The sequence below is a fragment of the Macrotis lagotis genome, chromosome 5 (genome assembly GCF_037893015.1).
Source record: "Macrotis lagotis isolate mMagLag1 chromosome 5, bilby.v1.9.chrom.fasta, whole genome shotgun sequence".
NCBI lineage: Eukaryota > Metazoa > Chordata > Mammalia > Peramelemorphia > Peramelidae > Macrotis > Macrotis lagotis.
Genome location: NC_133662.1, coordinates 37,787,254 through 37,859,342, shown reverse-complemented (window position 1 = coordinate 37,859,342; position 72,089 = coordinate 37,787,254). Strand labels below are relative to the sequence as shown.

Genomic DNA, 72,089 nt, shown 5'->3' with positions numbered 1-72,089 from the left:
AATGATAAACAAGATCATTGAAAGGGGTAGTCAATTTCAAAAAAATGTTATTCAAACCAATTTGTTCTTTCTTTTCAGTTATAATTGCAGCTCATTTTCTATTCCTTGCATCCAAAATCTGTACTCAATATGTTTTGATAGCTGCATTGCAGAAGTGAATGTATGTGATTTTATGTATATGTGAGGTTGTGTGTGGGTATGTGTGTGTATGTGTGTGTGTGTCTGTGTGTGTGTATGTGTGTGTTTCTTCGCATTTACTTTACTTTTTCCACTGTGTGTAGTTTTTGTTTTCTTTGGATTAATTGAGTAATTTTGCTTATTGAAAAGGCCCTAAAATATTCCAAGAGAAATTGAGAACCTCTGTGTCAATAGGGAATCTTTATATCTTACCATTTTAAAATAATTACTGGCTGAAGCAATTTTTTTTAAATCAACTTATCTCTGATGGAAGCCTATTTTCTTTCTCATTCCCCATTCATTGTCTTAAGAGAATGATAATTCCTGTGACAAGAAGTGGGAAAGAGATGGAAGGGGAGGAGAGAGAGAGAGAGAGAAGGAAGAGGAAGAAGAAAAGAAGCTAGTAAGTGAAGAGAGGAAGAGGAAAGGAAAAAAAAATTAGGGAGAAAAGTGATTGAAGCTGCTAAAGGCAAAATAAATAGAAAATTTCTACTTCATCTTGCCTGGGGGTTGTGGAACCCAAATTTTTTCAAGTCATTTTCTTAAATTTTTTTTTAGGTTTTTGCAAGGCAAATGGGGTTAAGTGGCTTGCCCAAGGCCACACAGCTAGGTAATTATTAAGTGTGTGAGACCTGATTTGAACCAAGGTACTTCTAACTCCAGGGCCAGTGCTTTATCTACTTTGTTATGTAGCAGCCCTGCAAGTCATTTTCTTTCCTTCTGCTAAGAAGTTTTATGAAAGTTATGACCATAATGGAAAGCTAGAGAGAATATATAGCAGTAAGAGGAGAGGAAAGAGAAAAAGAGAGAGACAGAGACAAATAGACAAAGTAACAGAGACAGAGTCAGTGACACACAGATTTAAATGACAGACAAAAACATATTAAGAATAGGAAAGAAAAATAATAATAACTAATATTTATGTAATGCTTATCATGTGACAGATACTACACTAAGTATTTATTTTTAGTATCTAATTTTATCCTTTCTTCAACCCAATAAGCTATGTAATATCATGATTATCATTATAATGATTATCATTATTATTATAATATCCATTTTAAAGATGAGTTAACTGAGGCTTAAGTGACTTGTCCATAGTCACAAAGTTAGCAGGTATCTCATGTTTAATTTGAATTCAATTCTTTCTGACTCTAGATCTAATTCACTGCAACATCTAAAATTATGGTAATTCATGGTTTCTATCCATATAAATGGATATATTCATATCCATTTAAATTATGGTTCACCATAATTTTAGGTAATATAGAGAAGTTTTTTATTCATATAAAAGCACCAACAAATGTATTGGTGTGTTTTTTTTAATGATAGACTTGAATAGAGATAATCTCATCTGAGATCAACTGAGGGCAACATCAATGAACAAGATAATTTAAGGGCATTCTTAGTCAAAGGAACATTCATTTTTGGAAGTGAATCTTGGGGTTTATATAAGGAATATGTAGCATTAATGATTGAATATTTGAAAATCTGTTTAGTATATTTTCTTTCTTACTCTAATTTTGTGTGTGTGTGTGTGTGTGTGTGTGTGTGTGTGTGTGTGTGTGTGTAATGTTTGACCAAGTTGTATCTGAGTAAATTGAGAGGTACTATGCAGAAATTTCCTTGGTGGACAAAAGGAATAAAATGAATTCTCCAAAAAGAGAGCAGGCTGTTTTGTATAAAGAAAGTACCTGATGCGAGAATTATGCTCTTTTCTGCACCCCTTCCCTACTCCTTGATATCTTTTGGTTGACTCTGAAATCCTCCAAAAGACCAAAATCAATGTTTTGCAAGTGAAGTTATCTAAGTGACAGAAGAGGTTCTAAATGTGTCTAAGCTATATCACTGAGAAGAATATTGGTAACCTAGGAAACTGCATGAGTCAGAATTTCAGAAGTCTAACTTTCCAAGAAAACATTTGCATAGCTGAGAAATGTATTTTATCTTTCTCCTGTGGAAAAATATACTGCTCTGAAATTACTATTCACTAATTTTTTTGAAATACTGAAGTTTTGCAAAGTATGCAAGGCACTGGACATGGAACATAGAAGAGTTGGTTTCAAATTCAACCTGTAATATTAATTGACTGTCTGAATCTGGGCAAGTCATAAGCTTTAAGGACTTATATGCCACATATCACTGACATTGAAATCTATGATTATAGAAGAAAATAGCCTGGAAAAAAAAACAGTGATTCTCCACATGTCTTAATTCTCAGATCCTACAGATTGTTTTCACTTCTGGGGATTAAATCTAATGGGCAAGAATTATACTTCTTTCAAATTATTGTCCTGATCTTGGGGTAAAACTTAGGGAAGGTTTGAATAATATTTAAGTATGGCTCAACTTTGGGACAGTTAGTGTCACAGTGTATAGAGTACCAGGCCTGGAGTCAGGAAGATTTATCTTCTAGAATTCAAACCTGATTCCAGTGACTTTCTAACTATATGGTTGGGTAAGGAACTTAATCCTATTTGCCTTAGTCTAGCCAGTCTTGTATTGATCAGGAGACAATCCACTCAACTAAGATATTAGTTTCACATATAAAGCATAAAAATAAATACATAGAAAATCTTAAGGTGGTATGTAAATGCTAGCTATTATCATTATTGTTGTTGTTATTATTATTATTAAAGAATGTGCCCTTGAGAAAAAAATGATATTCTGTGATCTGATTATGTTGATTGGGTGAGAACTTTTGAAATGATCAGAAGCTCTCTTCATACTACAACTTTTACACTCATCATATTATAATTTAAATAATTCAGTGTATGAATCCAGAGGATTTTGATCTAAATCCATACTCTGTCACTTACTCCAAGTTTGACATTAGGCAAGTTATTTAACCTCTTTTGGTCTCATTGTTTGTGTTTGTAAAACAAGGCCTCTATAAGATATAGAACCACACACACAAATATACAAATAGAGATAGATAGACAGATAGATAGATAGATACTACACACATAAAACTAAATATGAATATATGCAATAACTATATCCACATATATATATAAATGCATTATTAAGTACAATATGCATGTATACTGTGTAAAATGTATGTGTATACAGATATAAGCAAGCTAGGTGACAGACAAACTAAAATGACATGGAGACAGCTTACTGACTTCAAATCTGGCCTCAAATTCTGACTTAACTATGTGACTCTATGCAAGATTCTTGATCCCATTTGCCTCAGTGCCTCATCTACAAAATGAGTTAGAGAAGAAAATGGCAAATCATGCCACTATCTTTGACAAGAAAACCTCAATGAAAGTCAAAAAGATTTGGATATGATTGACTGAATAGAAACAATACATGTTTCTATCTGACTTAAATTGGACATTTTGTGGTGCACAGGACTAAGAAACCTGGACTCTAATCACAGATCTAACCTACTCTCACAAAGTAACTTTCTGATCTTGCACAATTCACTGTCTTTGGGTTTTTTTTTTCCTAAAATGAAGGAGTTAGAATAGTTGATCTTTCCAGTTATGATTGCTATAACATGAATATGTGGCATTCTATACCTAATGTCTCCTAACTCACCAGTGAAAAGAGAATGGTGCATATGTTTTTCTGTTCTACACATCTAAATTTCATCATTTTATTTTTAAAATAGTATTCTGACCTACTTTATTTTTAAATATAAATTTGCATCCAAAGCCTTTGATTGTACAACTTCTATATTATCAACATATGTTTCCACTTATAACAATAAAATATAAAAGAATAATGAAGTTCAGAAAAAAATACATAAAAAGTCTAGCATTATATTTAGTGCTCTGTATATATATATATATATATATACATATATATATATATATATATATGTATATATATGTAGCCTTCTATCTCTGTAAAAGAAGAAAGAGGAAGTTTGCCTTCACATCTTTTTTTTTGAGGGTCAAGCTTTCAATATAATTTAATTGCATTCAATATTTATTGTTTTCTACTCTTTCTAGTTATAATGTGGTATGTTAAATATGTTGTTTTCCTGTTCTTCCTTAATTCACTTCTCATTAGTTCTTATAATTCTTTGTAAGCTTCTCTAGGTTCAACTATTTCTTACTAGAGAGTAATATTCCAAGGCATTCTTGTACTACAATGTGTTTAGTCATTCTCAAATTGAATTTACCTTATTCTATAGACATTAGCTACCCCAAAATGATGACTATAAATTGACATTTATTTGGGGCCTTCCTTTTGATCCTTGATTTCCTTGGTATTCTGACTCTTTTTGTTATTATTGACAGTATTATGAACATTAAGGATGTCTTTGAACATATGTAAAATTAAAAAAAGATAACCTACTCAAATGCCAAGAGAACTGAATAGTCAATTTCATGGGAAAATTAAAGGCAAGGATGAATGGGTTGTGATCTGTTGGACTGTGAACCTGCATGAGAGCAAATTTTATCTAACCAAAGTAGAAAATATCTTTCAGATTCACAAAATCTGAGTCCATCAATAGAGTTCTAGACCTGTAGTTATGAAGACCTGCATTCAAATCTAGTTTCAGATATTCCCTATCTGTGTGAATCTGGGTCTGTAACTTAATCTCTGCCTCAATTTCCTCCTCTGAAATTGAGGATAATAATAAAATTTACTTCCTACAATTGTCAGGCAAAAATTAAAGTTTCATAAAGGACTTTGCAAATGTTAAAGTATTATATAAATTCTAAGTATTATTTTAAAGTAGACTAGTCAACAAATCCCTAATTATTCCTTGCAAGGACAATCATTTATATGTGATCAATTCCCATGACCAAGATCAAAATGAGAAAAGATTTAGGGGGCAATCTGTCAGAGAGGATTTAAAGAGGAAACCTTTCTTGGGAGAAAAGTTGTATTAGATGATTTAGGGTCAAAAGATCATAGGTTGCGAGCTACAAGGGTTCTTATGTAACTAACATGTGCTTCAACGTTTTCATTTTCCATAGGAGGGAACTGAGATCCAGAGAAATTCAAGGGATCATTACACCTGATCTTAAAGGACATCTAGCCAAATCCTTCATTTTCACATATGGAAACTAGGATTTAGAAGGTTTACTGACTCACTCTGAGTCTCAGGAAATTAGTAAAAAGAGCAGAGGTTAAAATCCAGGTCCTTTGACTCCAAATTTAATACTCTGCATAATACCACAGAAAATGAACTTTGCATATCCTTTTATATTTTTGAGCCTATGATCTCAAGGATTATTCTTGCCACATTCTTAATGTCTTACATTCTTTATGCCTTAATCATTGGCATTATTGCCTAAGTCATTTTATAGATTCTTGCCTTATTCTGATTGAGGAGTAAAAGGCTTTTAAAGGTTATATGCAAATATGACATTGTTCATAGGAACATAACTTGGTTTTGATGAAAACTGAACTATGAGGCAAGACTAGCAAGTAAAATTAATCTTTTAAATTCATGACTAATATCCTTCATTTCAAAAGTTGTACTGATAATTGTAAATGTTTCCAAGATTTTTTGATTAAAGAAGGTCTTGTGTTTCATTTGTAGTGGTGATTTATACCTCAAAATTGTTTTAAAAAATTATCTACTGTGCATTTCATATTCTTCAAATACTGACTGTCAGCATTTTTGTGAACAATGACAGATTGAACAACATTGTAATGATGGATAAATAGGAAAGATTTAAAAATTCTGATCAATAATGATGAGTCACAATTCCAGAGGGTTAATTTTGCATTAGTTGCCAATTGTCTGATAGAGAAGTAATGAATTCAGAGTACAGATTGAGACATAGAATTTGTGACGTAGATAATATGGTAATTGCTAAACATGTCTGAATGTTTTTTTCTTGCTTTCTCAAGGAAAGGAGAAAGAAAAGGCAGATATATTTTTATTTTTATTTTTATTTTTCCAAATCCATACTATGAAAGTTTTCCAACATTCATCCATATGCACATGTTTATTTTTAAATTACAACATTTTCCATCCACCATCCCTTACCATCTCCCTTCCCTCAGTGGCAAACAATAAGGTTAAGATCGTACATACAGATTTATGTTAAACATGTTTAGATGTTGGCCATTTTCAATATGAGTAATTAGGATTAAGGGATAAAAATACTTGAGATATTTTTTAAAAAGTGAATGGAGAGTCCATCAGATTCTGAAGATTTGATTTTTGTTTTTGTTTTTGTCTTCTTTTGTTTTTCTTCCTCTGGATGGGGAGAGAATTATCCATAGTCAGTCTAAATAGGGTAGTACTAGCTCTCTGAACTGCTAAGAGCAACTAGCTGCCTTCATGAGGGTTGATCATTTCACATTATTGATAATGTGTACATTGTTCTCTTGGTTCTGCTCACTTCTCTCAGCATCAGCTCCTGTAATTCATTCCATGCTTCACTAGAGTTCACTCCTTTATGGTTTCTTATAGACCAATAATATTCCATAATATTCATGTACCATAACTCATTTAACCATTCCTGAATTGATGAACATACCCTCAATTTCCATTTTTTCCCAATACAATGAGATTTGCTATGAATATTTTGGAACATATGTGACTTTTCCCATTTTTTATTATTTCTTCTGGGTGTAGACCTAGAATTGGAATTGCTAGGTCAAAGGTTATGAACAGTTTTATTGCTCTTTGGATATAGTTCCATATTGCTCTCCAGAATGGCTGGATCCATTCAGAATTCCACCAGCAATGTATCAATGTTGCAATCCTCCCACATCCTCTCCAAGATCATTTTCCCTTTTTGTCATCTTAGTCAATCTGATAGGTGAGAGGTAATACCTTGTAGTTGTTTTAATTTACAATTCTCTAATCAGGAATTATTTTCAGCATTTTTTCATATGATTGTATATAGTTTAATTTCTTTATTTGACCATTTATCATTTAGGGAATGAATTGAAACCTTATAAATTTGTTGCAATTCTCTATATATTTTAGAAACAACTCCTTTATCAGAACTCCTGGTTAATGAAGATTGTTTCCAGGATTTCAACTTTCCTTTTAACTTTGACAGCATTAATTTTATTAGTGCAAAACATTTTTAATTTAATATTATCAAAATCATTCATTTTGCAGTTTATAATGCGCTCTATATTTTGGTTGGTCATTTATTGGTCCCCCTTCTGTCTACTAATCTATGGTGACACCTTTGATGTCTAAATTCTGTACCCATTTTGAACTTATTTTGGTATAGATTGTGAGATGTGGGTCTATCACTAATATTTGCCATATTTTTTCCTAGTTTTCCCTACAGTTTTTGGAAAATAGTGAGTTCTTATCCTAGAAGCTAATGTCTTTGGGTTTGTCAAACAGTAGATTACTGACATCATTTATTATTGTTTCTTTTGAACCTAGTCTATTCAAAAGATCCACTATTCTATTTATTAACCAGTACCTTGCAGTTTTTATGATTGCTACTTTATAGTATAGTTTTAGATCTGAGAGAGCTAGGCCACCTTCCTTTACATATTTTCATCACCTCCCTTCTTATTCATGGCATTTTGTTGCTCCAGATTAATTTTGTTACTCTTTTTTTCTAGCTCAGTAAAATAATTATTTGGTAGTTTGATTGGTAAGGCCAATAATAAGAAATTTAATTTGGGTAGAATTGTCATTTTTATTATATTGACTTGAGCTAACCTTTGCCAATTGACATTTTTTTCCACTTATTTAGATCTGAATTTATTTAGGTGAGAAATGCTTTATAATTTTGTTCAAACAGTTTCTGGGTTTATCTTGTGAGGTAGATTCCCAAGTACTTAATGTTATATACAGTTGCTTTAAATGAAATTTCTCTTTCTCTCTCTCTGCCTCTTGGGCTTTGTTGTTCATACATAGAAATGTTGATGATTTATGTGGATTTATTTTATATTCAGCTTCTTTGTTGAATTTGTTGATTGGGTCAAGGAGGTTTTTAGATGATTTTCTCAGGTTCTCTAAGTATACAATCATATCATCTCCAAAGAGTGAAAGCTTTTAGGTGCTGCAAAAGCCATTGATAAAATACAACATCCATTCCTATTAAAAACACTAGAAAGTTTAGGAATAAATAGTTTTTCTTAAAGTAATAAATAGTATCTATCTAAAAACAATAAACAAATATTATACATATATATATATATAATAGGAATAAACTCAGAGAATTCCCAATAAAATCAGGGATCCCAATAAAATTATCAACATTACTATTCAAGAGAGCTTTAGAGCAGGATATAGAACCCACATAAGACATCAGTATTTCTATATATGAAGAACAAAGCCTAAGAGCAAGAGATAGAAAGAGAAATACCACTTAAAGTAAATATAGACAACATTAAATACTTGCGAATCTACTTCCAAAGACAAACCCAGAAACTGTATGAAAACAAGTATAAAACACTTCTCATCCAAGTAATGCCAGATTTAAATAATTGGAAGAATGTCAAATGCTTATGTTAGGTTGAACTAATATAATAAAAATGAAAATACTACCCAAACTAAAATACTTACTCTGTGCCATAGAATATGATTATTCAACTATACAAGAAAGTGTTTAATATTTAGCAGACCTTCAAATTCCAAAGCAACTTGAATGTGAAAGTAGGATTATCTTCACATAGAAAGTCACATCCTATTCATGAAATAGGAAGTTTTTTGATCTGTGATTGATTCCAAAAAAAAACCCCAATGTCAAAAAATGTTGAATTCCTCTTTTTTCTTCCAGACCTTACAGTCTCATTTCCCTATATCTACATTTTAACATTTATATTGGCTATAAATAATGGAACAATTTAAATCTAAGATAATTTTCAAAAGTTATTCAGTTAAAAGATTATGAACTGTGAAGAAATTTATGTGTTGACGTCTCATAAGAAAACTAATGCAGATAGACCAAGGTAAAATCTAGTAGGAAAAACTCCAGTGCTCCTTTCACAATCGTTTTTTGTTTGTTTTTCATTTTCTGTATTTCTTCTCTTCTTTTTTTTCCAAGAAAGATTTTATTTATTTTGAGTTTTAAAATTTTCCCCCTAATCTTGCTACCCTCCCCCCACCCTGTAGAAGGTAGGCTGTTTAGTTTTTACATTGTTTTGGTGGTATATTTATAACTAATTGAATGTGATGAGAGAGAAATCATATCCTTCAGGAAGAAAAATAAAGTATAAGAGATAGCAAAATTGCATAAAAAGTTATTTTTCTAAGTTAAGTGTATTAGTCTTTGGTCTTTATTCAAACTCAGCAATTCTTTCTCTGGATACAGATGGTATTCTCCATCTCAGATAGCCCAAAATTGTCCTTGATTGTTGCACTGATGGAATGAGCAAGTTCATCAAGGTTGATCATCACCCCCATGTTGTTGTTATTGTACACAATGTTTTTTTTCTGCTTCTGCTCATCTCACTCAGCGTCAGTTCATGCAAATCCTTCCAGGATTCCCTGAAATCCCATCCCTCCTGGTTTCTAATAGAACAATAGTCTTTCATGACATACATTATCACAATCTGTTGAAGGACATTTAACCAATTCTTTGCCACCACAAACAAGGCTGCTATGAATGTTTTTGTGCAAGTTATGTTTTTACCCTTTTGTCATAATCTATTTAGTGTATAAACCAAGTAGTGATATTGCTGAATCAAAGGGTATGCACATTTTTGTTACCTTTTTATAATTTCAAAGTGCTCTCCAGAAAGGCTCGTTGAGTTCACAGTTCCACCAACAATGTATTAGTGTTACAGATTTCCCACATCCCTTCCAACCTTGATCATCGCCCTTTCTGGTCATATTGGCCAGTCTGAGAGATGTGAGGTGGTACCTCTAAGATACCTCAGAGATGCTTTAATTTGCATTTCTCTAATAAGTAATGATTTAGAGTAATTTTTCATATGACTATATATTGCTTTGATTTCCTCAACTGTAAATGGCCTTTGCATATCCTTTGATCATTTGTCAATTGGGAAATTTTTTTTTAATTTGACTCAATTCTCTGTATATTTTAGGAATGAGTTCTTTCTCAGAAATATTACTTGCAATACTTGTTTCCCAATTTTTGATTATAGTCATTTTGTCTGTGCAAAAGTTTTTTAATTTAATGTAATCACAATTATCTAGTTTGTTTGTAATGATGTTCTGCATCAATTCCTTGGTCATAAACTGTTTATCTTTCCATAGATTTGACAGGTAAACTACTCCTTGATCTTCCAGTTTGCTTTTAATATTTTTTATGTCTAGATCCTGTATCCATTTTGATCTTATCTTGGCATAGGGTGTGAGATATTGGTCTAACCTAAGTTTCTTCCATACAAACTTCCAATTTTCCCAACAGTTTCTATTGAAGAGAGAGTTTTTCTCCCTGAATAAAAACTGGACTCTGGGTTTATCAAACAGCAGATTACTATAATCATTTCCTGCTACTGCAGCTAGTCTATTCCACTGAACCACCACTCTTTTTCTTAGTCAGTAGTAGACAGTTTTGATGACTGATGCTTTACAATATAATTAAAAATCTGGTAAGGCTAAGCCACCTTCTTTTGCACTATTTTATTGAATCCTTGGAAATCCATGACTTTTTATTTCTCCATATGAATTTACTTATAACTTTTTCTAGCCCATTTAAGTAATTTTTTGAAATTTTGTTTGGTAGGTAAACAGCTAGTTTAATTTTGGTAGAATTGTCATTTTTATTATATTAGCTCAGCCTATCCATGAGCATTTGATATTTGCCATTATCTAAATCTGATTTTATTTGTGTGAGAAGTGTTTTGTAAGTGTTTTCAAAAGTTTCTGAGTTTGCCTTGGCAGGTAAACTCCCAGCTATTTTATATTGTCTGAAGTTACTTTGAATGGGATTGCTCTCTACATCTTTCTGCTGTATCTTGCTAGTCATATATATATATATATATATATATATATATATATATACATACATATATATGTATGTATATATATATACATACATATATATGTATATATATATGTATATGTTGAAAATTTATGAGGGTTTATTTTATATCCTGCAACTTTACTAAAGTTGCTAATTATTTCTAGTAGTTTGTTAGATGAATTTTTAGGATTCTCTAGGTATACTTTCATGTCATCTGCTAAGAGTGAGAATTTTGCCTCTTCCTTCCCAATTCAAATTCCTTCAATTTCTTTCTCTCTTGCTGAAGCTAACATTTCTAATACAATATTGAATTGTGGTGATGATAATTGGCATCCTGGCTTCACCCCTGATCTTATTGGGAATGCCTCTAGCCTCTCCCCATTGCATATAAAGATTTTCAGCATCTATTGATATAATCATGATTTTTCCCATTTATTTATTTATTCTTATTTTGTACAAATAATGATTTTTATACATTACTGAAATATTCTTGTTTAAGAGTTAAACAAAATACCCGCTCCTACCACAAAAATATAGACCCACATGAACGATAAAGTAAAGAGGAGAGAAAAAAATTAAAATTAAAATTAAAAAATAATAATAATAATAATTGTAGGTATGGCCAGGTGGTGCAGTGGACAGAACACACCCCCCCGGAGCCAGGAGCACCTGAGCCCAAATCTGGCCCCATACACCCAACAATCACTCAGCAGTGTGACCCGATGCAAGCCACCCCAACCCTACTGTTCTGCAAAAGCCAAAAAAAAAAACCCTCAAAATAAAATAAAATAGTAAAAAAAATAAATAAATAATAATAATAATAATAATAATAATAATAATAGTAGGGGCAGTTGGGTGGCAGAGCACCAGCCCTGGAGCCAGAAGCACCCAGGTCCAAATCTGGCCTCAGACACTGAACAATCACCCAGCTATGCAGCCCCAGGCAGACCACCCATCCCCATTTGCCCTGCAAAACTCCCCCCAAAACAATAATAATAGTAATAAATGTGCTTCAGTCTATTTTCCAACACCACCAGCTCTGTCGCAGGTGGATCACATTCTTTAGGATAAGTCCATCACAAAAGTTATTTCATATTTTTCCACTGTTGCCATTGCTGATCACAACTCCCTCCACTCCTACTTCTCCACTACCATGTACTATATTTTCTCTCTCCTTTCACTTTGTCTCAGCTGTAGGGTAGCTGAGTGGTGCAGCAGACAGATCCCCAGTCCTGGGGCCAAGAGGCCCCGAGCCCACATACCACCCCTTAGACCAAGCATCAACCTGGCCCTATGGTCCCGTACAGGCCATCCAATCCCAGTCCCTTGCAAAAAGTAAAAAAAAATGTGTTATATCTGACCACTATCCACCCATGGTCTATCTTCTCTTCCATAATTCACCCCGCCACCTTCCTCCCATCTGCCTTCTCTCCTTCTTACTCCAGATGTCTGTACCCCATTGAGTATATATGTTGTTTCCTCTCCTAGTCACCTATGATGAGAGCAAAGAGTCCCTGATTTCCTCCTTGCCTTCTCCCCTTCCATATCATTGCAGTAGCTCATTGTAATAAAGAAAAATCTTATTATATGAAATTTCTTAGCCTATTCCTCCTCTCCTTTTTCTTTCTCCCATTACATTTCCCTTTTATCTATTGATTCCATTTTTACACCACATTATATCTTCAAATTCAGCTTTCATCTATAAAACCTCCTTCTACCTATGCTATTAAATGAGAAGGTTCATATGAGTCTTATCAGTATCATTTTCCTATACAGGAATACATGCAGTTCATCATCATTAAGTCCCTCATATTTTCCCCTTCTCCTCCACACTCTCTATGCTTTAACTGAGTCCTGTATTTGAAGATCAAACCTTCTGTTCAGCTTTGGCCATTCCAACAAGAACATTTGAAATTGCCCTGGTTCATTGAAAGTCCATCTTTTTCCCTGAAAGAGGACATTCAGTTTTTCTTGGTAGTTGATTCTTGGTTGCATTCTAAGATCTTTTGCCTTCCAGAATATTATATTCCAAGTCCTACAAGCTTTTAATGTAATTGCTGCTAAGTCCTGTGTGATACTGACTGCTGCTCCATAATATTTGAATTGTGTCCTTCCAGGTGCTTGTAAAATTTTCTCTTTGACTTGGGAGTTCTGAAACTTGGCTATAATATTCCTGTGGGTTGTTGTTTTTTGGGTCTCTTTCTCGTGGAGATCGGTGGATTATCTCTATTTCTATTTTGTCCTCTGCTTCTAGGATATCAAGGCAATTTTCCCATAGTAATTCTTTGAAAATAATGTCAAGGCTATTTCCCTGATCATTACTTTCAGGTATTCCAATAATTTTAAAATTATCTTTCCTAAGTCTGTTTTCCATATCAGTTGTTTTTTCAATGTTTCATATTTTCTTCTAATTTTTCATTCTTTTGGTTTTGAAGTATTGTGTCCTGATTTCTCCTAAAATCAGCAACCTCACTCAGTTCTATTCCTTGTCTGAAGGATTTGTTTTCCTCAGAAAGCTTTCTTATCTCTTTTTTCCATCTGACCAATTCTGCTTTTTAAAGCATTCTTCTCCTCAATAACTTTTTGAACTGAACTGTTTTATCCATTTGACCTATACTGGTTTTTAACATGTTGTTTTCTTCAGCATTTTTCTGGATCTCCTTGACTAAGCTGCTGACCTCTTTTTCATGTTTTTCCTACATCTCTCTCATTTCTTTTCCCAGTTTTTCTTCTGTCTCCCTCACTTGATTTTCAAAGTCTTTTTTTAGGTTTTTGCAAGGCAAATGGGGTTATGTGGCTTGCCCAAGGCCACACAGCTAATTAATTATTGTCTGAGACCGGATTTGAACCTAGGTACTCCTGACTCCATGGCCAGTGCTTTATCCACTACACCACCTAGCTGCCCCTCAAAGTCTTTTTGAGCTCTATCATAGCCTGAGCCCAGTTTTTTTTGGTGGGGGAGACTTTAGATGCAGGAGTTTTTACTTCCTCATCTTCAGATTGAGTGTTTTGATCCTTCTTGGGATCACAGGCAAAGTATTTCTCAATGGTGTTCCTCTTTTTTTCTCTGCTTACTCATTTCCCCAGCCTGAGCCTGGTTTTGGGGTGCTTCCTGAGCTTTTGAGTATTAGTGGGATACCCCCACATGGATCCCCATGTGTGAGGCTCTGTGTTCCCTCCTGCTCTATGAATGACCACAAGACCACGCCTCTACCACAAGACTGAGGTGGGGGGGCTGCTGTTCTATCAGGGGTTCCTAGACTGCTATCAGGGTCTGAATGTGGTCATAACCCCAGATTCCTATTCCAGGCACAGAGGACAGAGCTCAGCAATCTCTCTCCACTCCCCTCCCTACGCTCAGGACTCATATCCTGGGGAATCCTGCTTTCAGGCTCCTGCTTCCAGTTCCTGGATCTGGGCTGCCATGGGCCGGCTGATTGCAGTGTGTCCTAAAGGCTGGGCTCCACATGCTCACTCTGGCTGAGGTCCCCCCCCACTGTTACCCCAATTTGTGCCTGGCCTTCCCTGGGGTGTAGTTCAGGAAACTGCCCTCGCTGCTGTGAGCCGTAGCTCCCACTATGGGACTGTCTCCAGGAGGCTGAAGTTCCTTCACTCTGGTGGGCTACCCCTCCAACCCCAGGGGATCGGAGCCTTTCTACTCTTTTCCAGGTTACCTTGGGTTGGAGAACTGCCTCACTGGATCTCTCTGTGGATTCTGTCTCTCGAAAATGTACTTAGTGTCCTTAGTTTATGGGTTTATAAGAGAGCACCTAAGAAACCATCCTCTCTTGTTGCCATCTTGGCTCCACCTCCTAATCATATGATTTCTGATAGGTTTGTTATTGATATAACTGATTCAAACTAACAGTTTTCCTAATATTGACCCAACTCTGTATTCCTGGCATGAATCCTACTAGCTCAAAATGTATTATCCTGGTGGTAACTTGTTTTAATCATTTTGCTAAGATTTTATTTAAGATTTTTGCATCTATATTCATCAGGGATATAGGTTTATCATTTTCTTTCTCTGTTTTAACTCTTCCTGGTTTAGATATCGGCACCATAATGGTGTCATAGAAAGAGTTAGACTTCCATCTTCACATATTTTTTCCAAAGAGTTTATAAAAAATTGGAACCAATTGTTCCTTAAATGTTTGATAGAATTCACTTGTGAATTCATCTAGTCCTGGAGATTTTTCCATAAGGAATTCAATAATGGCTTCTTGAATTTTTTTTTTCTGACATAGGGTTATTTAAGTTTTTAATTTCTACTTCATTTAATCTGGTCAATTCATATTTTTGTAAAAATTCATCCATTTCACTTAGATTGTCAAATTTATTGGCATAGGTTTGGGCAAATATTTCTGAATCATTATTTTAATTTCCTCCTCACTGGTGGTGAGTTCACCTTTTTCATTTATGATGCTAGCAATTTAGTTTTTTCCTTTCTTTCTTTTAAAATCAAATTGACCAGATGTTTATGAGTTTTATTGGTCTTTTCATAAAACCAGCTCTTGGTTTTATTTAATAGTGCAATATTTTTCTTTCTTTTGATTTTATTAATTTCTCCTTTAATTTTTAGAATTTCTAATATGGTATTTAATTGGGGGGGTTAATTTGCTCTTCTCTAATTTTTTTTAGTTGCATATTTAATTCCTTGGTTTCTTCTTTCTCTAATTTTTTCATGTAATCTTTTAAAGATAAAATATATCCCTGAAAGTCGCCTTGAGTGTATCCCAAAAGTTTTGGTATGCTGTTTCACTATCGTCATTATCTAGGATGAAATAATTAAGTCTTTCTATAATTTGTTGCTTGATCCACTGATTCTTTAAAATGAGGTTATTTAGTTTCCAATTAAGTCTGGGTCTATATCTCTCTGGCCCAATATTGCATGTGATTTTTATTGCATTTTGATGTAAAAAAGTTGTATTCACTATTTCTGCCTTTCTGCAATTGATCATTAGGTTCTTATGCCTTAGTGCATGATCAATTTTTATGTAAGTGCCTTGCACTACAGAAAAAAAAGCATATTCCTTCTATCTCCATCCAATTTCCTCCTATGTCTATCATATCTAGGTATTCTCACAATCTATTTACCTCCTTAACTTCCCTCTTGTTTATTTTATGATTAGATTTACCTAAATCTGAGAATGGGAAGTTGAGGTCTCCCACTGGTAGTATTTTGCTGTCTATGTCTTCCTGTAGCTCTTTCAACTTCTCCTCTAATAATTTGGATGCTACATCTTTGGATGCACACATATTTAGTATTGAAATTCCTTTGTTGTCTATGGTACCTTTTAGGAGGATATAGTTTCATTCCTTATCTCTTTTTACACTATTTCTGCAGCTGCTTTGTCTGAGATAAGGATTGCTGCCACTGTTTTTTTTCACTTTAGCTGAAGCAAAATATATTTTGCTCCAACCTTTCACCTTACCTTCTTGTCTTGTTCCTACAGACTTCTACTTCTCATCACCTTCTTCCAACTCTGTGAGCTTGATATGAGCCCAAATGTTGATGAATGGGAAAAAGAAACAACTGGAAAAAGTTTTACAGTTTATCTAATTCCATTTTCTCAGTCTCAGAATGAAATCATTCCCTTTAAGACCAAATGAGAGAAACAATTGATCCTGGTACACCAGGACCACTGGTCTTAATTCAAGTCCAGTTCTCACTTTTATTATCTAGGGAAGTGATTCCCACTGAGAAAGGCCAAACCAGTTCCACCAACTGCCACTCATAGGACAGTCAAGTCAGAGAAGCAGAAGGAGAATGATCCTTCAAAGAAAGGAAGGAGGAACAAACTAGCATACACTAGATATATCAAATCACCACTGCTACCTTGACTTTCCCCTCCTAAGACTATGATGTGGCTTATCCTGCATTCAAGAGGCTAGGAATAGGAATATCCATCCAGAACTTATGTCGAGATGTACTCTAGAAAATATTCTAGAAAGGCTGATAGCTACATTTACTGAAAACCAAGAAATTATAATTGTTAAAGAAATCAGCATCAAAAAGTTTTTTGACTTTATCAATGGAAAAGACATTAAAGTAGAATCATTACTATCTGCTGTGCTACTGTACTCCAAAGAACATGAGACCTTTTTATCTAATTTGTGACTGAAACTTTCCATATATGTGATATCCCTTATTAGAATGTAAGTTCCTCAAGAACTCACCTTTCTTTTGGTATCCTTATCTCTTGGCACAAGTAAGCATCTTATATAAACTTTATTCATTTATGCATTAATTTTTCTAGATTAGGAAATAGAGGCTTGAAAAGGCATCTTTCCCAAAGTCATATAGTGAATAACAATTACAATAAATAAAAAATAATAATTATTATTTAGCAGATTAGGGTTTCAGAATCTATTACATATAATGGCAATTTTGTGTCCTCAAAATTCCTAGAAATAAGTACTATTATAAATTCTATTGTACAAATGAGAAACTAAGGTAAAGAGAGATCCTTTGATTCATCAAGGATTGCAGAATACCTAAAACAGGACATGAATCTAGCTCATCTGATTCCACATTTAACACTCTATACACTCTTCTATCTAGCTACCTCAAAATCTGAGCTTCAAAATTCCTACATTTGGTTACTTATTTTTCTCTCTTGTTACTCCTCAAGTAAGACCTTAGCCAATATGTCTGATTGGCCCTGCAGTTTCACATCATATATATCATATATATATATATATATGTGTGTGTGTGTGTGTGTGTGTGTGTGTGTGTGTGTGTGTGTGTATGTGTGTGTGTTTGTGTGTATATATACATATATATATATATTTGTAAACACATATATGCAAATATAAGTGTGTGTTTCTGTGTCTGTGTTTGAAAAAATATTCATTTTCATTCTACACTGTGCATCAGAAACCTTCCAGGTTTATGTACTTGAAATTTTCTATTTTATCCTTTGTGGTATATCCTACTTCTCTTTTTGTACTTAAGAATTCTCCCCCTGCCACCATAGCTATGAAAGGATTTGATATTTTTCCAATAATTCCAACAGTACAACTTAAAATATTCAGTATTTTGAATTTGTTGTAGCACAAGAAGTAAAATGTTAGTCTAAATAAAATTCCTCTCAAACTCCTCTCTGTAGTTCCCAAAAGCATTGTTTTTTTCTTTTTGGTTTACTCATCTAGACAATAAATACCTTCTTCCTTCCAGTATGACTATATGGCATAGTGGATAGAGCTCTGCGCCTGGAGTCACAATCATCTAGCTTGTTTGATTCATAATTTAGGCAGCTGTTGAAAAAAAACTTCAGATATTACCAGTTGTATGATCCCTTGCTAGTCACATAACTTAGGTAGTCTCAGTTTCCTCAAAAAGAAAATTAGGATAATGACAGAACCTACTTTGTAGGATTATTTTTAGAATCAAATTAGATAATATTTGTAAAGCACTTAGCACGACTGGCATATCAATGTTTGATTTCCTTCCCTTCTCTCTCTCTTTCAGTTTGTCATATTCTTTTAAGGAAAAGGTTCCTTCAAATCTCTGTGATAGGAAAGGAACTAAAAGAAAGCAGAAAAATAGAGAGTCAGGGGGAATAATATTGAGACCATAGAGGGAAGTGATAATATAAAACAGGTGAAAGAATGCAAAACTTTTATTTAATTAAATATTTCCCAATTATACTTTTAAAACTAATATTCATTTCTTTTAAGTTTTGAGTTCCAAATTCTCTCCTTTCCTTTCACCCTTGCTTCACCCCTTCAGAAAGTAGCAATATTATATTGATTTACATGTGAAGGCATAGAAAAAACAGTCACATATTATATATGTTTCAAAATGAAACACACACAAATGAAGAAAAACAAATAAAGTGAAAAATGTGTAGAAATCTGCATTCAGAACTCATCAGTTGTCTCTCAGGGGGTGGATAGAATTTTTCATCATGGCTCCTTGGAAATAGTCTTGAATAATCATCTTGATCAGTGTAACTGCCTTTCGCAGTTGATCATGCTTCCAATAATACATTTATTGTGTAAAGTGTTCTTTTAGTTCAACTAACTTCATTTTGCATCAATTCATAAAGTGCTTTCCAAGTTTTTATTTTGATTTTCTGAAAACATCCTACTCATTGATTATAGAACAATAATACTCAATCCTAATTGTAAACCACAACTTGTTCAGCCATTTCTTAATTGATGAGCATCCCTCAATTTCTATTTCTTTACCAACACACAAGGACATTCTACAATTTTTTTTTATTTTTGCAAGGCAAGGGGCTTAAGTGACTTGCCCAAAGTCATATCACTAAGCAAGAATTAAGTGTCTGTGACTAGATTTGCACTCAGATCCTCCTATCTCTAGGGTCAGTGCTCCATCCATTGCACCATATGGCTGTCCTTACAAATATTTTGCATATATATGTCCTGTTCTTATTTCTTTGATGGCTACATCATCTTCAATAGCTACATATGGGATTAAACATATTGTTGGATCAAAATATAGGCATAGTTTTTGTAACTATGCGAATTTCATTCCAAACTCTTCTACAGAATGATTTGAGCAGTTCACAATTATAGAAAAGTACATTAGTATCTTTATCTTCAACATCTTAACATTTCCTTTTCCCTCTTATTAGCCAATTTGACAGATATACAGTAGCATCTCAGTTGTTTAGATTTTCCCTATTCAATAATGATAAAGATCATTTATATGCATATAGATGGCTTTGCTTTCTTCTGAAAATTACCTGCTTATATCCTTTGACTTTATTGATAAAAGAATGGTTCTTATTGTTCCAAATATGGATCAGTTCAATATATAGTTAAGAAACTTACTGTAAATTATTTTTCCCAGTTTTGTGATGGTCATTCAATTTTGATTGCATAACAGTTTTCTAATGTAATATTATCCATTTTGTTTACTATCATCTTCTTGATCTCTCATTTGGTTATAAATTCATATGTTACCCAGTTACCTGAGAGGTATATTTTCCTATATTCCTTTAAGTTACTTATATTATTATATATTTATCAATATAATTTATTCATTTTAACCTTATTTTGGAATCCAATCTGAGAAAACGAATTTAATCACTGATAATTGCCAGTTATCCCAGTAATTTTTATCAAATGGTGAATTCTTGCCCCCAAAACTTGAATCTTTGGGTTTATGAATACCAGGACTAATATGTTCCTTTACTATTGTATACTATGAATGTAATCTGTTACACCAATTCTCTACTCTACTTCTTAGATAATATAAAATTATTTTGTTGATTATTACTTTGTAATATAGTTCGAAATCTTTCACTTATAAGTCTTTTCCCTTCACCCTTTTTTGATTAAATTTTAATACTTTTTATTTTCAAGGTAAATGTCTTCTCTTTTTCTATACATAGTTCCTTAGTAGTTTAATTTATAAGCAATAGAATAAGAAAATTTACTTAGAAGAGTTTCCATTTTTATTATACTGGCTCAGTCTACCCATGACTAATTCGTATCTCTCAAATTGTTTGCCATGTGTTTATTCATGTGAAAAATATTTTGTGATTGTGTTATATACTGTCAGTATATAAACTCCCAAGTATTTTTTATTGTCTGAAATTTCTCTTCTATTCCTGTTGGACTTTGTGGGTGGAATATAGAAAACTAGTTCTGAGAGAGGGAGTTTGAGGTCCCCCATTGTTAAAGTTTTATTGTCTATGTCTCCTTGCATTTCACTCAGCTTTTCTTCTAGGAATTTGGAAATTATATCACTAGATTCATCCATGTTTAACAATGATATAGTTTCTTTACCTACTATTTTAAGAAGATATAGTGTCCTTCTTTATCCCTTTTAATGAGGTCTAGTTTATCTTTTGCTTTATCTGAGGTCAGGATCACCATCCCTGATTTTTTCACTTCAGCTAAAGCATAATATATTTTGCTCCATCCTTTTACTTTTGTGTGTATCTCTGTTTCAAATCTGTTTCTTGTAAGTAACATATTGTTGGATTCTGGTTTTTTTATCCATTCTGCTATCTGCTTCTGTTTTACAGGAGAGTTCATCCCATTCACATTTATAGTTAAGATGAATAATTCTTTATTTCCCTCCATGTTATTTTTCTCCATTTATTTTTTCTCTTTCCTTTCTTTTTATTCCTCCCTACCAATGGTTTAACTCTCTTCCCCCTTGAACTTTTTCTTTTAAATTTACTTTATTTTCACTTTTACCTTTACCTTCCCTTTTCTCAGTCCTTTCTTCCCTTATCTTTGCCTTCCCCCACCCCTTTCCTGTAGAGTAGGATAGATTTTTAAACCCAAGTGGAAATATGTTTTATTCCCTCTCTGGGCCAAATCTTTTGAATAGAATTTACTCAATGTTCATATCCTCCAGCCTTTCCCTCTAAAATTATGAATCTTTGTGCCTCTTCACTCAGTTTTATCTTTCACATACTATCATCAGGTACATTCAATCACAACTTGATTAATTTAATGCTTGATAAGCTCAAAGTGTTATCAAATTACCATCACAGATTGATTATTTTATAGTTCAATAAGCAGCAATGCTTCAAAGTCATTTAGTGCCCTCTGTCTCATTTGAAGTACACTTTTCAAGAGTCTTGAATTATATCAAATTATAATCATGCTTTACCTTACCCCCTTTCACCTCCAAGGACACACAATTCTCATGAGCCAAAGAATCATCTAAAGACCAATCATTTAATGGACTGTCCCCAGCATTTTTTCTCCCATACTTTCCCCTCCCTCCCTACCTAGGGTACTTAACCCATTGTGAAGTAAATTTTGGATCAAGCATGACCCTGATTCAATTAACTATAATGAATCTCAAAGGACTCTTAAGTATTGGGATTCTCTCAAGGTCTCATTTAAGAACTTTAAAATTTATAGTAAATTATGGGAAACATTGACTCAGGACAGACCAGTTTATGATGCTCTCAATCAGAGAAAGTGCTAAGCTTTGTGAGCACAGCAGAATTAAAGTAGGACAAAGTAAACTGAAACAGTGAAGTTTAGAGCAAGCGTCCCTGCTTTTCATCAGGGCTTTTTAATTCAAACATGTGATGTCATCTTGGACCTCTTCAATGGAGAGGCAAGATCCAACCATACCCATATCCTCTATCCTTCAATTATATTTAATCCTTTAATTATACTAAGAGAAATACAATTTCCAAGATATATAAGTATTACATCTTGCCTTTTAGGTTTACCTTTATATGCATCTCTTGGCCTTTGTATTTGACAATTGAATTTTCTGTTCAGTTCTGATCTTTTTGTCCAGGGAATTGAAATTCTTCTATTTTGTTGAACATCCATCTTTTCCCCTGACAGTGTATGCTGAATTTTGCAAGGCACTAAATTCTTGGTTGTAATGCCAGGTCCTTTGCCCTTTGATATATGGTACCCCTGGTCCTAGTCATTCAGTATTGAGACTGATAGGTCCTATGTAAGTCTGATTGTGCTTCCTTTGTATTTCAATTGTTTCCTTTTTGCCGCTTGTAGCATTTTCTCCTTTATTTGAGAGTTCTGGAATTTGATTATAAAAAACTTAAAGTTTTTAAAATGCTTCTCTTTCTGGAGGATTTCTTGTTTATTCTTTCAATGGTTATATAGTCTTCTTGTTATTACAAATTTGGACAGTTTTCCCTGATAACTTCCTCCTATATAATGTTTTACAGGTTCTTTTTTTGATCTAGGTTTTCTGGTAGTCTGATGATTCATAAATTATCTCTCCTGGATCTAGTTTGCAGGTCATTTGTTTTTCCTATAAGGTACTTTACATTTTCTTCAATTTCTTCTGCCTTTTTATTTTGTTTGTAGTCTTGTGCATTCATTGGTTTCTATTTGCTCAGTTCTAATTTTTAATTTCATTTTCTTCAATGAACTTTTGTGTTTCCTTTTTCAGTTGTCTATTTTTACTTTTAATGGAGTTGATTATTTTGGTCAATTTTTCATAATTTTCCTAAATGACTCATTTCTTTTTTTCCATTTCTCTTCTTCCTCTCTTCTTTGGCTTTTTAAATTCTTTTTTAAATTTCTTCTATGATCTTTTAGATTTGAGTCCAATTTATATACTTTTTTGAGACTTCTCCTGTGAATAATTTTTCACTGATTTCCTCTTCCTTCATGACACTGTTATTTGCAAATTAGTTTTCTACAGTTTGGGCTCTTTTAGCTTTTGGGCTCATCTTTGTTTTGTTTTAGCTCTTCATGGGATATGGGGTGTAAGATCTGAGCTTTTTATGCAAGGGCTGGGTCTGATCCCTGACTTGTCTGTCCTAGGTTAAGATGATGCCTGTGCAGTCTAGGCATTGCTTTTGCAGAAGTTTATTTCTTCCTTTATGTCTAGGTTCTGCTTATACAGTGATTTGTTCCCAACCCAATCCTGTCTTTTGTCTCAGTATTCCCTGGCTTGAGACTTTGTTTGGAGTTGGGATCCACCCTGTTGGCTTGGTAGCTGTCTGGACCTATGCTAGTGACAAACTGTCAGGACCCTGGACTGCAATGTGGCTTAAAATATCTTGCTGACATTCCCCCCCTCTCTATCCTTGCTTGGCTTTGCTTCCCCTTTCCCCGCCAAAGAGACAGACCTTCACTGAAAATCCTCCACGAAGTCTATTGTTGAAAACTCCTTTGATCTTCTCTTTTTCTTAGTGGGATCTGTAGCTTTAAATCAGTACAGATGTTTCATTATCTTAGGTAGGGGAAAGTTCCAATAGTATGTTAGCTCACAACATCATGTTGACTCCACCCCAGAAATAGAGTCCATTAATTTATATTTTTTTATTGTTTTTTAATATTAATGATTATTGTATTTTGTCAAAGCCTTTTCTACATCTATTGCTATAATCATTCATTTTTGGTATTTTTGTTATTTATATGGTTAATTGTGCTAATAGTTTTCTTGGCATTGAACCAGCCTTACATTATTGGTATAAATCCCATCTACTAATTTTGAATAAAATTTGTGAAATATTTCTGTAATCTTATTATTGTTTCAGCTAAAATTTTTGAATTGATATTCATTAGGAAAATTGTTCTAGAATTTCCTTCCTCGGTTTTTGCTATCTTTGTTATAGGTGTCAAAACCAAATTAATTTTGTAAAAGAGGAGGGGTGGAGCCAAAATGTAGGAGAGAAGCCAGGAAGTTGCCTGAACTCTCCTCTCTTTCCATAAATAAAAATATTACAAAGTTTCTGGACACATAGAACCCACAGAAGAGAGAGTGAGACAATTTTCTAGATTAAGATTATTTAGAAAGATTTCAGGAAAGGCTTGTCTCACTTGGGTAAAAAGAGAGCACAATCCTGTGAAGATGATCATTTAAAAATTGTTGAGCTTTGTGAAAGTCATAACCAGGAAAAGAACCTAGACTTCATTTTTCATGAAATAATCCGGGGGCGGCTAGGTGGCACAGTGGATAGAGCACCAGCCCTGGAGTCAGGAGCTACCTGAGTTCAAATCCAGCCTCAGACACTTAATAATTACCTAGCTGTGTGGCCTTGGCCAAGCCCACTTAACCCCATAGACTTGCAAGAACCTCAAAAAACAAAAATAAATAATACAGAAAATTTTTCCTTGATATCCTAGAAGCAAAGGATAAAAGAGAAATTGTGGGAATCCACCAACCACTTCCTAAAAGACATCCCAAAATAAAAACTCTCAGGAATATTATAGCCCAATTCAAGAACTTCCAAATCACAGAGAACATATTACAAGCAGTCAAGAAGAAAAGATTCAGTTACTGTGGCATTACAATCAGGATTAAACAGGATTTGGCAGCATTTATATTAAAGGCTCATAGGGCTACATCATCTTCAATAGCTACATATGGGATTAAACATATTGTTGGATCAAAATATAGGCATAGTTTTTGTAACTATGTGAATTTCATTCCAAACTCTTCTACAGAATGATTTGAGCAGTTCACAATTATAGAAAAGTACATTAGTATCCTTATCTTCAACATCTTAATATTTCCTTTCCCCTCTTATTAGCCAATTTGACAGATATATGGTGGCATTTCAGTTGTTTAGATTTTCCCTATTCAATAATGATAAAGATCATTTATATGCATATAGATGGCTTTGCTTTCTTCTGAAAATTTCCTGCTTATATCCTTTGACTTTATTGATAAAAGAATGGTTCTTATTGTTCCAAATATGGATCAGTTCAATATATAGTTAAGAAACTTACTGTAAATTATTTTTCCCAGTTTTGTGATGGTCATTCAATTTTGATTGTATAACAGTTTTCTAATATGATATTCTGGGAGATAAAAGAGTTTGGATTACAACTACCCAACAAAACTGAACATCCTCTTTCAGGGGAAAAAATGGTCATTCAATGAAAATGGGAACTTTCAAACTTTCCTTTTGAAATGACTAGAGCCGAAGAGAAAGTTTGATCTTCAAGTTTAGGACTCAGGTGAAACACAGAGAGAGTAGATTGAAAGGGAAAATTATTAGGAATTTAATGATGTTGAAATTCATCTCTTCCCATATGGGAAGAAGATACTTATAACCCATATGAACCTTCTCATTTATTAGAGAAGTTAGAAGGAGAATACATGTAGATACGGCACAGGAGAGAGCTAGCTGAATATAAAGGTATAATACATTATAAAGAGGGAGTCAATGTGTAAAAAAGGAATGTACTGGGAGAAAAGGAAAAGAAAAGTACAAGGTGAAGATATTTCACATAAAAGAGTCAAGAAAAGGTTTTGCAATGGAGTGGAAGAGGAGGAGGGAGGGGGAATGAGTGAGCCTTCACTCTTATCAGAAGTGACTCAGAGAGGAAATAATATACACACTCAAAAGAGTATAGAAATATACCTTACCATTGAGGGAAAAAGAGAGGAAAGGGATAGGAGAAAGGGGACAGGGAAGAGGGAGTGTAGGTGATAGAAGAGAGAGAAGATCATGGGAGAGGATAGTCAGACACGATGAAAGAAGAGAGGGAGAATAGAATAAATGGGAGTGGGGAGAAATAGAAAGGAGGGATATACAGTTAACAATAGGAACTGTGAGAGAAAAAAATTGAAGTAACTTCTCTGAAGTACTTATGATAAAGAAGGCAATCCATCCTAGAGACTGAGTCAATGATATCTGAACACAGATTGAAGTCCATTTTTCCCTCTTTATTTTTTCTTGAATTTTCTCTTTCATTGTGGGGCAAGGGGGGATTATTTACTTTCACAATACGATTAGATAATGATATGAAAATAAAAAATTCATCATAAATTAAAAAGAAACATATGCAATAGAGAAAGTCCATTTTTCAAAGCAAACTTTAACTAGATATTTTAATTGATGTGTTGAAAGTTTTCAGTGGGTATGCTAATATAGAAAGTCAGAGATTAAACATTTGATAATAAAGGGAGGTAGATAAAAAAGTCAAAATATTATTTTTAATAACATATCTACATTTTAATCAGGGTTCACCTATATTTTCAGTCCACCCAAACAATTTCTCCCTGAGAAAATACCATTTTTCATGCTGTATTAAAGCAATACTCCTTTAAGTATGTAATATTAATACTAAAAATAGTCAAATACTGATTGCTTTCTGTAATAGCAATGCTATAAAATCTTGGTAATGTGCCATGCTTTTAACAGAAGCAAAAATTCCAAATAGAGATGTACTTTATCAACAAGCACCCATTTTAGATAGAGTTCTTGAAACAAATGTAATCTAAGTCACATAAGGTTTTTTAAGGATTGTGGACAAATAGAACCAAGGGAACATATTGCAATTCCACAGTTGGTACTACTCCTAGACAGATTTAATTATTTTTCACACTCCAAGAAACTTGTTATTTCTGGGATGTCACAAGTTGACCTTTACATTTTCAAATCATTACTCAACAATGGCAAACATTTCATTAGAGACTAGAATTTGTAATTATGCTTAGATTTATAGTTCTGACTTTATTTCAGTCACATTTAGTCACTATTTATTAATAATATACTGTGTGCATCAATCTGTGGCAGGGCTAAAGACACAAATATGAGAAATAAGATGATTCATGACCTCATTGAGTTTAACATAAATTAGTGCAGATTAGATATGCATGAGAGTAAGTATAGTACAGTGTGAAATATAATAGGGGCAAAGAAATACCCCAAAAACAATTACAAGAAAATATGAGGGAGAGAGTTCTTTCAACAGGAAGAACCAAAACTCCATTGGCAATATGACATGAGTTGGGCCTTGAAGGAAAAGTATTTCAATAGGAAGAAAAGTGAAGATTCACTGAAATTCCTCTCTAATCCCACACTGTTTTAGAAAGAGAACACTAAATTCACGAAAGTTGTGATATCACAAACATTATTTAATAAGACTTATGAAATAAGAAAATTTTCAAATACTGATCCAATGACAAACTATAGTCTAGAGACCAGATTTTAAAGAGTCTTAAAATCAGAAATCTGACCATCATGAAGTGGTGATTCTTTTCAGTCGCAGAATATTTTAAAGGGTATGTGTTAAGGTCTAGGAGAATTGAAAGACTTACTGTTAGATTAAGGATACAATTAAAAAAAATGTTAATTTTCTGGTTTTAAACACAAATAAGTTTTTCTTGCACTAGATCTTGACATAACCCACTAAAATATGATCAAAGTTGAATCGTCATCTCATTTGATTTTACATTCATTATCAGGTACCTTGAGTCAGAGTGACACAGTAGATTTGGTTTTTAGCTCAGGATCAGGAAGACCTCAGCTTAAATTTACTATATTTACTAATCTTCTGATTCTGGGTAAGTCACTTGATCTGAGAAGTTCATATTACTCATTGGTAAACTGAGGAATATCTGCATCATATACTGAAGTAAGTTAATACAACCATTGAGGTTTCACTAAAATTGCCTGTTTAAGGCATGTTGTTATTGCATACATAAAATTCATATACTACAATTTGTTCTATTGTTGCCCTGCTTAATGTAAACCATCATCACATTTTGCTTTCTAGTTCTTTGACATAACAATATTTTTATACACTTCGATCCTTTTTTCTTTCTTATAAAATATATGACCAATATTTTTGTACACTTTGATCCTTTTTCTTTCTTAAAATATATATGCCCACTACTGGTATAGCTGAATCTAAGATTTTGTAATTTGGAGGTAATTTCATAGCTTTAGCAACAATAAGTTGATGGCTTTTGTCACCCAAAAATTTCAACATTTTTAATTTATTTTATTTTCATCTTTGTTGTTTCCATGAGGACAAATTACAGCTTGAAAGATTATTTTCATTTAACATTGATAATTTGAATAATTTTTTGCTCAAACTTCCTCTTTTAAAGTTACTTATTTTCTCCCCCCCCATAAATATCCCCCCATGAGGTAAAAAAAATACAAAAAGACCACCAAACTCTTGTAACAAATGCACATTTAAGGAAAACAATTCCCTACAAAATTTGTGATATTCATTTTCTTACCACATCTACCCAATCTGAAAATTTTGAAAAACCTAAATTATTTGGATAATAATTATAGATGAAGACTGTTTTTTCTTACAAACATGACTAATTGGCATTTTTTACTTTACCATATCTCTTCTAGCCATTTTGTACAGGCTTGCATAGAAGCAATAGCTATTCTTCATAGATTTTGGGGATGAGGATTTTATGATGATAATTGCTACAAATTTGTTTCCTAATTAATAGCTAAACTTTAAATTTTAGAGGCATTGTATTTTTATGTAATTAAAATTGAACATTTAAGGTTTTTGTGATCCTTTTTAAACCTTGTGTGGATATGAACTCTTCTACTGCCCATAAATGCATTTTCCTCAAGGCTGATCTAATGTCTTAGAAAGAATCTTTTCTTTCTAAGTCATGCTTTCATCATGTGCAATGTAATCCATATCTACAGTGTTCTATTTCTGTTTCTTGCTAGATAACATTGCAGTGTTTCCAACATTTTTGTATTACTTAGTAATTACTAGCATTACAATGTAGGTCTTTAATTTACTAGGTTACTCAACTTCTTTTGAATACTACATGTTTAATCTCTTCAGTTTCTCAAGATGTTTATTGCTGAGCAGTATGGAATAATTCCGGATTTCGTATAGTTAGACCTCCTTCCTAAAAAATAGAAAGAGACTGTTGGAAAGTGATATATTAAAATACTTTTGATGAGAACACATCTTTAAAGTTTGAAGGGACCATAGAAACCACAAAATCCAACCTCTTCATTTTAGAGGTGAGTAAAGTGAGGCAAAGAGAGGTTGTGTCTTGCCCAGACTTAAAGATTTATGGACCATCTGAGTCAGGATATGAACTCAAACTTTATTCAATTCTAAATCCAGTCCCCTATTTATTATAAGGAATGCCTTTCTTCTAAATATCAAATTGAATTAGAAGAAATGTGTTAAAATATTCATATGTTTCAGTCAAGCAACTTTATATGAGATTTATGATTCAAGACATGATAATCATAAAAATCACAAGTATTTATATAGAGATTTAGTATTTTTAAGTAATTTTACAAATATTGTTCAATTTAATCTTCACCCCAATCCTGTAACATATATGATCTCATTATCCCCATTCTGTAGATTGAGCAAGCCAAGAAAGATTAGGTTTCATGACTTGTCCAGGGAAGTGCCAGAATTGGAATTCAGGCCTTGTGAGTTCAAACACAGCACTTTATCCAATTCACCATGCAGCTGTCTTTAGAAATCATTAAAGAAAGTAATGAACAGCTATGAAAACATTTAAGCAAGGTTTTTTTATTCCAGTAAACAAAAGATAACAAATAAGTTCCAGTAATTTGGGTAATGACTGAAGAAATGATAGCTTCTGAAGGTCATGCAATATTGAAGTGATAACAAATATTAGGATTTTAGAGAAACCGTCATTACATTTTTAAAGGATTTTATGAACAGGAATGAATTTGGCATATTTAATGAGGTCTCTTTTGTTGGGAGGTTTAATGAAAGTCTTTCCTATAGCAGGAGGCCTTCCTTTCCTAATTAGAATGGTAAGAATTATCTCCAACATTATTTCTCCAAAGTACAGTCAAGTATTAGCTCTAGGGACTGAACCCTTCCCAAATCACTGACTTTAACCAGCTTCATTCCAGTAGGAGTAAGGTTTTTCTACTAATGACCTTCCTCTAAAATGAAGGACAGCCTCCCATAAGCATATTTGAAAGACTTTTCTCCACAATGACTCCTCTGAAAGAAAATAAGAGATGATCTATGAGAGACTTCCCATACTGAGACCTTATGGAAGTGCTTCTCAGATTGGTTTCTCTCATATTGAAGAAGCTCTGAACTTCATTTGAATGCTTTTCCTTATTCATTACAATGATCAGATTTCTATCTAATATGAATTCTTAAAGGGGAAATAAGAAATGAGGGAATTACCACATTAAATATATTCATAAACTTTCTCTCAATTGTGTAACCTCTTCAGTCAAATATGTTAAGCATATTTATATATAATATTTACATAAATTTGCATATATATAAATGGATTCTCTGATATTTAGCAAAATAGGACTTCTGTGTGAAAGCATGATACAATGTTTAAATTCATAAATTTTTCTTTTGTGTGTACTTTTTGATGTCTAACAATACTGAGCTCTGACTGAAAGACTTTCCACATTGATTGCATTCCTAGGATTTTTCCTAGTGTAATTTCTCTGTTGCTTAGCAAGACTAAAGTTGAATCTTAAAGCCGTTTCACATTTATTGTGTCCATAAGGTTTTTCAACAGTGTGAATTTTCTGAAATTTAGAAAGACTGTTGACTCTGTGTGAAAACCTTTCCACATTTATTATCAACATAGGTCTCTCTCACATTTAGTAAAAGTAGAATTCTTTTTTTTTAGGTTTTTTTTTTCCCAAGGCAAATGGGGTTAAGTGGCTTGCCCAAGGCCACACAGCTAGGTAATTGTTAAGTGTCTGAGACCAGATTTGAACCCAAGTACTCCTGACTCCAAGGCCAGTGCTTTATCCACTACACCACCTAGCCACCCCTGTAGAATTCTTTTTAAAAGTCATTCCACATTAATTACAGCCATAAGATATGATTAGCTGATGTGCAGCAAGACTAGCGCTGGTGAAAGCCTTTTCATACTGAATGCATTTAAAAGATTTTATTCCTCCAGTGTGAATTCTCTGATGTGTAAGAAAACTGAAAAACAGTGTGAAAGCCTTTGTACATCAATTACATTCCTGAGGTTTTTCTTATATCCAGCAAGATTGGACCTCTGTGTGTCTGAAAGACTTTTCACATTAATCACATGCATAAGGATTCTTTCCAGAATGGATATTCTAATGTTTCCCAACACTGGACTTTGTGAAAAAGGATTTCCAAAACAATTAGGTGCATAAGATTTCTCTCCAGTGTGGATTTTCTTTTTTTGGGGGGTAGGAGTGTTTTTGTGGACTTTCTCATATAAAGCAATATTTCTGCTATGTGTAAAAGCCTTTTAATATTGATTATATTCAAAAGGTTACACTACAGTATGGATTCTCTTATGGAAAGCAAGAGTGTACTTCTTTTTGTAAATTTTTCCACATTGATGACATTCTTAAGATTTCTCTACAGTAGATTTTTTTGATATCTAGCAAAACAAAAACTGAATTTGAAAGACTTTCTACAATGATCATAATCAAAATGTTTCTCTCCAGTGAGATTCTCTGATGTGCACCAAACTGGGGTTGTATGAGAAAATTTTTCCACATTCAATACATTCAAAATATTTCTTTACATTTCTGATGTGCAAGTTTCTGATGTGTAATTAGATGGGAGGTTATGAGAGCCTTCCCACATTGATTATATTGAAATGTTTCTCTTCAGTGTGGATTCCCTTGTGGTCAATGAGGAGTAATCTAAGGCAGACAATCTTCCCACATTCATTACCCTTAAAAAATTCTTCTCCTGTAAGAATCTTCTGAGGTCTATCAAGATCTGAGTTTCAAACAAGGCCTTCCCACACTTAGGATGTATATCTTTTCATTCCTAAGTGAAATCTGGAATAAGGTCTGGGTCCCAGGAGCTTTTCTCTTTTCCTAGGCTCTCTCCTTGGAAAAAGTTTTGGTCCTATGCAAGCTAATCTGCCTTCTCTTCTTAGGTGGATGACTAAACAAAAATTTAAATACCTTTTTATGTCTATATATTAAAATCAATTATGTCAAAACTTCAATTAGATAGAAATATTGGAGAATGTGAAGAACACATTGTATTTTATTATATTATAGCAGTCTTATTTTTCCAATATGAATCAGCAGTTTTCTACAATGAGAATTTGTCTTACAGTAATAAATTTCTCAAGATAAAGGATCTCCATGATCATGAAGTTTAAGTTCCTCTTTCAAAAACTGATACTTTTTAATAACATGAACATTTCCCATTATAGTACATTATCTTATAATTAAGAATAACAGTAAAGAAAATCTAAATGTAAAACAATCATGTGTAACATTACATGTATCACATTATTCTGTACTCTTAATTTCCTTTTTGATATCAAGTGAATGGATTCATAAGAATTATCTGGGACAAAAATTGTTCTGGAAGTTTCATTTAATTTCATCCTTTCTACTAAGATGACTGACTTAATGAGAAACAGACAATCCAGCTCACAAACAGCAACTTCAAGAAAAGCCTAAATTTCATACTAATCCAAACAATGAATAGGAAGTTCCATGAAAAGTGACTGTCACTTCTTCCACCTTTGAAATATAAAAGAAGTCAACTCAGTATTGAACCCACTGAAAAATCACCTCCCAAGACATAATCAGGGTCATGTGTGGTCTGCAAGGCTCTGTTTTAGAAGGTAGCAAAAGTGCAGTTGTCAAGAAGCCTCAGAGTGTGTGAGACCCTGAAAGCCCCAAGCATTCACAGTAAGCAGTACTGCTACTATGCTCAGATTCAACAGCTTATATGCAAGGGCTCTTAGGGTTCTTAAACTGTGTCCTGAGACCCCAAGAAGGACCCTGAATATCTAACAATGTGGATTTCAAAGATGTAAAGGAGGAGGGGATTTTTGGAGGTAGTGATTAAAAGAAGGCCTCAGGAGACTAAAACTAATTGGAATTGGCCACTCCCATGAAAGAGCACAGACTGCATAATAATACAAGGAAGAACTGATAAGAAGTCCTAATTCAGAAAATAAAGCTGGGGTGATGATCCAATAAAAGGGAACACCATGTAGAGAAACAGATAGATAGAGACAGAAACAGTCACACACACACACACACACACACACACACACACACACACACACACAGACACAAACACACACATACACACATTCACACAGACAGACTAAATGGTTCTATAGCAATTTAACTCCTAATAACAGCAATGGAAAAATAATTTATGTTACATCAGAAAAAATTGAAAATATAGAGAAATGTAACAAATGTCTAAAAATACAATAAAACATTTGAGGAAACAACTGGGAGAATAATTAGCTTACAAAAGGGAATTGGAAAGCCTTATACAAGTAGAATGCTTGAAAACTAGAATAAACCAAATAGACCAAAAGCTCCATGAGTCAGGCAGAAATATTAAATTATTTTTAAGTAAAAGGAAATATAAAATACTTGGCATAAAAAACTGAGCTGTTAAACAATTCAAAGAGAGATAATTTAAGAAACATTGGACTCCCTAAAATATATGAACAAAATAACAACACTATTGAGGAATATTTGAACCACTTGTGATATTGAGATGAAAGAACATATTATTATACTTAAAAAATAATGAAAATGATTTCAGAAAATCCTGGGTAGTGTTAACTAATACAAACTAAAGGAAGAAAAACTAGGAGAAGCACAATTGTGAAAGAAGAACTAATTAATTAATTAATTAATTAAGATCAAAACAATGACCAACCATGTCTCTGAAGGATCTAGGTTGAAACGTGTTACCTACCACCTGACAGGGTGTAAGGGATACTAAGTGCAGAGACATGTGTTTTTGGAAATGACTATATGGACTTCTTTTGTTTATTTATTGCAATATTTTTTCTTAATTTCCTTTCTTTTAATTAACTGGAGTTGAGAGTTGGGGGGTTGGAGAAAGGATCGCAATAATGATTTGATGTTTATTCTAAGTCCTTATACTTTTTATAGAAGTATTATCACAATAATACTTTTCATTCATTTATTATAATATATTCAACTAATCTTTATTTTTAATTAAGAAACTAGAAACAATGCTCTGAATATTTTGATATTTGTAGTAGTTAAAGATAGGTCCTATTTTCTCACAAAACTGAAAATATTTTCTACAATATATGAACAGGTTCACAATTGAATAAACAATTTATCACGTTACCCATATTCCCACAACCACTCCAGTATTGACAACTCCCATCATTCCCATTTTAATTTATGGGCAATAATATCACAGAGGTGTTTTAAATTTCATTTCTCTTATTAGTGATTTAGAGAATTCTTTCACAGAATTGTTAATCATGTATATTTCATCTTTGGAAAATTATTGACTTTCTCCACTTCTGACCAAGATGGCATAGAGAAGCCAAACATTTTTTGTTTTAAGTTGTCCTGGCTTTCCCTCAAAACCAACATGAGACAAACCTCTTTATAGTTTTTTGGGTCCACACATAACCCACTGAAGAACTGAGGGGAAAACCAACCAGCAAGTTTTGTCACGGGCTGAGCTTGGGCATGCCTCAGGCAAGGAGCAGAATTCCAGTGCATGGATGGCAGGGTGAAGCAGGGAACTTACATGAGAACTATAGCAGCAGAAATCTTTACTGTGTATGTCTTGAGAAGGCAGGGAGAACTACAGCACAGTTGCCCAGGACACCCATCCAACCAGCTCGGCTGGTCTGAAGAACCAAGGCTATGAGCCCACAGGTTTCCAAATGAGTTCCTTCCCACCCCCACCTCCATTGTTCTTGTGGGAGTGGGGGATGATTTTGACCAGGAGGAAAACAGAAACTGCCCCCTGTGTTCACAAATTGGCCTAAGATCCATGACAAGGGCAAAAGATCTTTCCCAGTGCTGATCACTAAGAGAAAATCTGTTGTATTTCTAGCCTGAAAGCCTAGCCCAGATTGTGAAAGGAAAATCCACATTCAACTCTGGACCTATGGAATGGGCCAATGATACCTCCAAACCAGACAATCCAGAGAAAGTTTCTGGTATTCCTTACTGGTGGACCCACTGACTATGCCCCTGGAGTTCCCAACCCCAGTGAACAAACCTCTAGGGATTCAGCAATGATGGTCTGTGAACCAAATTCTCAGGATCCCAAATTAGGAATGTTCAGCACAAAACAAGATCTATTGAGTGTGACCTTGGAGAGCTCAGAAAAGGAGGACAGAAGGGATGAAACTTTAGAGAAGAAAATGAATTGGTGTCCAGGTCAGAAAAATTTCTTAAAAGTGATCAGAAAGGTATTTAAAAATCAAATGGAAAAATTGGGAAAAGGAACACAAGAAAAAATTAACTCTAAGAAAGAGAAAATTAACGTAGCAAAGAAAAAGATAGAGGGGTGGAGCCAAGATGAGGACAAGAAGGGATCCAGTCTTAGGCGTTCTCTGATAAAACTTTTAAACTAAGGACTCTAACTAAATTTTTGAGAGACAGAACCCACAGAGGGATCCAGAGAGGCAGTTCTCCTACTCAAGGTAAACTGGAAAAGAGCAGAAAGGCTCTGCTCCTCGGGGTTGGAGGGGCAGCCAGCCAGAGGGGTGGCCCGCCAGCCTCCCAGAGGCAGCCCCAAAGCGCTGGGAGCCTCAGCTCACAGCAATGGGGCAGTCTCCTGAGCTTCACCCTGGGAAGCACCAGGCACAAAGTGGGGGAAAAGTGGGGGACCTCTGTCAGAGTGAGCACATGGAGCCCAGGCATCAGGGCACACAGCAAGCAGCTTGGCCAGCACCACCATGATCCAGAAACAGAAGCAGGCAGAGCCAGTAACCAGGAGCCTCCAGGGCATGAGCCCATTGTGCTGAGAGAGGGGAGTGAAGAGAGACTGCAGAGCTTTGTCCTCTGCCCCTGGAACAGGACACTGGGGTTCTGACCACATTCAGATCCTGATCGCAGTCTAGGCACCCCCATAGAACAGCAAGGCCCCCCCGCACCTCAGCCCTGTGGCAGAGGGGGGTGGTTATGGTCATTCACAGACCAGGAGGGAGGACAGAGCCTCACACACTGAGACCCTTGTGGGAGTTTCCCAAAACCTCAGGAAGCACCCCAAATCCAGGCCCAGGCTGGGAAAATGAGCAAGCAGAGAAACAAGAGGAAGACCATTGAGAAATATTTTGCATATGAGCCCAAGAAGGATCAAAATATTCAGTCTGAAGATGAGGAAGCACAAGCTCCTACTCTAAGAATCCAAGAAAAACAGAAATTGGGCTCAGGCTATGACAGAGCTCAAAAAAGACTTTGAAAATCAAATGAAGGAGTTGAAGAAAAACTGGGAAAAAAAAGGAGAGAGATGCAGGAAAAACATGAAAATAAAGTCAGCAGCTTAGTCAAGGAAATCCAAACAAAGCTGAAGAAAATAGCATACTAAACACCAGCTTAGGTCAAATGGATAAAACAGTTCAAAAAGTTATTGAGGAGAAGAATGCTTTAAAAAGCAAAATTGGCCAGATGGAAAAAGAGATAAGAAAACTCTCTGAGGAGAACAAATCCTTCAGACAAAGAATGGAACTTGGGGAGATTGATGAATTTACAAGAAACCAGGATTCATTACTTCAAAACCAAAAAAAAATGAGAAATTAGGAGAAAATGTGAAACATCTCGTTGAAAAAACAACTGATATGGAAAACAGACTTAGGAAAGATAATTTTAAAATTATTGGAATTCCTGAAAGTCATGATCAGGAAGAGCCTGGACATCATTTTCAAAGAATTACTACAGGAAAATTGCCCTGATATTCTAGAAGGAGAGGGCAAAATAGAAATGGAGAGAATCCACCGATCCCCCAGAGAAAGAGATCCCAAAAAACCAACCCCTAGGAATATTATAGCCAAGTTCCAGAACTCCCAAGTCAAAGAGAAAATATTACAAGCAGCCAGAAGGACACAGTTCAAATATCGTGGAGCTGCAGTCAGGATCACACAGGACTTAGCAGCAACTACATTGGAAGCTCCTAGGGCTTGGAATATAATATACCGGAAGGCAAAAAAGCTTAGAATGCAGCCAAGAATGAACTACCCAGCAAGGCTGAATGTCCTCTTCCAGGGATAAAGATGGACTTTCAATAAACCAGGGGAATTTCAAATGTCCCTTTTGGAATGGCCAGAGCTGAACAGAAGGTTTGATCTTCAGATACAGGACTCAGGTGAAGTATGGAGATTGGAGGAGAGGGGGAAAATATGAGGGACTTGATGATGAACTACATGTATTCCTGCACAGAAAAATGACACTGATAATACTCATATGAACCTTCTCAGTTAAGGAAAATGTAGAGCAGGTAGAGAGAGCTTTTATAGTTGAAGCACAGGAGAAAGCTGAATTTGAAGATAAAATATGGTGTAAAAATGGAGGCAATAGAAAAAAGGGAAATGTAATGGGAGAAAGAAAAAGAAGAGGGGGAATAGGCCAAGATATTTCATATGAGATTTTTTTTTATTACAATGAGCTATTGCAATGATATGGAAGGGGGAGGCAAGGGGGAATGAGGGAACCTTTGCTCTCATCAGAGGTGTCTAGGAGAGGAAACAGCATATATACTCAATGGGGTATAGGCATCTGGAGTAAGAAGGACCGGGGGAGCAGGTGGAAGAGGTGGGGATGTGAATAAAGGAGGAGAGGATGGACCATGGGGGGAGAGTGGTCAGATATAACACATTTTCTTTTTTACTTCTTGTAAGGGGCTGGGATTGGAAGGCCTGTCCAGGACAATGGGGCCAGGTGGATTCTGTGCCTAAGGGGTGGGTGGTGTGGGGGCCCAGGACTTTTTGGCTCCAGGACCAGGGATCTGTCTGCTGTGCCACTCAGCTACCCTACAGCAGAGTCAGAGTGAAAAGAGAGAGAAAATATAGTACATGGTAGTGGAGAAATAAGAAAGGAGGGAGTTGCGATCAGCAATGGCAACATTGGAAAAATATGGAAGTAACTTTTGTGATGGACTTATCATAAAGAATATGATCCACCCATGACAGAGTTGTTGGTGTTGGAACAAAGACTGAAGCACATTTTTTATTATTATTATTTGGGGGAGGGTGCAGGGCAAATAGGGTTGGGTGGCCTGCCTGGGGCCACATGGCAGGGTGATCTTTGAGTGTCTGAGGCCGGGTTTGGACCCGGGTGCTCCTGGCTCAAGGGCCAGTGCTGTGTCCGCTACCCAGCCACCCCACTATTATTACTATTTCATTTTATTTTGGGTCTTTTTTTTTTTTCTTCTTTTTGGTTTTTGTAGGGTAGTGGGGATCGGGTGGCTTGCATGTCAAAAGGCTGGGTGATTGTTGGGTCTACGGGGCTGGATGTTGGCTTGGGTACTTGTGGCTCCAGGGCTGGTGCTTCATCCATTGCACCACCTGGCCATACCTACAATTATTACTATTATTTTTTTTTAATTTTAATTTTTTCTCTCCCCTTTACTTTATCGCTCAAGCAAGTCTATATTCATGAGAGGGAGGGGGTATTTTGTTTACTCTTAAACAAGAATATTTTATTAAGGTATAAAAAATTTGTACAAAATGAGAATAAAAAATAAAATTAAAAAAATTAAAAAATGATAGAAGAAAACAAATTTTTCCCCATTAACAATTTTATTTATTTTGAGTTTTACAATTTTTCCCCTAATCTTACTTCCCTCCCCCACCCCTCACAGAAGGCACTTTGTTAGACTTTACATGGTTTCCATGTTATACATTGATCCAAATTGAGTACGATGAGAGAGAAATCATATCCTTAAGGAAGAAACATAAAGTATAAGATATAACATGATCAGACAATAAGATATCAGTTTTTTTTCCTAAATTAAAGGAAATAGTCTTTGGACTTTGTTCAAACTCCATGGTTCTTTATCTGGATACAGATAGTAATCTCCATTGCAGACAAACCCAAATTGTCCCTGATGGTTGCACTGATGAAATGAGTGAGTCCATCAAGGTTGATCATCACCCCCATGTTGCTGTTAGGGTGTACAATGTTTTTCTGGTTCCGCTCATCTCACTCAGCATCAGTTCATGCAAATACCTCCAGGCTTCCCTGAATTCCCATCCCTCCTAGTTTCTAATAAAGCAATTGTGTTCCATGACATACATATACCACAGTTTGCTAAGCCCTTCTCCAATTGAAGGGCATTTACTTGATTTCCAATTCTTTGCCACCACAAACAGGGCTTCTATAAATATTTTTGTAGAAGTGATGTTTTCACCCTTTTTCATGATCTCTTCAGGGTACAGATCCAGTAGTGGTATTGCTGGATCAAAGGGTATGCACAATTTTGTTGCCCTTTGGGCATAGTTCCAAATTTCTCTCCAGATAGGTTAGATGAGTTCACAACTCCACCAACAATGTAATAGTGTCCCAAAAGAAAACAAATTTTTAAAAAATACAATTGAACAAAAGAAAAAAAATAATTCTCTCAAAAATACAATTAGGCAAATGGAAAAAGAAAGCAACTCTCTCAAAATTAGAATCAACCAATTGGAAAAGGTGATGCAAAAGGTAAATGAAGAAAATAATTCTCTTTTAAAAAATGAAATCTATGTAAGTTAATGATTTCATGAGACACAAAGAATCTATTAAACAAAATTTTAAAAAATGAAAAAATAGCAGAAAATGTGAAATAGTTCTTTGACAAAACAACTGACTTGGAAAGTAGATGCAGGAGAGACAATTTAAGAATCATAGGAATACTTGAAATCCTTGAAGGAAAAAAAATGCTTGAAATCCAGGATATAGTGGAAGAGAAGTGCCCTGATATCCTGGAACCAGAGGTTAAAATAGTCTTTGAAAGAATACATTGATACTCTTCTGAAAGCAATCTAAAAATGAAAACACTAAGGAATGGTGTGTTCAAATTCCAGAATTAGCAGATCAAGGAGAAAATCCTGCAAGTAGCCAGAAAGATGCAGTTCAAATACCATGGAGCCACAGTGAGGATTACATAGGACATGACTGAATGTTGGAGAAGTTGTGGGAGGATTGAGATTAGTGGAATTGTGAACTGATCCAACAATTCTTGAGAGCCATGTGGAACTATGCCTGAAGAGCAATAAAACTGATCATACCCTTTGACCCAGCAATTACAATACTAAGCCTATATCCAGAAGAAATTTTACAAAATGGGAAAAATTTCACATGTTCCAAAATATTCATACCAGCCCTTTTTTGTAATGGCAAAAAACTGGAATTTGGGGGGATGTAAGGTCTGAAATATATTACAGAGAGATAGGGATGGTAGATTACAATCAAGAATCCACTGTCCTGAAAAGCTGAGCCTTTTTTTTCAGAAGAAGAGGTGAACATATAATGAAATGGTTACTTTCAATTTATTCTGATGAAAAGACCAGAGCAAAGCAGAAAATTTGGTCTTCAAGTAGGAGATTCAAGAGATACATGAAAAGACAAATAGGGGAAAAGAAAATAAACAATAAGATTAATATGGTTACACCCTCATCTGGGAGGAAGATTCTCTTAACTCGTGAGAATTATAGCTCTATTAGAGGGAATATACTTAGGCATAAGGAAAGGACATTCGTGATATGTCCAATGCTTTGATGGAATCATTTTTTAAAAATTCCTTAAAAAGAAGGTTTAGGCAAGAGACGGTAGGAAGGGAGAGATGGAATGGGCTAAATTACATCACATGAAGAGGTGCAAAGGACCTATTGCAATAGAAGGAAAGAAATGAGGTGTGAGAACCACGTCAATCTTGCTCTAATAAGATTTGATTCAAAGAGTGAGGAACACACACACTCAATTTAATTTAGAAATTTGTCTTCCTTTTCTAGGAAGGGAAATGGGAGAGGGAAAAGAAGGAGGAACTGATAGGGAAGGAAGAAGGGGAAAAGGGAAAGGGGAAAGAAAATGGAGTGGATTGGATAGAAGATAAATATGATGAAGGGAGTGGTATTCAGAAACAAAATATTGGGAAGGAGGGACAAGGTGAAAATAGCATAAAAATACAAATGAAGGAGAGATAGCATGGAAGGCAATACAGAGTTAGTAATTAAAACTTTGAACATGAATGGGATGAACTCTCCCATAAAACTGAAGCAGTTAGCAGAATGTATTAAAAACCAGAATCCCATATTTGAAGCAGAGATAGTAAAAGTAAAAGTCTGGAGCAGAAAATATCATACTTCCAGTTAAATGAAAAGAATGGGTGTTGCAATCCTTATCTCAGACAAAGTAGCTGCAAAAATGATCATATTAAAAGGGATAAGGATCTATGCTCCTAAAAGTTATGATAGACAATTACTTTTTTTAATTCTTTTTTCCAATTGATATTGGATTTTACTTTTCTAATTACATGTTATGAAAGGTTTTCAGCATTCATTCATATGCATATCCCTGTTTTTAACTTACATGATTTCCTTCCATCATCCCTTCCCACGCTTCTTCCCTCAGTGGCTACCAGTCAGGTGAATAGTATGCATACACATTTATGTTTAAAATGTTTACAGATTAGTCATTTTTGTACTAGAAATTAGGATTAAGGGAAAAGAAAGAAATTCATGAGATACAAAATACATAAGAAATATATACATGCATTATCTCTCTTTGTTCAAAACTGATTGTAGTGTTCTTTCAGATTCTTTAGGGTTATTTTTTGTTGGTTTGTTTTGTTTTTGTTTTTCTTCCACTGAGGATAGCATTGTCTATAGTTGGTCTCCCAGAGTTATCTGAACTCTCTGAACTGCTAAGAGGAGTTGCATCCATCAAGGTTGATCAACTCTCAATCTTTCTGTTAATGTGTACAATATTCTCTTGGTTCTGCTTCCTTCACTCAGCATCAGTTCCCATAATTCATTCCATGCTTCTTCTAGAGTGTGTCCATTCATAATTTATTATAGAAAAAAGCATTCCATAACATTCTTATGCCATAATTTATTCAGTCATTCCCCAATTGATGAACATTCCCTCAATTTCCAATTCTTTGCCATTACAAAAAGAGCTGGTATGAATATTTTGGAATATATGCTACTTTTCCCATTTTATTTAATTTCTTCTGGATATAGACCTAGTATTTCAATTGCTGGGTCAAAGGGCATGATCAATTTTCTTGCTTTTCAGGCATAGTTCCATATTGCTCTCCAGAATGGTTGGATCATTTCTCAATTCCACCAATCCCAATCCTCCCCAATCCTCTCCAACACTGATCATTTTTCCTTTTTGCCATCTTAGCCAATCTGATAGATGTGAGGAGAAAATGTATAATTGTTTTAATTTGCATTTTTCTAATCCATATTGATTTGGAGCATTTTTATATATGATTATACATAGTTTTAATTTCTTCATTTGAAAACTGTCTGATCATATTGTTTGACCATTTATCAATTGGGGAATGACTTTTAACTTTATAAATTTGATGCAGTTCTCCATATATTTTTAAAATTAGACATTTATCAAAACCCCAAATTGGAAATGTTTCCCAATTTTCTGTTTTCCTTCTCATTTTGGCAGCATTGGTTTTATTAGTGCAAACCTTTTTTAATTTAATATAGTCAAAACCATCCTTTTTGGATTTTATAATTATTCTATTTCTTTTTTTGGTGAAAATTTCTCCCTTTTCCATAGATTTGATAGATAATTTTTTGTCTTTTAATTGGTCTGTGGTATCCCACTTTATGTCTGAATCCTGTACCCATTTTGAACTTATTTCAGTATATTCTGTGTGATTAGGCTTAGACCCAATTTCTGCCATGCTGTTTTCCATGTTTCCTAACAATTTTTGTCAAATATTGAATTTTTAGCCCAGAAGCTAGTGTTTTTGGCCTTGTCAAACAATAGATACTGTAGTCAGTTACTATTCTTTCTTTTGAAATTATGCTAATCCATTGATCTAATACTCTGTTTCTTGACCAGTACCAGGCAGTTTTGATGACTACTACTTTATAGTATAGTTTTAGACCTGGTAGAGCTAAGTCACCTTCCTTTAATTTTTTTATCAGTTTCCATTGATATTCTTGACCTTTTATTGCTCCAGATGAATTTTGACTCTTTTTTTTTTTCTAGCTCGGTAAAATAGTTATTTGATAGATTGATTGGTATGACACTGAATAAATAATTTATTGGATAGAATTGTCATTTTTATTTATCTAATCATGAACAATTGATGTTTTTCCAATTGTTTAGATTTGACATTTGTGTGAGAAGTGCTTTGTAATTGTGTTCATATAGTTTCTTGGTTTGTATTGGGAGATTCCCAAAAATTCAATGATGCCTACAGTTACTTTAAAATGAATTTCTCTTTCTATCTCTTGCTCTTGGACCTTGTTTTTCATATATATGGAAATGTTGATAATTTTTGTGAGTTTACTTTATATCCTACCATTGTGCTGAATTTGTTTCAAGTATGTTTCATTTTTAGATGACTTTCTCAGCTTCTCTTAGTATACCATCATATCATCTGCAAAGAGTGTAAGTTTTACCTCCTCATTGCCAATTCTGATTCCTTGAGTTTCTTTTTCTTCTAATATTGCTAAAGCTAACATTTCCAATACAATATTGAATAGTAATGGTAACAATGGACATCTGATCTCACTGAAATACTCTTAGTTAATCTGTATTATATCCAGTATTTGTTGATGGTTTTAGATAGATATTGATTATCATTTTCAGGAAAACTCCATTTTTTCCCCATATTTTCTTGTGTTTTTAGTAGGAATGGATGTTGTACTTTATCAAAGGCTTTTTCAGTCTCAGTTGAGATAATCATATGATTTCTTTTGGTTTTTCATTTTGACGTGTTCAATAATATTGAAGATTTTTACTAATATTGGACCATACCTGCCTACCTGTTATAAATCCTACTTGATCATAGTGTATTATCCTGGTAATAACTTGTAATCTCTTTGCTAAAATTTTATTTAAGATTTTTGAATTGTTGCTCATTAGGGAGATTGGTTTACAATTTTCCTTGTCTCTTTTGATTCTTCCTGGTTTAGATATCAACACCATATTGGTGTCAAATAAAGAATTTGGCAGAACAACTTCTCCTATTATATAAATAGCTTATATAAAATTGAAATGAATTCTTCCTTAAATGTTTGATAGAATTCACTTGTCAATCTTTCTGGACATGGGATTCTTTCTTAGAAAATTTATTGATGCTTTCTTCAATTTCTTTTTTCTGAAATAGGGCTTTTAAAGTATTTTATTCCCTTTTCTGTTAATCTGGGTAATTTGTACTTTTGTAAACATTCAACCATTTCACTCAGGTCGTCAAATTATTGCCATACAATTTGGCAAAATAGCTCCAAAAATCTTTTTAATATCATCCTCATCGGGGATTAGTTCACCCTTTTTATTTTTGATGCTGGTAGTTGTTTATCCTCTTTCTTTTTTTGTAATAAGATTAATCAAAGATTTATCTATTTTATTGTTTTTTCATAAAACCAACTCTTAGTTTTATTTATTAAGGTAATTGATTTGCTTGCTTCCAATTTTGTTAATCTCTCCCTTGACTTCCAGAATTTCTAATTTGATATTTAATTGGGAATATTTAATTTGTTCTTTTTAATTGGATACTCAATTTATTGATTTCTTCTTTCTCTATTCTATTTATATGAGCACTTAGAGATATAAAATTTCCCCTCAATATTGCCTTGACTGCTTATCATAAATCTTGGTATGATGCCTCATTGTTATCATTTTCATGGATTTAATTATTGATTATTTCTATGAATTGCATTCTTTAAAATTAAGTTAGTTTACAATTCATTTTTCTTTAAGCTTTTATGAACTTTTATTACATGTTATTTTTATTTCATCATGATCTGAGAAGTATGCATTTATTATTTCTGCCTTTCTGTTTTTTATTATAAGGTCTTTATACCCAGATACAAATTCAATTTTGGTACAGGTGCCATATACTGCAGGGAAAAAAAGTATATATTTTTTCTAAGCCTCATTTCATTATGTTTTCTCCAGAGGTCTATCATATATATGTTTTCTAAGATTTTATTTACCTTCTTAACTTCCCTCTTGTTTTTTGTGATTAGATTACTCTAATTCTGAGAGAGGGAGGTTAAGATCTCCCATTATTAATATTAAAATTCATATATTAATATATGTGTCCTTGTAATTCACTCAGCTTTTCCTCTAGGAATTTGGATGCTATATCATCAGGTACATGCACAATTAATAATTATATAGCTTCACTTTCCTATGGTATCATTTAAGAAGATGCAATTTCCTTCTTTATCTCTTTAAATGAGATTAATTCTTTCTTTTGCTTTATCTGAGATAAGGATTACTGCCCCTGATTATTTTTTTTTACTTCAGCTGATGCATATTATTTTTTATATCCTTTTTCTTTGACCTTATGTGTATTGTTCTGTTTCGTGTGTTTCTTTTAAACAACATATTGTAGGATTCTGATTTTTAATTCATTTTGCTATCAGCTTCCATTTTATAGGAAAGCTCATCCCATTACATTATATTATAAACATATTAAAATTCTGTACTTCCTTCCATCCTATCTTTCTCCATTTATATTTTCTCTTTCCTTTCCTCTTATTTCTCCTCAACAAAGTTTTGCTCCCTTTCTCCTTTAACTTTTCTTTTAAATTTTAACTTTCAGTTTATTTTTACTTTTACTTTTGCCTTCCTCCTTTTTCTTGCCCTTCCCCCACTTCCCTGTAGTGTAGGATAAATTTTTAAAAATGGAATGGGAATGTATCTTATTCCCTCTGGCTCAAATCTATTGAATAGAATTTATTCAGTGTTCACACCCTCCCTTCTTTCTCTCTACTATAATAACTCTTTATATCTCCTCATTTGGTGTTATTTATTGATAGAAATACTAACAATCAAGTAGGAACAGTCAAAGTGCCTTCAATCAAAGGTTGATTATTTGATTGCTTGATTGCTTGAGAAGCTCAAAGTACTGGAAATTAAAGTATAAACACAAGTTGATTGATTGTTTGTTGAGCAGCATTGTCTCATAATCACTAAGTATCCTCCCCCATTGTCTCTTTAAAATTATACTTCTCAAGAGTCATGAATCATGTCAAATTACAATCATTTTGTATCTTATTTACTTTTCAACTACCCTCCAAGGGCACATAATCCTTATGAACCAAAGCATCAGGTAAAGCCATATCATTTCATGAACGATTTGTACCATCCAAGTATACTCTCTCCCCCACACAACCCCTTTAGCTCCTCAACCACAGGACTTAAACCCTTGTTAACTGAAGTATGAATTAAATACCACCTAAGTAGTTTCCCACTCTCTGCTCCTAAAGTCACTTCCAATTTGATTAATTAGAGTCTCTTAAGTACTCTAAGTACAGGGACACTCTGAAGGTCTCTCTTAAGAACTTTATACTTGGCCAAGATGGTGACAAGAGAGAAGCTCTCTCATAAAACTTCGAAACTAAGGACTCTAACTAAACTTTCCAGAGACAGAACCCACAGAAGGACTCAATGAGGCAGTTCTCATACTCAAGGTAAACTGGAAAAGAGCAGAAAGACTCTACTCCCCGGGGTTGGAGGGTCGGGCCTGCCAGAGGGGTGGCCTACCAGAGTGAAAGAACTTCAGCCTCCTGGAGGCAGCCCCAGGGCACTGGAAGCCATGCCTCACAGCGGGAGTCTCCTGAGCTACGCCCCCCCTCCCATCCCGGGGAGGAGCAGGAACAAAGTGGGTAACAGCAGGAGACCTCTGCTAGAGCAAGCACATGAAGCCCAGCTCTCAGGGCACACAGTTAGCAATGTAGTCTTTTGGCAGCCCAGATCCAGGACCAGAAGCAGGCAGAGCCAGTAAGCAGGAGCCCCCAGGGCATGAGCCAATTGAACCTAGGGAGGGGAGTGAAGAGAGGGACTGTGAGCTCTGCTCCTGGAACCGGACCTGGGGCTCTGACTACATTCAGATCCTGCTCACAGTCTAGGCCCCACAGTAGAACAGCAGGGGCCCCCTCAACCTCAACCCTATGGCAGAGGGGGACACATATGGTCATTCACAGACCAGGAGGGAGAACAGAGCCCCACACACTGAGATCCTTGTGGGAGTGTCCCAAAAGCTCAGGAAGCACCCCAACACCAGGCTCAGGCTGGGAAAATGAGCAAGCAGAGAAACAAGTGGAAGACCATTGAGAAATATTTTGCATATGAGGCCAAGAAGGATCAAAATACTTAGTCTGAAGATGAGGAAGCAAAAGCTCCTGCTCTAAAGACTCCAAGAAAAACAGAAATTGGGCTCAGGCTATGACAGAGCTCAAAAAAGACTTTGAAAATCAAATGAGGGAGTTAGAAGAAAAACTTGGAAAAGAAAGGAGAGAGATGCAGGAAAAAACATGAAAATGAAGTCAGCAGCCTAGTCAAGGAAATCCAAAAAATTGTTGAAGAAAATAACATGCTAAAAACCAGCTTATGTCAAATGGATAAAACAGTTTAAAAAGTTATTGAAGGAGAAGAATACTTTAAAAAGCAAAATTGGCTAGATGGAAAAAAGAGATAAGAAAACTCTCTGAGGAGAACAAATCCTTCAGACAAAGAATGGAACTTGGGGAGATTGATGAATTTACAAGAAACCAGGATTCATTACTTCAAAACCAAAAAAATGAGAAATTAGGAGAAAATGTGAAACATCTCATTGAAAAAACAACTGATATGGAAAACAGACTTAGGAAAGATAATTTTAAAATTATTGGAATACCTGAAAGTCATGATCAGGAAAAGAGGCTTGACATCATTTTCAAAGAATTTCTACAGGAAAATTGCCCTGATATTCTAGAAGCAGAGGGCAAAATAGAAATGGAGAGAATCTACTGATCCCCCAGAGAAAGAGATCCCAAAAAACCAACCCTTAGTAATATTATAGCCAAGTTCCAGAACTCCCAAGTCAAAGAGAAAACATTACAAGCAGCCAGAAGGACACAGTTCAAATATCGTGGAGCTGCAGTCAGGATCACACAGGACTTAGCAGCAACTACATTGGAAGCTCCTAGGGCTTGGAATATAATATACCGGAAGGCAAAAGAGCTTAGAATGCAATCAAGAATCCACTACCCAGCAAGGCTGAATGTCCTCTTTCAGGGAAAAAGATGGACTTTCAATGAACCAGGGGAATTTCAAATGTTACAGTTGGAATGGCCGGAGCTGAACCTTCAGATACAGGATTCAGGTAAAGCATAGAGATTGGCGGAGAGGGGAAAATATGAGGGACTGGATGATGATGAACTGCATGTATGCCTGCATAGAAAAATGACACTGATAATACTCATATGAACCTTCTCAATTAATAGAGCAGATAGAGGGAGCTTTTATAGTCGAAGCACAGGAGAAAGCTGAATTTGAAAATAAAATATGGTGTAAAAATGGAGTCAATAGAAAAAAAGGGAAATGATGGCAGAAAGAAAAAGAAGAGGGGGGAATAGGCCAAGATATCCCATTTAATAAGTTTTTTCTTTATTACAATGAGCTATTGCAGTGATATGGAAGGGGAGAAGGCAAGGGGTAATGAGGGAATCTTTGCTCTCATCAGAGGTGGCTAGGAGAGGAAACAGCATATATACTCAATAGGGTATAGACATCTGGAGTAAGAAGAAAAGGGGGCAAAAGGGGGAAGGGGGGATGTGAGTGATGGAGGAGAGGATTGACCATGGGGGAAGAGTGGTCAGATATAACACATTTTCCTTTTTACTTCTAGCAAGGTGCTGGGACTGGATGGCTTGTCCGGGACCATAGGACCAGGTGGATGCTGGGCCTAAGGGGTGGTAGGGGGGCTCAGGGCCTCTTGGCCCCAGGACCAGGGAATCTGTCTGCTGTGCCACTCAACTGCCCTACAGCAGAGTCAGAGAGAAGAGAGAGAAAATACAATACATGGTAGTGGAGAAATATGAAAGGAGGGAGCTGCGATCAGAAATGGCAAAGGTGGAAAAATATGGAAGTAACTTTTGCGATGGACTTACCATAAAGAATGTGATCCACCCGTGACAGAGTTGTTAGTGTTGGAACAAAGACTGAAGCACATTTATCATTATTATTATTATTATTATTATTATTGTTGTTGTTGTTGTTGTTGTTGTTATTGTTATTATTATTATTATTATTATTATTATTATTATTATTATTATTATTATTATTATTATTATTATTATTGGGGGTGCAGGGCAAATGGGGCTGGGTGGCCTGCCTGGAGCTGCATAGCAGGGTGATCTTTGGGTGTCTGAGGCCGGATTCAGACCCGGGTGCTCCTGGCTCAAAGGCCAATGCTCTGTCTGCCACCTAGCCACCCCTACTATTATTACTATTTTATGTTAATTTATTTTATTTTATTTTGTTTTATTTGGGGTCTTTTTCTTCTTTTTTTTGTTTTTGCAGGGCATTGGGGTTGGGGTGGTTTGCATGTCACATGGCTGGGTGATTGTTGGGTGTATGGGGCCGGATATGGGCTCGGGTGCTCCTGGCTCCAGGGTTGGGGCTCTGTCCATTGCGCCACCTGACCATACCTACAATTATTACTACTATTTTTTTAAATTTAAATTTTTCTCCTCTTTACTTTATCACTCAAGCAAGTCTATATTTTGTGGGGGTGGTGTATTCTGTTTACTCTTAAAGAAGAATATTTTATTAATGTATAAAAATCATTATTTGTACAAAAAGAGAATAAATAAATATAAAAAAGAACTTTATACTTGATTGTAATGTATAGGCAACATGACTCTGCATCACCCAACATATGATATCCTTTTCAGAGAAAGTGCTAATCTTTTCAAATAAGAGAGGGTTGAATTAGGTCAAAGGAAACTAAGATACATAAGTTTAGAATAAACTCACACAGCTTTTCATCTGGGCTTTTTTTCTCAAACATAATGATCTCATATTATTCAATGGAAAGACAAGAAACAATAATATCTAAATCCAGTCTTTTTGATTATATTCAACCCCTTAACTGTCCTGAGAGAAATACAATTCAAAAGAGTTATTAAGGTTCTATCTTCCTTTATAGGGCTATATACAATCTGATGGTCCTGACTAACATTTGTTTTGTTTTGTTTTGTTTTGTTTTGTTTTGTTTTGTTTTGTTTTGTTTTCCCCCTTCTTGATACCCTTTTAATGTATATATTGAGTCGTCTATTTAGAGATTGAATTCTCTGCTCACTCCTGGTCTTTTCATCAGGAAATTTTGGAAGTACTCTATTTCATTGAATATCCATCTTTTTTCCTTGACAGAATAAATTCTTGGTTGTAATTCAAGGTCCTTTGCCCTCAGTGTATGGTATTCCAGGTCCTCTAGTCTTTCAATATTGAAACTGATAAGTCCTATGGAAGTCTTATTGTGTTCTCTTTGTATTTGTATTTGTATTCTTTTTTGCCACTTGCAATATTTTCTCCTTTATTTGATATTTTTGGGATTTGACTATGATAGCCCTTGGTGTTTTTATCCTTAGGTTTCTCACTCTGGAGGAATTCTGTGCATTCTTTCTTTTTTTTTAAGAGGTATTAGTATCCTTTAATATGACTCATCAATGGGTACACAAAATATATCTAACCAAGAGCTTCCTTTTCAAAAATATAATTACAAGACAGTAAGTAGTTATTGGGGAGGGCACACTAAAATATATATTTGGGGGTCTATACATATAAATATGAAGTGTGTATATGCATAGATACATATATATTACAAATAAACACACACATACATATATATATGCAATACATCTTTGTAGTCACAAAACTTTCAGATGTAAGTCAAAGAATTTCCTTATGAAGTCTTGATTAAATTAATGCATGGCCATCAAAATTTAAAACATCTTTGACAAATTTCTTATGGCATTTAAGTTAAAAAGTTCTCTGAGAAGGAAGAGAAAAAACCCAAACAACCCAAGCAACTTCCAAAGTATCATTAGAGTTTTCAATACTCTAGCAGATTTTCCTCAATCCAAGTCACTTATTTCACTGTGACAATGAACTCAAAATTATTTTTATCATTTGAAGAGCTCTTATTACAGTAACCTGTAACATCGAAGGTTATATTTATGTGGTATCTACAAATAGCAGAAATATCATCATTCCTAATTATGAGCCATTTTTCTTCATCACCCTGCTTGTTCTAAGCACCATCTGCCCCTCCCCCTTTCCTGACTGAAGAAATGCAAATATCCTAATAAACTAATTTCAAGAACATGATCTGGGCAGTGACAGCCTAAAGGAATTAACTAACTAACATGGGTATATGCTTCTATATTGTAGGAATATTACATTTATCATCTGGTGACTGTTATCCATTTATCTTTGAAACTATGAAGAAAGATTATCAGTACCCAGTGAAAGACACCCTCAAAGAAGCTCATCAAATGTAAGTAAATCTAAAAATAAGGAACAATCCACCATATGGCCAATTTGATTTATAGATTTTTGTATTGCTATGTGATCCCCCCCATCTTTAGAAAGCACTTCTTCAGTGGAAAGCAAAGTGCTGATGATGCATGTGACTTTTACCACAGTAAGCAGCTGTTTGATGAAGACCACACTTGCTCTTTGACATATGCTGTGGGCCCTCTTAGTTTTCTTTCCATTCTTAGGACTCTATGGAAATCTTGCTTTCAGACCTAAAAATGTCAGACCAAAAAACTGTCATATTCGCAACAGTATCTATCACCTTTGAATATTTGTGGTGGTGCTTTTTTTTTTCTGGAGGAATGTTCTTGTACATCTATTGTCTTCGCTTCTCTGACATTGTGATATCTACCTCCTCAAATTCTATCCTATTGGCTTCCAGAAAACGAACTACATCTTGGTTGTCTCTTCTTTATTTCCACAAAGCCTGAAGAGGAGGCTATGAGCACTGAAATCTGTGCATTCTTTCAATGGCTATTGTGATCTTTTTGTTCTTGCAGTTACTTGAAAGATTCCTTGACAGCTTCTTCAAAGATGATTTTCAGGTTCTTAAATCGTTATAGGCTTTCTTGTAGTTCAATAAATCATAAATTATCTCTCTTGGATCTATTTTTCCAGGTCACTGGGTTTTCCTAAAATGTACTTTACATTTTCTTCAATTTTTTTTCAGCTTTTTTTTTGGATGGAATCTTGAAGTCTCAGCGATTCATTGAATTCTATTTGTCCAGTTGTAATTTTAGGGTTTTATTTTTTCAGTTAGCTTTTATGTTTCCTTTTCTAGTTGTGCAAATTTCCTCTTGGCTCAGCTGCATTCCTTGTTCAGTTTGTTACTTTTACATTTAAAGGAATTGATTTCCTCGACCAATTTGTTTCTAAATTTGGTCTAAATCCTTCACATTTCTTTTTTTTTTTCATTTACCTTCTTCCTCTTTTCTTTGGTTTTTAAATTCCTTTTTAAGTTCTTCTATGAACTTTTGGATTTGAGTCCAATTCAACGACTCTTGAAACTTCTTCTATAGGTAATTTTTACTGTTTTCTTTTTCTGAGGTGTCATTTTTATCAACTTTATCTACAAAGTAACTTTCCATAGCGAGTGCTCTTTTAGCTTTTTGGTTTGTCTTTATTATTTGAGCTCCACTCCTCGGTTAAGGGGAGTATAGATTCAAGATTTTTATACTGGGGCTGGGGTCTGATTCCTGACTTGTCACTGGCCAGGATGCTGCCTCTACAGTCCATAGGCAGAAGTCCTTGCCTTTTCAGAAATTGGTTTCTTCCTTTATGTCCAGGTTCTGCCTATGTAGTTATTTTGTTCCCAACCAAGTCCTGTCTTTTGCCCTAGATTTCCCAGGGTTTGTTTGGTGTTGTAACCCTCCCTGGTTTGCTATATAACTACTGGGACCGATGCTGTTGTCAAGATTTTGGGACCTGGACCTGGAGTGCACTGTTGCTAGAAGCCTCCTGCTGACTTTTCCACTTTTCCTCCGAGCTGGGCTTTTCTTCCCTTTCCCCACAAAGAGATAGACCTTTACTGAAGATCCTTAATGATGTCTACTATTGAAAACTTCTTTGTATTTTGTCTTTTGTTTTGGTGGGGAATCTGCAGCTTTAATGTCTGTGCAGTGACTTCACTTAGTGTTGCATTGGGGAAAAGCACTGTGAGCATGACAGTTTCACACCACCATCTTGGATCCACCCTAGAAGTCTTTGACAGTTAAGTAATTTCAATACTAAATAGAATGTAGGAAAACTTAGATATGATAGACCTTTGGAGAAAATTGAATGTGGATATAAAGGAATATGCATGGCACCTACATAAAAATGAACATATATTAGGTAATTAAAAACCTCATAATCAAATGCAGAAAGGCAGAAACATTGAATGCATCCTTTTCAGAATATGATGCAAAAAAAAATCATGTGCAATAAAGGGTCATAGAGAGATAGACCTAACCCTACTTAGTAACTAAGTAGCCTAATTTTAAAGAATAAGTGAATCAAACAACAAATCTTAGAAAGAATTAATGATTTAATCCAAGACCATGATAATAAGGAGACAATATAATAAAACTTATGGATAGTCAAAACAGTTATTAGCGAATATATTATATCTCTAAATTATTACATGAAAACAAAGAGATCAATGAACCGAGTATGAAACTAAAACAGTTAAAGCAAGAACAAGTTAAAAATTCCAAAGTAAATAGAAAATTAATAATTCCACAAATTAAAAATGAAATTAATAAAATCCAAAACAAGAAATCTATTAAACTAATAAATTAAAACAAAAGTAGGTTTTATGAAAAAAAAAATTAAATAGATAAACTTTGGTTAATTTGATTAAATTAAATAAAGAAGATAACCACATTAGTGGTATCAAAAATGAAAAAAGGTAAATTCACCACCAATGAAGAGGAAGTTAAAATAATAATTTGAAACTCTTTTGTCAAACTGCATGCCAATAATTTGGCTAATCTAAGTGAAATGGATGAAAGTTTACAAAAATATAAATTGCCCAGATTAAAAGAGAGAAAATTAAAAAATTAAATAACCCTATCTCAGAACAAGGGATTCAATAAGCCATCAATGAACTCCCTAAGAAAAAATATCTAGAACCAGACAGATTAGCAAATGAATTCCATTAAACTGTCAGAGAATAATTGGTTCCAATTCTACATAAACTATTTGAAAAAATAGGTGGAGATTAAACTCTGCCTAATTCCTTCTGTGACAAAAATATGGTACTGATACCTAAACCAGGAAGAGTCAAAACAGAGAAATCAAATTACTGAACAATATCCCCAATGAATATAGATGCAAACATTTAAAATAAAATATTATCAAAGCAATTACAGCAAGTTATCACTAGGATAATACATCCTGATCATACAAGATTTATACCAGGAAAGTAGGGTTGCTTCAAAATTATGAAAAAAGTCAGCATAATTGACGATATCAATAACAAACCTACCAGAAATCATATGATTATCTCAATAGATCCTGAAAAAGCTTTGTGACGAAAAACACATTCTTAGTTAAAAAAAAAAAAAACACTAGAGAGCATAGGAATTAAAGGATTATTCCTTTAAATGATAAGTTGTTTAGTTCTTTCCCATCACTACCAAAGAAGGCCACAATGACATCACTATGTTTATACAAATTATACTGTATCCTACTCTGGCTGATCAGACCAATTCAAGCTTGCAGTCTACCACAGATTGGGCACAAATAGTCCATGTGAACACCTGGGGTGGATACTCTTAACTTACATGTGTCACTTTTATATATCATGTTTTTCGATATCATGTTTCATTTGAGCAAAAAATAAGGATAAGTAGCATTTTTCTGAAACCATCAACAAGTATTATATGTAATGGGGACAAGCTAGAATCATTCTCAATAAAACCAGGGGACATCAAAGATACCCATTATCACCACTATTTTTCAATATTGTTTTAGAAATGTCAGGTTTAGAAATATGAAAAGAAAAATAAATTGAAGGAATTAGAATTGATAATGAAAAAGCAATTCCTATTCTTTGCAGGTGATATGATGGTATACCTAGAGAACCCTGAAAAATCATCTAAAAAACCTATTGAAATCAATTAACAACTTTGGAAAAAATGCAGGATATAAAATGAACACAAATAAGTCCTTAGTATTTCTATAGATTACTACAAGATATAAAAGCAAGAAATAGAAAGAGAAATCCCATTCCAAATAAATTCAGATGCACCAGCCCTGGAGTCAGGAGGAACTGAGTTCAAATCCAACCTCAGACATTTAATAATTACCAATTTATGTGACCTTGGAGAAGTCACTCATGCCCATTGACTTGCAAAGATAAAAACAAAAACAAAAACAAACAAAATAAATCTAGGTAACATAAATTACTTAGAAGTCTACACACCAAGGCAGAAACAGAAAGTTTATGAAAACAACTATGAAACATTCTTCCCACAAATAAAAGCAGATCTAAATAACTGGACAAATATTAATTGCTCATGGGTAGGCTGAGCTAATATAATAAAAATGACAATTCTCCCTAAATTATTCATTTAATGCCATAATAATCAAACTTCAAAAAAATTACTTTAATGAGCTATAAAAATAGTAGCTACATTCAAAAGCAAAAGAATGCCATAAAGATCTAAAATTATATTATAAAGCATAATTTATCAAAACTACCTTATAGTAGATAAGAAACAGAGTAATGAATCAGTGGAAGAGATTAGATGCAAAAGAGATAGCAGTAAATGACTATAGTAATCTACGCTTTCATAAACCCAAAGACTCCAGCTTCTCAGATAAGAACTCACTCTTCAATAAAAACTGCTGAGAAAACTGAAAACTGGAAGATATTATGTCAGAAACTAGAAATAGACCAACATATCACACCATATAGAAAGATAAGATCAAAATGGGTCCAGGATTTAGACATAAAAGACAATATTTTAATCAAATTAGGAAAACAAGGTATAGCCTACCTCTCTGATCCATGGAAAAGGGAACAGTTTATGATAAAAAAGAGAGATGTAAAACATTATAAAAAAATAAACTGGATAATTTTGATTACATTAAAAACTTTGTGCACAAACTAAATCACTGCAATCAAGTTCAAAAGGAATGTAGTAAATTGGGAAACAATTTTTAAAACTAGTGTTTCTGGCAAAGGATTCATATCTAATGTATATGAGAATTGAGTCAAATTTATTTTAAAAAATAAGTCATTCCATAATTGACATCATGGGATATGCAAAGACAATTTTCAGACAAAGAGATCAAAGTCATTTATTGTCATCTGAAAAAAATTTCTTAATCATTAAACGTTATGACACCAACATGCTGCTGATAACTAAACCAGGAAGAACCAAAACAGAACAAGAAAAGTATAGACCAATTTCCCTAATGAATATTGATGCAAAAGTCTTAAAAAAATTTTAACAATAAGAATATAACAAGTTATTACTGGGATACCAAGCCATGATCAAGTAGCATTTATACCAGATAGGCAGATATGGTTAGAATTTAGAAAACACTCGACATAATTGAGCACATGTATATGAAACCAACAGAAATCATATGTTTATCTCAATAGATACTGAAAAAACCTTTGATAAAATACAACTTCCTTCTATTAAAAACACTATAAACTTTAGGAATAAATGGACTGTTCCTTAAATTAATAATCAATATCTACCTAAAACCATCATCATCAAATATTATTTGTAATGTGAATAAACTGGGATCATTTCCAATAAAATCAGAGCTAAAGCAAGGATACTCATAATTACCATTACTATTCAATACAGTATTAGAAATTCTAGCAGTAAGCAATAAGAGGAGAAAAAGAAATTGAAGGAATCAGAATTGGCAAAGAGGAAGCAAAGGTTTCACTCCTTGAAAATGATTTGATGATATACTTAAAGAACCAGAGAAAACCATCTAAAAAAACTCCTTGAAACAATTAACAAATTCAGCAAAGTAGTAGGATTTAAAATAAAACCACATAAATCTTCAGCATTTCTATATATATGAACAGAAAAGTCAAAGAGTAAGAAAGAGCAAGAGAAATTCCATTTAAAATAACTATATCAACATTAAAACCTAGGAATCTACCTCCCAAGATATTGTATGAACACAATTATAAAAGACCCAAATAAAATCAGACCTAAATAATTGGAAAAACATCAATTGCTTATGGGCAAGTAGAGCTAATATAATAAAAATGACAATTCCACCCAAATTAAATGCTTTATTCTTTTCCCACCAATCAAGCTACCAAATAAATATTTTACCAAGTTAGAAAAACAGTATTAAGATCCATCTGGAGGACTTCGAGCCAAGATGGCGGGGAGAAGACAGGCACAGTTCTAAAGTCGTCTCCTGATCCTTCCCCATCTATCACATGAAACAAAACTTTTAAAAGAAATCCGAGCCACAAAACCCAGAAAGAAAAGCCAGGAGAAAGAACATATACCTCAGGATTTGTCTCCAGCAGTAGCATTGGCCTACTTCAGGCAGGTCAGTCTGGACTCAGAGGGAGGAACAGACCTGATCAACCAGATAAACAGCTGAATTGGAATCTGGCATCTGAGGGCCCAAGAACCTGATCTGCTGGATCAGTGGTGGGGCTAGATGGCAGGGGCTTGAGTCAACTAGGGAGCAGAGGCACGGGTGTTGGTGCTGTCCCCCAGGGAGCTTGTGGACAGGGCTGGGGGGAGAGTTCCAGTGAAAGAGAACTGTGGACACCATCCCTGGGCTCCTCTGGTCTGAGGAACTCAGAGTCCCATTACAGCTCAGACCTCTACCCTGAACAAACAATTGCAAACTAATTCTGCCTCAGGCCCAGGAGTGTGAGCAGAAGAACCAGCACAGATAACAAATGACCTCAGGCTAGGGTAAAGAGCACCATTGATTGAAGGCAAAAGAATTCAATAGCTGCAACTCATCCCTTCAAACAAAGGGAGAAGGCCTCATTCAAGGTCACAGACACTCCAGAGAAAGCAACCAACACCTCCTCCTCCCAAAAAAGAATGGAGTCTACAGAAACTAATGACTCCATGAGACAGTAAGAGTCAGTTAAACAAAATAAAAAAATAGAAAAAAATAGAAGAAAATGTAAAATACCTCTTCAACAAAACCACTGACCTTGAGAATAGATCGAGGAGGGGCAACCTGAAAATTATAGGACTTCCTAAAACATTGAAGAGGAAAAAAAAAGCCTGGACTTCATATTACAGGATCTAGTGATGGAAAACTGCCCTGATATCATGGAATTGGAGGGCAAAGTAGTTATTGAAAGAGTACATCAATCACCATAAGAAAAAGATCCTAAAATGAAAACACCAAGGAATGTTGTGGCCAAATTCCAGAACTATCAGATAAAAGAGAAAATCCTGCAAGCAGCCAGAAAGAAACAATTTAAATATCAGGGAGCCACAGTAAGGATCACACAGGACCTAGCTGCATCAACATTAAGGGATCGAAGGGCCTGGAATGAGATATTTTGAAGAGCAAGGGAGCTTGGAATGCAGCCAAGAATCTACTTTCCTACAAAGCTGAGCCTTCTCTTCCAGAGAAAAAGATGGACATTTAACAAAATGGAAGAATTCCAAAAATTTCTGTTGAAAAGACAAGAGCTAAACAGAAAATTTGGACATCAAAGAGGAGGTTCAAGAGACACATGAAAAGGTAAAAAAAAAGGTGGAGTGGTAAAAGGAAAATAAATGCTATCCAGTAAGTTGAAACTGGCTATATCCCAGCATGGGGAAAAAATGTTCTCATAAATCTTGAGAATTATAACTCTAACAGAGAGAATACACCTAGCCAGAAATGATGGACATTCATGACCTATCCATGAGACTGCTATCTAAAGAGATGTAACTGGCTTTAACCCCACTTGGGAGAAAGACTCTAATAACTCTCAGGATTTTTGACTCTGTTCAATAGAATATACTGAACTAGAAGGGACAGACACTCAGAATTTTCTATGACTTAGATAGAATGATCTAAAAAACACTACCTCCTTAAAAAGGGGGACAGGAAAAAGTTGGGAGGAGGGAGGAGATTGAATGGGGTAAATCTCATTACACTAAGAGGTACAAGAAACCTATGGTAATAGAGGGGAAGAAGGGAGCAGAGGAGAAACACCTGAATCTTCTTCTCATCAGACTTGGCTTAAAGTCAACCTACACATACTCAGTTAAATTATAAAACATCTAACCTTTCAAGTATTAAAAGGGGAAAAGGGGAGGGGGGGGGATGGAGAATGCACCCAGTGGGACATCATCAAAATTCGTAGAGGAGATGCTGAAAGAATTACAGGAAGACATAGACAGCAAAACTCTACTATTGGGAGGCCTCAACATCCCACTCTCAGATCTAGATAAATCGAATCATAAAATCAACAAGAAAGAAGTTAAGGAGGTAAATAGATTGTTAGAAAAATTAGATATGGTAGACTTATGGAGGAAACTGAATGGGGATAGAAAAGAATATACCTTTTTCTCTGCAGCACATGGAACTTATACAAACCATGACTAGGACATAAAAACCTAATGATCAACTGCAGAAAGGCAGAAATAGTGAATACATATTTCTCAGATCACAATGAAATAAAAGTCCTATGCAATATTGGGCCAAGGAGATATAGACCCAGAACAAATTGGAAACTGAATAACCTCATTTTAAAAAATGAGTGGACAAAAAAAAATTATAGAAAGAATTAACCATTTTATCCTAGATAATGATAATAATGAAACAACATACCAAAACCTATGGAATTCATTCAAAGCAACTCTCAGGGGATATATTATAGCTCTAATTGCTTTATATGAATAACTTGGAGAAAGAGGAAATCAATGAACTAAACATGCAGCTAAAAAATTTAGAGAAAGAACAAATAAAAAATCCCCATTTAAATGCCAAATTAGAAATTCTAAATATTATAGGTGAAATTAATAAAAAAGAAAAAATATTGAATTAATAAATAAAACAAAAAGTTGGTATTATGAATAAAACAATAAAATTGATAAACCTCTGGTCAATTTCATTTAAAAAAATTAAGAAGAACACCACATTGCTAGTATCATGAATGAAAAAGGTGAACTCACCACCAATGAGGAGGAAATTAAAGTAATATTTCAAAATTATTTTGCCCAATTCTATGCCAATAAATTTGATAATCTAAGTGAAATGGATGAATATTTACAAAAATGTAAGTTGCCCAGGTTAAATGAAGAAGAGATTAAATACCTAAACAACCATATCTCAGAAAAAGAAATTCAACAAGCAATCTTTGAACTCCCTAAAAAAAATTTTCCCGTGCCTGATGGATTCATAAGTAAATTCTACCAGACATTTAAAGACCAATTGGTTCCAATTCTATATAAACTCTTTGGAAAAATAAGGAAAGATGGAACTCTGCCTAACTCTTTCTATGAAACCAATATGGTGCTGTTACCTAAACCAGGAAGAGTTAAAACAGAGAAAGAAAGTTATAGACCTATTTCTCTGATGAATGTAGATGCAAAAATCTTAAATAAAATCTTAGCAAAATGATTACAAGTTATCACTAGGATAATACATTATGATCAAGTAGGATTTATTCTAGGAATGCAGGGTTGGTTCAATATTAGGGAAACTGTAGTATACTCAATTATATCAACAACAAACCTATCAGAAATTATATGATCATATCAATAGATGCTGAAAAAGCTTTCGACAAAATACAGCATCCATTCCTATTAAAAAACACTAGAAAGTGTAGGAATAAATGGGCTGTTCCTTAAAATAATTAGTAGTATCTATCTGAAACCATCAACAAGCATTATATTCAATGAGGAGAGGCTAGAAGCATTCCCAATAATATCAGGGGTGAAACAAAGATGCCCATTATCACCCCTACTATTCAATATTGTATTAGATATATTAGCATCAGCAATTAGAGAAGACAAAGAAATTCGAAGGAATTAAAATTGGGAAGGAAGAAACAAAACTCTCACTCTTTGCAGATGACATGATGGTCTACCTAAAGAATGCCAAGAAATCATCCAGAAAACTACTGGAAACAATTAGGAATTTTAGCAAAGTGGCAGGTTATAAAATAAACTCTCATAAATCCTCAACTTTTCTATATATCTCTAGCAAGATACAGCAGGAAGAGCTAGAAAGAGAAATCCCATTCAAAGTAACCTCAGACAATATAAAACACTTGGGAGTCTATTTGAGAAGACAGGCTCAGAATATTTTTGAAAATAATTATAGAACACTTCTCACACAAATTAAATCAGATGTAAATAACTGGGTAAATATCAACTGCTCATGGATAGGTAGAGCTAATATAATAAAAATGACAATTCTACCAAAACTAAACTATCTGTTTAGTGCCCTACCAATCAAAATTCCAAAAAAAAAATTACTTTAATGAGTTAGAAAAAAATTGTAAGTAAATTCAGATGGGGAAATAAACAGTCAAGAACTGCCAGGAGCTTAATAAAAAAAAGTGCAAAAGAAGGTGGCTTAGCCTTACCTGATCTAAAATTATATTATAAAGCATCAGTCATCAAAACTGTTTGGTATTGGCTAAGAAATAGAGTGGTGGACCAGTGGAATAGACTAGGTGTAAAAGCAGGAGATGATTATAGTAATCTGCTGTTTGATAAACCCAAAGATTCCAGCCATTGGGATAAAAACTCCCTCTTTGATAAAAACTGCTGGGATAATTGAAAGTTAGTATGGAAGAAACTTAGATTAGACCAACACCTAACACCCTTTACCAAGATAAGATCCAAATGGCTACAGGACTTAGACATAAAAAACAATACTATAAGCAAATTAGAAGATCAAGGACTAGTTTACCTGTCAGATCTATGGAAAGGGGAACAGTTTATGACTAAGGAAGAGTTGGAGAACACCACCAAAAACCAATTAGATGATTTTGATTACATTAAGTTAAAAAGCTTTTGCACAGATAAAATCAATGTAACCAAGATCAAAAGAAACGTAGTAAATTGGGAAACAATCTTTACAACTAATGATTCTGACAAAGGACTCATTTCTAAAATATACAGAGAACTGAGTCATATTTTTAAAACAAAAAGCCATTCCCCAATTGAAAAATGGTCAAAGGATATGCAAAAGCAATTTACAGATGAGGAGATCAAAGCAATCCATAGCCATATGAAAAAAATGCTCTAAATCATTAATTACTAGAGAAATGAAAATTAAACTCTCTGAAGTACCACCTCACACCTCTCAGACTGGCCAATATGACCAGAAAGGACAATGATTTTTGTTGGAAGGGTTGTGGGAAATCTGGTACACTATTACACTATTGGTGGAGCTGTGAACTCATCCAACCATTCTGGAGAGCTATTTGGAACTACACCCAAAGGGCAACCAAAATGTGCATACCCTTTGACCCAGCAATACCACTACTGGGTCTATATCCTGAAGAGATGATGAAAAAGGGTAAAAACATTACTTTACAAAAATATTTAAAGCAGCCCTGTTTGTGGTGGCAAAGAAATGGAAATTAAGTAAATGTCCTTCAATTGGAGAATGGCTTAGTAAACTGTGCTATATGTATGTCATGGAACACTATTGTTCTATTAGAAAGCAGGAGGGACAGAATTTCAGGGAATCCAGGAGGGATTTGCATAAACTGATGCTGAGTGAGATGAGCAGAACCAGAATAACACAGTATACCCTAACAGCAACATGGGAGTGATGATCAACCTTGAAGGACTTGCTCTTTCCATCAGTGCAACAATCGGGAGCAATTTGGTGCTGTCTGCAAAGGAGATTGCCATCTGTATCCAGATAAAGAGCTATGGAGTTTGAACAAAGTTCAAGGACTATTCCCTTTAATTTAGAAAAACACAGATATCTTATTGTCTCATCTTGTTACCTCTTAGACTTCTTGTCTCTTCTCTAAGAATACGATTTCTCTCTCATCACACCCAATTTGGATCAAGGTACAACATGGAAGCAAAGTAAAGACTGACAGATTGCTTTCCGTAGGGGGGTGGGGGGGGAGGGAAGTAATTTGGGGGGTGAAATTATAAAATGCAAATAATATCTTTAATAAAAATTAATTTTAAAAAAAAGATCCATCTGTAGGAACAAAAAATTAGGAAGAGCAATATATATATATATATATATACATATACATACATATATATATATATATGTATATGTATATATACAATGCTAACCTGACTCTTCACAGCTGAGGGGAGGGAGGTGAGAAGGGATAGTGGAAGTAAATTTTTTAACTTAAAAATATACATGTTTGGCTGCTAGTTAGTGAGTGCAGTGGATAGAGCACCAGCTCTGGAATCAGGTGTACCTGAGTTCAAATCTAGCCTCAGAAACTTAATTACCTAAGCTATATGACCTTGGGCAAGTCATTTAACTCCATTGCCTTGCATAAAACCTAAATATACATACATATACATATATATATATTGCATATCCATGAAAATAAATAAATTTTAAAAAAAGAAAAATTGTAAAACTCAAAATCTTACAATAAAATGATTGGTAGAAATTAGAGTAAAACTTGTTTTTTTTCTAGACTACGATTCATCCTGTATATCCTAAGAATGGATTTGCTGCCATTCCTTGAAAATATTAGACCAGTCTTATTGAAATATAAGGACTAAGCTCTTCCTTATTTATATACATATGTGTTTTAGAACTAGTAGATATACTGCATTTTATGGTGTTTCTAAAAGGATGAAAACAATGATAATCTAATAATCAGGTTGCATTCTATTATATCTAATAATCAAAAAAGATGTTTAGGCCATTTCTTTCATGCTAATTATCAAAACTTAGAATGACCTTTGGTACATAATTTTTTTTTCCTCTTTGCATTAAAATTGCCAGTTTCTAAATAATTGCTTGAGAAAACTCCCACTCAACCCCTCCCAAAATAATTTATAAAATGTTACTCAGACTTTTTAACTATAGGAACCTCTGGAGTTGCAGAATTATAATAGCAAGAAATTCAGTCTTCCCTAACTAAACCTAGTCTCATCTCAGCATTTGGATGACTCATTTGGTAAACATGGGGTGAAACCCCCAAAGTCTCATTCTTCCTGTTACTCAGAGAATTGATGATAAATCAAAAAGAAGAATGAAAATTAAGAAAAAGAGATATATCACTGTATTATTTGAAATTTTACCAAGACAGGAAGGTGAAGACAAAAATAATATCCTGGGGAGATGACAGAAACAGCAAATCACTTTTAATGCATTGGTATCTGTGAGCTACTCAGGGTGAGTTCTTCCTTTAAGTCACAATTCAGTTCGATTCAAAAAATAGGTGCTTCATATACAAGACATTGTATCTATAGATTATATTCAATGTATCCACTAAAGCTTAGAATGCTATCTTTAAGGGTTCCAATGCCTGGAAGCTCCTTTACTCTGTTGGCAACTTGGTGATTAGTCTAGAAACAAAATTAACTCTGGTCTCAATTAACAATATATCATCCATCATTGGCCCTGTGCTTAGCTAGATAGAATCAATTATTCTACTAATATAGCTTTTCTTTTTTACCTTATGGCAGAGGTAGCTAGGTGGCAAAATGGATAGAGCATTAAACCTAGTGCTGATATTCCTAGCCATGTGCCAATTGACTTAACCTCTGTTTAACTCAGTTTTCTCATCTGTAAAAAGGAGATAAACAGTTACCTGCCAGAATTAGAGGATAAAATATGTTTTCTAAAAACATCCAATCTAGTGCCTGGAACTTAATAATTGGTGCTATATAAATGATTTGTTGCTTTCACTCTTGATTAACTCATGGCTTAGGAGTCTACTCCAATATCTTTTCCAGCTTTTTTTACAGATGAGGAAACTGGGGCAAACAGAGGAGTCACACATTAAGTGTCTGAAGTCTGATTCGAATTCAGTTCTTCCTATCTCTAGGCTTATAACTCTACACATCATGCCAAATAACTGTCATATGATTGTTAATAATGATGATAATGATGATAATGATGTCATAATATGGCACTAAAGGATGATTTTAGTGGAGGTAAATTAGTGGAAAGGTCATTGTATTTGAAAACAGTATCTGGCTTTGCATACCAACTCTGCTGTTTAGTATGTGTGTGAGGGGGTGTGTGTGTGTGTGTGTGTGTGTGTGTGTGTGTGTGTGTGTGTGTGTGTAAGTGGGCAAGCTACTTCTTTCTGGATTTGTTTTTTCAATGGCAAAGGGAGTAAAGTCTTCAAAGATCTCTTCAAATTCCCTATCTTTTATGTTGTGATGGTAACAAGGACAAATATATGATATTAAATTCCATCATTTCAGCAAACTCTGCTCTTTACTTTTTATGTTCAGATTTCATGAAAAAGATTTTATCAATATGTGGATTCACAAAGATATCATTTTTGTTGGTCCAGACTTATGATTCCATTTATATATGGAACTAAACAACAAATAAAATTCCTCTATCTCTACACATTGTACCTGCTCACAAACATACTTTTAGAAATTTACTTGTGGAATCAGAAACCTAAACAATTTGCCATTATGTCTCAGAGATATGAGAACCCAAGGTCTGATTTCGAGGCTACAAATGATAGGAATTATATCAATCAATCAACAAAGCAATCAATAGCCTTGTATTAGTTGTGTAGTTTTGGAATGATACTAAACTAAGTACAAAGCAAATAAAGAATGTCAAAAGTTCAGTACATGGCCTTAAAGAATTAATATTCTAATAAGGGAAAATATGCAAACAAGTATTTATATGTAACTGCAAAAGAGAGGAAATGTCAAGTCTCTTTTAGTTGCTTGATGGTCTGTCATTATCGCAGTGTATTGTGTTTCTTATCCTGATTTAGTCTTGATCTACAATGCCCACCCTCTAATCACTACAATACTTCTCCATTCCTGATGATCATTATACTACATAATTTGAAATTATTTTTTCTCTAAATATTCCATCAACCCGGAGGCAATTTCAGTGTTTGGAGCAATTGAATTACATGTGTACAGAATAGTTCTTCTTAGAGAAAGAAATTCAAAAAGCCCCAAAACTGTGATGAAATATTTAGAATTAACATGAATAATTGGGGAGAAACACTAGCTCTTCAGGTAGAAGGCCTTCTACCTCTAACACACACTACATATATGAACTTAGGCAAATCATTTATCCTCCTTAGTCTAGTCGAATTGTCTTAGTTTCCTTTTTCAATAAAATGAATTGTTTAGATTAGAGGCCTCTGAGATCACTTCTAGCTTGAAACTTAGAATCTTGTGATTTCTACAGAGAATCCTGAATATTTTTCATTTATTTTTTTATCATAATCTTATCCCCTTAAAATAGAAATTAATAAGATCATTTAATTGATTTTTTTCTAAATAGGTTACAAGGAGGTGTCTTTTTTAATATTATTGAACTAAAATAGTTTCTATTTTGGAAGCAGGGACAATTTCTAATAAATGTCAAATACATAATGTGATTCAGATTTATTTTATCATTATATTGAATTGGTATTAGGAAAAAAAAATTATTCCAGTCTTTCAACTGTTTTGCAAGGATAATGTAAAATCTAATGCTAATCAATATTTAAGTTTAACTAAGTTAACTAAGATCAAAATAATGAAGGTTTTAATTATTCAAATGTTTTTGTTTTATTCTTGTTACTCAACTTTTTGGAGAAAATTTAAAAATAATAAAAAAATCTTAGATATCTGATGAAATAAAAATAATGCTTTGTAATACTTCATAGTCACTGGAAAACCATAGGAAAAGTTGTCCAATGGGTTTATGATTTATAATATTAAGCCATACAAAAAACACACCACCCAGTGTCAAAAAGGAGATTATTTGTAATTGGTGAGATTGTTGAGATATCATATTAATGAATGAGATTACAATGGTTGCCTCATATCCCAAAACACTACTCCCTTCATCCCTAGAACATAAATGAAATCAGTCATCAATACATATAAAAGCCTATGGCCAGCTGTTTTTCTAAGTCCTTCAGGGAAATTTCTTCACACATTGATGGGTTAATGAATAATATACATATTTTTGTACTTACATTAACATAGTATTATCTCATTACTTCTACTACGTGTTGCTCCTATTCAGTGGCTAAATCAACTCACCTGAGGAAGAGGGAAATATATGTGCATATATAGACTACTATGGATTGCCTAAAGTCCCTTCCCTTCTTTCTAAAGGTATCTACATTTTCAAAACATAATTCAATTGACAATGATGATGCTTGTCCATTCTCAAAGAACACCATGCCATCATGGAGGTGATGCCATAACATGCACATGAATTGAATTTGAGTGCAGGGGTGCTGTGCTAAGTCACCAGTCTCACTCTCTCCTCCAGAGTCCTCTGGGGCAGATATGAATCAGGATGACTTGCCCATAGTCACACAGCTAGGTAGTATGAAGTGACTGAATTTAGATTTAAACTTCCATTCTCCTGACTCCAAGGGTAATGCTCTATCTACTATGCCACATATCTTCCCTTATTCAATTATTCCCTCATTCAGTTATCAACCATGAACTATTTATTAAGTGGATCATATTTACAAGGACTAGATCTTGGTGGTACACAGACAAAAATGAATCTGTTCAAGTTTACAATGATGCCAGGAGAGTGGGGAGAAGACAATAGGGATTTGATGAAGGTTTAATAAAAGGTAAATTTAAAGAATATAGCTAGAAATTGCCATTTTCCAGTGGAAAAACAATTAGTAAATTGAGGAATTAAATATTGTACTCAAAACTAATTCGAATTTAAGCTGGCATTAAAATGCAAAGTTCCTAACTTCCATAGCAGAGTGCTTTCCATTGTTCCTTGCTCCTTATTGTCCAAATGATATTTTATGCAGAACTGTAAGATACTCAGACATTAAAGAAAGATTTGATTTTTTTTTAATGGACTTAGAATCAAGAAAATGGACTGGTCCATGTTAGAAAGATTTTAAACCACAGTAGATAGGAGAAAAAAATGGATTTTTTGATGTTCTCTCTGTTGACCAGAAAATCCAATTCTCCAACTTGCATTATCCAAGCATTTCAGTTTATTAAAGTGTTCCTATATTAGAGTTCTTTAGTATAAGAATGAGAGTATAAAATTTTAAGTTAACATCAATATAACTCCAAAGCATTCTTATGAAAAAATAAATATTGAAGGACAACTAGCCGAACTCTGAAAATTTAACAAAAGCACATCATATAATTTAAGGTTTGGCTATGAGTAGACAAAATTCTTCTAAGGCAAGAATCCAACTTTGGCTCTTCCTCAGCAACTACCCCAATGCATCTAACTATCCAGCTCTCTATTTTATCTCTTCTACCCACCTTCTCCCATATGGACATTCCCAAACACTTGGATCATGTTATCCTCTGCCCATCTTCAGATGGATTCCTCCTTTCCTCTTTCAACCTTGCTGTAGGCAAAGTGATAAAAATAAAAGTAACATTATTTCAGAAAATGTCATATTATTGACTGATCTTTGATAAATTTACATCTCTTTGGTCACTCCCCTGATCAAAATATGTCCCTCATCCTATTCTTTAATACATGTTGACTCTATTAGAATAAAAACTCCTTGATTGGATCAGGTCCTCAACATTGCTGCATCTCACAACCTTGTTCACATCCTTGAAGAAACTGGCAGAAGAGAGCTGGGAGAAGAAGCAGACTGGGTTGGAAATGTGGGACTGAGGCATCTCCAACATGCTGGATGTACAATTTGTTTACTTTTTCTCACTATGCTACTGCTTCTCAATCACAACAAGCTCGCAAATGTAATTCCTATCATGGCAGAACTAAAGAATCTGGAACTGGTGAATTTTTTCAATAACTGAACTAAAGAGTGACCAATGGAGGTAAGCAATGTCCAGAAACTCAAACCTGAACCTTGGCATGAGCAGGATAAATACTTTGTCTTGAGTATTTGATTCGTTTACCACCCATAGAGGACCTTGACTTGACCTATAACAACTTGAATGAAAAATTCTCTTCCTGGAAATTTCTTCTACCTTACCACCTTGCATGCATTTTATCTAAGTGACAAAGATTTTGAAATCCACTTGCCAGATATTGGAAAACTCACAAAGTTGCAGGAATTCAGTCTTAGAGATAATGACTTGATATTACTGCCAAAAAATTGGGAATTTAAATACCCATCCAGGGATTTGCCTGACTGTGGTCTCCCTAAACTTGGAAACTTAGATTTAACTGGTCAGAATCAGATTCTCAAAGCAGGATTATCTTTGGATTATCCCAGTTGCTGACCAGTTCCACTTGAAGTATCTCAGGTCTTTGAATACATCCCTTCTAAAACATCCAAGTACCTCTATGGCAGACACATGCAGGCAAACACACAGCCTCTGAAGATGAAGAATGACAATTAAAAGTCAAGAAAAATTAAGAATTTAGTGTGGACTGATGCTTTTTAGTTTCTCTCTGTCTCTCACTCACAAAAAGAGGGGGGGTAGAAAGAGAAGGGAGGCATAGGGTGGGGAGAGAGACAGAGACAGAGAGAGAGAGAGAGAGAGAGACAGACCGACAGAGAGAAGGAGAGAGAGAGAGAGAGAGATAAAGATACTACATGCTTTCTGTTTCTAATTCTCAAATTTCTACCCTCATGCCATTGTCATTTTACTTTACTCCTTTGGGAAATAACTGGATTTTTTTTCAGTTTCTGTGTGTCTTATTAAAAGTTCCAAATAAAACTAAGATATATTTTGTGCATTTTCCAAAGAAGGATCCACTTTTCAATCATTAAATAATCGTGAATGTCCATATTTTCAAAAAAAATTAGTCACGTAACCATTTACTATAGCTTAATACTGCTTATTCTTCTTTTTATGTATGTATTAATATGCTATAATGGCTTTTATCATATTGTCATACAAAATTCCCTTTGTACTTTCATCTGTGTCAGATAACTGAATTGCTTCCATTTAAATTTTCTTAGGAAGATTTTGAAGATCACTTGGCAGGATACCAGACACTGAGGATACTTTCTTGGGGTAAACTGCAAAGTATTCAAATTCTGTTACACAGAGTGCAACTCTGAAGGACTGGCCACATTGGTTGAATACCAAATGCATGCTTATCCAAAAGACAATTTTATGGAGAACTCACATGGGGCAAATGCTCATGAGATGAAGTGATATGTCTTTAAAAAATGATGCAAAGGTACTCTCATGGTCTCTCTTAAGATCTTTGGAAATGATGGAGTGATATAGGAGTCACTGGCACAGGACCACCTAGTATGGTGTGCTCTTATGAGGTGGACTCTGAAAAAAGCAGAACTGAAGTTACTAAAAGGAAACATGAGATGCTCAAACTTAGAGAATCCAACACAAGTTTTCAAAAGGATTAGTGGTATCTGACCTATGGTAGAGCACCCTAAGCTTGTATTGATCTGTTCAGTAATAGTTGGACTCATTGTAAGACTCTAGTAATGATATCATTGGTCCTCTTAAAGAATGAAGGAAACAACAACCAACTTCTTATAGTAGAGATGGTATTTAACATAAGTTTGAGTGAATGTTAATTTAGATAATAATACACATTAATATAATAGAATATTGTCTTAGACAATAATTGTAACTTTAAAATAATGTACATGCTTCATGCAATTAAATTTATGAATTATTTTATTTTAAGTAACTTCTTTGGAAATTCCCTCTGCAATTAATGCAAATTGCAAAATAACTGAAATTTAATAGATGCTTCTTGGGAAATTAACTGTGACACACGATGGCAAAACAAATTGTTTCAGGTCATATAGACAGCACTTAAGCATCAATTGTGCATAATGAAACCCAGTTTTCATGGTAAGTCCAATATTCTATCAGTTCTGCAAGACTGCTTTATCTGATGTCCCTATCAAAGATGAAATTAGTAAAAATAAGGAGTTAATAAAATCATTCCACTTCCCATAAACAAATCACTCATACTCTATCTCAATCTTCTTATTTAAGAATTGTAGATAATACAGTTGATGAAATTAATGTCTAATTTAGAGGTAAATTATTTGCTGTCCTTTCTTTTTTTTAAAAAGATTTTATTTATTTTGAGTTTTACAATTTTTCCCCTAATCATACTTTCCTCGCCCCACCCCACCAAGGAGGCAATTTTCCAGTCTTTACATTGTTTCCATGGTATACATTAATCCAAATTGAGTGTGATGAGAGTGAAATCACATCCTTAAGGAAGAAACATAAAGTATAAGAGATAGCAAGATAAGACAATAAGATCAGTTTTTTTTTTTTCTAAATTAAAAACAATAGTCCTTCGTCTTTGTTCAAATGCTACAATTCTTTCTCCAGATACAGATGGTATTCTCCACTGGAGGCAGCTGCAAATTGTCCCCAAATGTTGCACTGATGGAATGACCAAGTCCATCAAGGCTGATCATCACTCCCATGTTGCTATTAGGGTGTACAATGTTTTTCTGGTTCTGCTCATCTCACTTAGCATCGGTTCATGCAAATCTCTCCATGCTTCCCTGAATTCCCATCCCTTCTGGTTTTTAATAGAACAATAGTGTCTATGACATACATATACCAACATTTGTTAAGGCATTCCCCAATTGAAGGATATTTACTTGATTTCCAATTCTTTGCCAGCACAAACAGGACTGCTATGAATATTTTTGTATAAGTGATGTTTTTATCCTTTTTCATCCTCTCCTCAGAGTACAGACCAAGTAGTGTTATTGTTGGATCAAAGGGTATGCATACTTCTGTTGCCCTTTGGGTGTAGTTGCAGACTGCTCTCCAGAAAGGGTGAATGAGTTCACATCACCACCAACAATGTATTAGTGTCCCAGACTTCCCACAACCCTTCTAACAATGATCATTGTCCTTTTCTGATTATGTTGGCACATCTGAGAGGTGTGAGGTGGTACCTCAGAGATGATTTAATTTGCATTTCTCTAATAAGTGATGATTTAAAGCAATTTTTCAAATGACTATGGATTGCTTTGTTCTCCTCATCTGTAAATTGCCTTTGCATATCCTTTAACCATATGTCAATTGGGGAATGTTTATTTTTTAAAAAAAAATTTGATTCAGTTCTCTGTATATTTTAGAAATGAGTCCTTTGTCAGAAGCACTAGCTGCAA

The 72,089-nt window shown here is 34.3% G+C and overlaps 1 pseudogene; it reads left to right on the top strand.

Annotated features, from left to right (window-relative positions):
• The first annotated feature begins 35,082 nt into the window (after nucleotides 1-35,082).
• On the top strand, nucleotides 35,083-69,408 carry LOC141489242 (ras suppressor protein 1-like; annotated as a pseudogene).
• Nucleotides 69,409-72,089: the final 2,681 nt, after the last annotated feature.